The following is a 72,089-nucleotide window of genomic DNA, read 5'->3' as shown; positions in this document are numbered from 1 at the left end:
AATTAAAGTAAAGCAGAAAAACAGGAAAGTCAAGCAGTCATTGTAGGAAATATAATAATGGTTAAACAGAAAAATGTCAACAACCTTTGGAACCAAAACAGAGCTACTTAACAGGTCTGTAAATGCAAGGTTAAAAACAGCAATATATTTAGGACTTCTCAACATGTGATCTAATGTTATTACAATCATCACTAATGTGTTTCCCACCACTGCAAGAATGTAAATAAAACACAGAAAGACAAAATAATATCTAATATTAGGTATGCCAATAAAACCACTTATTATAAAATATGCAGGTCGCACAAAGGTGATGTTGTTCTCAGCAGCTGAGTTAATCAATGCCATGTAAAGAGCTTCTGTTAATCTTCTATAATTCTCTGTACTCGTTTGTGTAGGCTGCCTCTAGTTTGTGAAGGCTAGCTACAAATATAAGCAGAGCAACTTTGTGCTCTGATACTTATAGCAGTACTCTGTTCTCTTGTGTACTGTTCTCCTCATGTGTGTGCATGTGTGCATAGGGTACACAATTCAGCAGCCAGTGTCACGGGTTCAAATATTGAGGGTGAGCACAAAAAACAACAATTGGTCCAGGAGAGTCGGTCAAACAATGATTTTAATGAACACACACACGTGGGGAGATGAACACTGCACACACCAGCATCGATCTCTGCCCAATAATACACAAACAGTTGTTTTTATAACATCGGGGTATTATTTATGATGCCCCTCATGTGTCAAAACAGATACAATACATGCATAAGTTTCAAAACCACAAATGTTCTGTTGACGACTTTTGACACATTTAAAAGGACATCTTCTCCGTCTCGAGGCCAGGTGCTTCCTATTAATCTTCTAACTCTCGTTTATCTCCTGGAACAAACTGTCCCTTATGCAAACATAATCTTACAGTTACAAGGTTTTGCAAACTACTATTTGAACTCCTACCTAAACATGAGTCTAACTACTGTTTGTGTGTGTGTGTGTGTGTCTCGACCTCAAAATGCACTCGGCCTCACCCCGCATGACTGAAATGATAATTAATGTAATGGTAATGATAATGGTTATGAATAGTAGCAGTAAAATATTTCCCTGATCTCCACACTCCCTCTCTTCAATTCAATTCAATTCAATTTTATTTATATAGCGCCAAATCACAACAAATGTCGCCTCAAGGCGCTTCATAGATACAGAGAAAAGCCCAACAATCATATGACCCCCTATGAGCAAGCACTTTGGCGACAGTGGGAAGGAAAAACTCCCTTTTAACAGGAAGAAACCTCCGGCAGAACCAGGCTCAGGGAGGGGCGGCCATCTGCAGGAATGTCTTAAAGACATAAAGACTTGGATGGCCACTAACTTTCTGCTTCTTAACTCAGATAAAACTGAGGTCATTGTACTCGGCGCTGAAAAGCTTAGAAATATGGTATCTAACCAGATTCTTACTCTGGATGGCATTACCTTGGCCTCCAGTAACACTGTGAGGAACCTTGGAGTCATTTTTGACCAGGATATGTCCTTCAACGCACATATTAAACAAATATGTAAGACTGCGTTCTTCCATTTGCGCAACATCTCTAAAATTAGAAATATCCTGTCTCAGAGTGACGCTGAAAAACTAGTTCATGCATTTATTACTTCCAGGCTAGACTACTGCAATTCATTATTATCAGGATGTCCAAAAAACTCACTGAAAAGCCTTCAGTTAATCCAAAATGCTGCAGCAAGAGTACTGACAGGGACTAGAAGGAGAGAGCATATTTCTCCTGTTTTGGCTTCCCTTCATTGGCTTCCTGTTAAATCCAGAATTGAATTCAAAATCCTGCTCCTCACATACAAGGTCTTAAATAATCAGGCCCCATCTTATCTTAATGACCTTGTAGTACCATATCACCCTATTAGAGCACTTCGCTCCCGCTCTGCAGGCCTACTTGTTGTTCCTAGAGTATTTAAAAGTAGAATGGGAGGGAGAGCCTTCAGTTTTCAGGCCCCTCTTCTGTGGAACCAGCTTCCAGTTTGGATTCAGGAGACAGACACTATCTCTACTTTTAAGATTAGGCTTAAAACCTTCCTTTTTGCTAAAGCATATAGTTAGGGCTGGACCAGGTGACCCTGAATCCTCCCTTAGTTATGCTGCAATAGATGTAGGCTGCCGGGGGATTCCCATGATGCATTGAGTTTTTCCTTTCCAGTCACCTTTCTCACTCACTATGTATTAACAGACCTCTCTGTATTGAATCGTATCTGTTATTAATCTCTGTCTCTCTTCCACAGCATGTCTTTATCCTGTCTTCCTTCTCTCACCCCAACCGGTCGCAGCAGATGGCCGCCCCTCCCTGAGCCTGGTTCTGCCGGAGGTTTCTTCCTGTTAAAAGGGAGTTTTTCCTTCCCACTGTCGCCAAAGTGCTTGCTCATAGGGGGTCATATGATTGTTGGGCTTTTCTCTGTATCTATGAAGCGCCTTGAGGCGACATTTGTTGTGATTTGGCGCTATATAAATAAAATTGAATTGAATTGAATTGAATTGAATTGAATCTGCTGCGACCGGTTGGGGTGAGAGAAGGAAGAGAGGATAAAAGACATGCTGTGGAAGAGAGACAGAGATTAATAACAGATACGATTCAATACAGAGAGGTCTGTTAACACATAGTGAGTGAGAAAGGTGACTGGAAAGGAAAAACTCAATGCATCATGGGAATCCCCCGGCAGCCTACATCTATTGCAGCATAACTAAGGGAGGATTCAGGGTCACCTGGTCCAGCCCTAACTATATGCTTTAGCAAAAAGGAAAGTTTTAAGCCTAATCTTAAAAGTAGAGATAGTGTCTGTCTCCCGAATCCAAACTGGAAGCTGGTTCCACAGAAGAGGGGCCTGAAAACTGAAGGCTCTCCCTCCCATTCTACTTTTAAATACTCTAGAAACAACAAGTAGGCCTGCAGAGCGGGAGCGAAGTGCTCTAATAGGGTGATATGGTACTACAAGGTCATTAAGATAAGATGGGGCCTGATTATTTAAGACCTTGTATGTGAGGAGCAAGATTTTGAATTCAATTCTGGATTTAACAGGAAGCCAATGAAGGGAAGCCAAAACAGGAGAAATATGCTCTCTCTTTCTAGTCCCTGTCAGTACTCTTGCTGCAGCATTTTGGATTAACTGAAGGCTTTTCAGTGAGTTTTTTGGACATCCTGATAATAATGAATTGCAGTAGTCCAGCCTGGAAGTAATAAATGCATGAACTAGTTTTTCAGCGTCACTCTGAGACAGGATATTTCTAATTTTAGAGATGTTGCGCAAATGGAAGAACGCAGTCTTACATATTTGTTTAATATGTGCGTTGAAGGACATATCCTGGTCAAAAATGACTCCAAGGTTCCTCACAGTGTTACTGGAGGCCAAGGTAATGCCATCCAGAGTAAGAATCTGGTTAGATACCATATTTCTAAGCTTTTCAGCGCCGAGTACAATGACCTCAGTTTTATCTGAGTTAAGAAGCAGAAAGTTAGTGGCCATCCAAGTCTTTATGTCTTTAAGACATTCCTGCAGTTTAACTAATTGGTGTGTGTTATCTGGCTTCATGGACAGATAGAGCTGGGTGTCATCTGCATAGCAGTGAAAATGTATGCTATGTCTTCTAATGATGCTGCCTAGGGGAAGCATGTATAATGTAAACAGAATTGGTCCTAGCACTGAACCCTGTGGAACTCCATAATTAACCTCAGTGTGTGAAGAGGACTCTCCATTTACATGCACAAATTGGAGTCTATTAGATAGATATGATACAAACCACTGCAGTGCAATACCTGTAATACCTACAGCATGTTCTAATCGCTCTAATAGGATATTATGGTCAACAGTATCGAATGCTGCACTAAGGTCAAGAAGGACAAGCACAGAGATGAGTCCACTGTCAGAGGCCATAAGAAGATCATTTGTAACCTTCACTAAAGCTGTTTCTGTGCTGTGATGAACTCTGAAACCTGACTGAAACTCTTCAAATAAACCATTCCTCTGCAGATGATCTGTTAGCTGTTTGACAACTACTCTTTCAAGGATTTTTGATATGAAAGGAAGGTTGGAGATTGGCCTATAATTAGCTAAGACTGCTGGGTCTAGAGATGGCTTTTTGAGTAAAGGTTTAACTGCAGCCACCTTGAAGGCCTGTGGTACATAGCCGATTATTAGAGATAGGTTGATCATATATAAGATCGAAGAATTAATCAATGGCAGGACTTCTTTGAGCAGTTTTGTAGGAATGGGGTCTAAAAGACACGTTGATGGTTTGGAGGAAGTAATTATTGAAGTTAACTCAGAAAGATCGATTGGAAAAAAAGAGTCTAACTTAACATCAATGCCCACTCTCCCCTTCACTTTTTGCAATTTTTATCGAACCTCTAGCAGCAGCACTTAGACAGGCTACAACAATTAAGGGCATAAAATGTAATAACGTAGAACATAAAATCAGTCTCTATGCAGATGATGTGTTGCTTTTTCTGCAAAACTCACAAATCAACCTCTCTGAGGTAATTACTCTAATAAACTGGTTTTCAAGAGTTTCAGACTATTCAATTAACTGGCCAAAATCTACAGTTCTTCCCATTAACTGCTCCTTCCACAATTCATCTTCTGCCCCACTACAATCTGGAAATATTAAATATTTAGGTATTATTGTTTCTCCTAAGCTTTCAGACTTAATTAAATTAAACCACATCCCACTTCTAAAGAAAGTAGAAGGCGATCTGACTAGATGGAAATCTCTACCCATATCACTCATGGGAAGGGTCGCCACTATAAAAATGATGATCTTGCCAAAAATAAATTACTTATTTTTAATGATCCCTAACAAACCATCACAAGATTGGTTCAGATCTCTGGATTCACATATTTCTAAATTCCTTTGGAAAGATAAACCCCCGCGCATCAGCTTAAAAACGCTACAAAGAACCAAGGATAGAGGAGGACTATATCTGCCTAATTTTCACCAATACTTCTTAGCCAACAGGCTTCAGTTCATCTCAGAATGGTTAAAATGTACCCTCTTAGATGAGCCCTGGCTAGATGTTGAACAGGCACTATGCAATGATCTAGAGATTTCAGACCTACCATTTATTAGCTCAAACATCAAAAGACATGAATGCTTTAAAAGCATCAACATCAGCTTTTCTCTGTCAGCATGGTGGGAGTTTCTAAAAATAACGGAGTCTTCATTAATCCCATGCAAACGTACACCTATCTGGAATAACCCTGACATATTACAAAACAAAAATATGATTAATTTCCCAGAATGGAGTTGTAAAGGAATTAAATACTTAGAACATATATTAGAGGGAACAGAATTTATTCCATTTGACAGACTAGTTACACAATATGGGATCAACAAGAAAAGATTTTTAGAATATCAACAAATTAAATCCATAGTAAAAAAGAAATTTAACCTCAGTCAAGTTGAATTACAAACACCACCAAGTGTGGTTCAATTTCTTACTCTTAAATCCCCCAAACTATTATCTAAAATATACAGAACACTTTCTAAAATAGATGAATCAATATCCCTTCCTATTGCAAAGTGGGAAGCAGATTTATCAGTCAGCTTAGACCAAAACGTCTGGTCTCAGATTTGCTTAAAAACCTTTAAATTTATTAAAAATCCCAATCTGCAATTAATACAATACAAAATACTGCATAGAGTGCACTATACAGGTCATCGAATGTTTAAGATGGGCTTTACATCCGCCAACAACTGCTCACACTGTCAAGGCAATACACCAGACAGTTACATCCACGCTCTTTGGTTCTGTCCACCAGTGCAGAAGTTTTGGCACGAGATATGTGAGGACTTATCAAAGTGTCTGAAATGTAAAATTCCAACCTCCCCTTTAGTATGCTTGTTGGGAAATTTGGATGATGTCACTACAGAAATTAATACAGTCCACATGGTTTTTATTGCCCTATGCATCGCCAAGAAAACGGTCCTCATGAACTGGAAAAATAAAAATAATCTTAATTCTAGCCAATACAGAAACTATCTAATAGATCACATTAGTCTCGATATAGCCTCTGCCACCACATTAGATCAATCCCTCTGGGCTCCTTTGATCGGCTCCATCACCTAGCGGGGGTGGGGGGTCGTGGTTTGGTCCCGCCTTGGCTATTGTGGTTGATGTGGAGGTTGGGATGGGCTTAGGGCACCTGGAGGACCCCTAGAGACGTTATCCCTGGAGGGCTTAACCCGGGGGTTGTGTTCATAACCTGGTTAGTGGCTCTGGTCGCTCTCAGAGGTTGTTCTCCTCGTGGCCGCGTGCAGCGGGGCTGGAGGATGGTCTGTGCTGGCGGACGTAGGTTACTGGCCTGGTGGCCTGGCTGCCCCTGAGTGGATCCGGGGCGGGCGTGGGGGTTTGGGGTTCGGGGGTGCTTCGCCTCCGTGCTGGGGCTCTGGCTGGGCCTTGGGGGCTTCGGTCCTCGTCGGTGTGTCGCCGAGGTTGTGGGCGGGTGGGTGCACGGGGGCTCAGCCCTGGCGCAGGGGGCCTCTTGTGCATCGGCCTAACCGGGGGGCTCTTGAACTGGCAGGGAGGTTGTTCCATCTTTGCAGGAGTCCACTCTGCAGGTGGGGGAGAGACATAGGAGAGGTGGAGAATAAACTTAACCTGGGTGTCTGTGTCTTGTGTAGTCTGGGAGATGATTGAATGTTGGGGTGGGTACAGTTTCCTCTGCGGTGGGGTAGAGTGGGCTGCCCCGGGTCCTGTGGGGCTTGGCGGTGTTGCTGCCGTAGGCCCCGGTCTGGATGGGCCTGGGCTCCCTTGCCTTGGTGGATACCAGAGGACGGGGGTGCATATTGGGGTCAGCGGGGGAGCTGGCCCTAGGGAGGGACACCCTCCCCTCCCTTCTTTTCCTCCCCATCCCCGGCTGCCTCCCTCTTCACGCTCCACCACACCCACCCACACAGGTAGGGCTTTGGGGTGCGGGTGTGTCACCAGGGTGCAGGGGAGACATTCCCCCCCCCTCTGTCCTCTTCTGGCCACCTGTGCCTCAATTTTATCTCACAACTTAGACATCCACATTACTTACACTCTCATAACACACACATATATATATATATAGGGCCTTGAGGGTGGGCACGTTAACGGCGTCCAGTAGACGGTCTGTGTATTCAAACCTGCCTCTGGCGCCGGTGCCCACCTCTCAATTTTAAATCCATGTAGACATTGAGGGTTCTCGGGAGGGGCCGTGCTAACACCTGCTGCTCTCTGGCAGCAGCACCATGCTCTCCCTTGTTTTAAATACACTTTAGAGCAACACGCAGCAACACTACACTTGAGCGGGAGGAGGGAGGTATGGGGTCTTAACACACCCCTGTTCTCTGCTAGCCATCGGGGCGGGGGGGCTGGGAGGAGATGCTGGCTGTCCGATTGGCCTCCCTGCTGCTGCGGAGCCTGGGGCGGTCTGCTTGCCTCCACCCCGGAGGGAAGGGTAACATCTCTTGGGTCTGGGTGCCGTTTCCATCTCTGGGGGTGAGGATACCTGGACCCGGGATATAGAGTATGTTTGGGGAGTGTGATTGTGTGTACATGTCCATTTACGTTTATTCCTGCGTTGGGTGAGTGCTGAGTGTTTGTATATGTGTGCATGAGGGTGGGAATGCATGTCTGTGTCTGTGTGTGCCTGTTTGTCTGTGTCTATATGTCAGGTCGGGTCTTAGACTTCACCTCTCTGGGAACTCCAAGGCCCTCCAAAGTGTGGAGGCCTATCTCCCCTCACCACACTCCCTGCCGGTGACTGATGCCCTCAGGGGTCGGTGCGTTGGTGGTTCTTGGTGTCCGGGGCTGGGCGCTCAGGTATGTACCAGCTCACTCCCGGTGACTACTTGGCGGGGCCTGGCGCCTGCTGCTCGGTCAGGCCTCTTCAGGGGCGCGGGGGGCCCTCGGGCCTCCGGCCTCTGTGCCTGCGGCTCGGTTCACTCTGGCACAGCTGGCTGCCGGCAGAGCCGGCGGGCACGCCGGTGCAGCCCCCTCTAGCTTCTGCCCGGTGGCTACTGGGTGACCCCTCATCTGGGGATCCTCAGCCCTTCCCATGAAGGTGGCACGGATGCCCCTCCGGTGGTCCTCCTTGGGCTCTTGCACTCTGGGGCCTCTGGATGTCTGGGGCCTGGATCTCCTCCATGCCTGCTTCATGCCCTGGGGGACGGGGCTATGGCTCTCTACATCCTCTAGCAGACCATTACATGGGGAAACCATTTGAATACAAGCGCGCCGATCCACACAGGTGTGCACATGGGTGTTCACTATTCGTAGACTTAAATCACACCTTTCTTGGCTGCTACTTCAAAGCACATTGTGCGCTGTCTGTCCTGCGTGCTGCACAACAACATTCAATATTTAGTATTTACTGCTGTTTTCACTTAGCTAGATTAATGCGATGGTGTTGTGTATAGTATGTTGCATTGTTTTGTTTTGTTTTTTGCTTGTTTTCTATTCTTTTTCTCTCAACAGGTGATCCCGGAGATATTTTTTCTTCCCCCCTTTCTCACTGTCCCTCTCCCCTTCTGTTTTTCTTTTCCTTCCTCTTTCTTTCTCCCTTTCCTATCCCTCACTCATGTCTGTCCCGTCTGTAACAACTGAAAATAAAATAAATAATAAAAACAAAGGTCGATCAAATGGACCAATACGGCAATGCCATGATGATCCATTTGGCAAAATAAATCCATTGGGTATCCTTGTTGGTCTTCAGACAACAATTCTGACGGCTAAAGAACCAAATGGGACAGGCGAAAAAAAAAAAAAAAAAAAAAAAAAAAAAAAAAACTTAACATCAATGGAACTAAGAGTAGCTGTAGATAATATTACATCTGTGGGATGATTATTGGTAATTTTTTCTCTAATGATAAAAATTTTATTTGTGAAGAAGTTCATGAAGTCATCACTAGTTAACGTTAAAGGGATGGTTGGCTCAAAAGAGCTCTGACTTTTTGTCAGCCTGGCTACAGTGCTGAAGAGAAACCTGGGGTTGTTCTTATTTTCTTCAATCAGTGATGAGTAGTAAGCTGTTCTGGCTTTGCGGAGGGCTTTCTTATAAAGCAACAAACTATTTCTCCAGGCTAAATGATGATCCTCTAAATTTGTGACACGCCATTTCCTCTCCAGATTACGAGTCATCTGCTTTAGGGTACGTGTTTGAGAATTATACCACGGGGTCAGGTACTTCTGATTAGAGACCTTAGTTTTCATTGGAGCTACAGTATCCAGAGTCGTACGTAGTGAGGAGGTGAAATTATTAACAAGATAATCGACCTCTGTTGGGGTAGCGTTCAGATAGCTGCTCTGCTCTGTGTTGGTACAGGGCATTGACGATGATAACAGTGGCTGGATTATATTCTTAAACTTAGTTACAGCGCTTTCAGAAAGACATCTACTTTGATAAAGTCCACTCTCCACTGCTGCGTAATCAATTATTGTAAATGTAAATGTTATCAAGAAATGATCAGACAGGAGAGGGTTTTCAGGAAACACTGTTAAATGTTCAGTTTCTATGCCATATGTTAAAACAAGATCTAGAGTGTGATTAAAGTGGTGGGTGGGTTCTTTTACATTTTGAGAGAAACCAATTGAGTCTAACAACAGATTAAATGCCATGTTGAGGCTGTCATTTTTAGCATCAACATGGATGTTAAAATCACCCACAATAATTATTTTATCTGAGCTCAGAACTAAATTAGATATAAAGTCTGAGAAATCAGACAGAAACTCTGTGTAAGGCCCAGGTGGACGATAGATGATAACAAGTAAGACTGGTTTCTGAGTTTCACAGCTGGGGTGGACAATGCTAAGCATCAGGCTTTCAAATGAATTAACAGTCTGTCTTGGTCTTTCATTAATTAATAGACTGGTGTGAAAAATTGCTGCCACACCGCCCCCTCGACCTGTGCTTCGAGATTTCTGGTAGTTAGAATGACTCGGGGGTGTTGATTCATTTAAACTAACATAATCATCCTGCTGCAACCAGGTTTCTGTAAGGCAGAGTAAATCAATTTGTTGATCAATTATTAAGTCATGTACTAACAGAGACTTGGAGGAGAGAGACCTAATATTTAATAATCCACATTTCACTGTTTTACTCTTTGGTTCAGATGTGGATACTGTATTGTTCTTTCTTTGTAAATGTTTAAGTTGTTTGTTGCTGGTTTTTAGTTTGTTTTTTGTCTTTTTGGAAGCAGACACAGTCTCTATGGAGATGGGTTTTTGGGGGGTAGCAGGAGGAGAGAAGCTGCAGAGAGGCGTGTAAGACTGCAACTCTGCTTCCTGGTCCCAACTCTGGATAGTCATGTTTTGAGGGGTTTAATAAATTTGTCGATATTTCTAGAAATGAGAGCTGCTCCATCCAAAGTGGGATGGATGCCATCTCTCCTAACAAGACCAGGTTTCCTCCAGAAGGTTTGCCAATTATCTATGAAGCCCACATCGTTTCTGGGACACCACTCAGACAGCCAGCAATTTAAGGAGAACATGCGGCTAAACATGTCACTCCTGGTCTGATTGGGGAGGGGACCAGAGAAAACTACAGAGTCCGACATTGTTTTGGCAACGTTGCACACCGATTCAATATTGATTTTAGTGACCTCCGATTGGCGTAACCGGGTGTCATTACTGCCGACGTGAATTATGATTTGATCTTGACCTCTTGACCACAAGAGGTCACCATACGTTGCGCTGTGTCACTCCTCGGCCCACTCAGCTGCCTCCATGTCCATCAATGGCATCATGGGCCCGGGTCACCATTCCCAGGTCCACTGCCCTCGCTCTGACCCTCTCTAGCCATCCTCTGGCCCAGGCTTTGAGACAACACCCTCTGAAACATGAGACAAAACAAACACCTTTCCCTACTACGCCTCCCACACTTATCTCCTCAATTGGTCTCTTAATTATTCAAACTTGGTTCAAGCTATCATGTTTGGGACTCTAATCAAAAGCGAGCCTGACTTATGGCCTTGGCTCCCTATTTTGTCTGCCTTCAACAACGGTGGGAGTGAAGCTCCCGTGGAATGTGCTCTCTGTCTCCTCTATTATCAGAAAACAAGGTCCTGACTCTCTGAAAACAGTATTTCTTATAACTCAGCAGTATAATGCATCATAAAACAATATCATTCATTCACAATAAATCAGCAGTCCAATGTAATACAAATCAGTTTAACAAATGTAATAGTTATCACCTTCTTCTAATTCAGGAGAATAATGCAAACTAAAACTACATAATAATTTCACAATCTTTAATTAGGGGCATAACGTGGCATAAGATAATATAATAATCTCACAATTCCCCCTTTGATCTCTTTTTAAAGAGATCACTTACACCCTAGAATCCAGGTTTGCGAGGTCCATTTGTTCTTCTTTGTCCTGAGGCCCTCTGTCCCCCTTTAACGGGTGGACCATATGTGGGATGACCTCTGTGTTTGCGCAGTTCAGATGCAAGAAAAACTATGATTACAACAACAATAGTAGGTACAGATGACACTTCAATCACTCTCCAGTTCTCCCACAGCTTTATGTTGGTACTCCAGTTTTTCACCCCCATTTTAGTGCCACCTTATACCCATTGGCGTGTCTAGAAAAATTTTGTTGGGGGGCCAGGTAGGGGCACAGATTTGGAGAAGGGTGGCAGATGTAATTGGCAGATAATGTTAAAAACAATTCTACCAACCGTTAACCATAATTCAATAACCCTATAAACCTAATAACCGAATGCGCTTTTAACTCTTATTAGAATGAAATTGTAACCACTACGGTGCAAAGTTTTTAGATACTGCGTTGATAAAGTACAAGACATACAATCAGTCAGTGTTTATTCAGCAGTCAAGGACATCAATATTTGCATAGTATTTTTACTGACATGTAGTGCACATATGTTTTGGGCAAAAACATTTTTGAATATTAAAATACGAACATTTTTAACATACAATTGGCAAATTAGCCAATGCCAATGCAAAACCAATGCCTATTAAAAAAAGAAGATAATCTTCTCACAAACTGGTGTTTGATTTTGAAACAGGAAAAAAGTGGGGAAACAAATAAAAAGACTAACATTTGAATAAAACCTGAAAGCAAGTAAATACGTTATATGCTCTCTTATGGTTAACTTTGGTAATATTGATGTATAAAGAACAACACTGGCTGATGATGAAATACAGTCAGCTGGCATGGTGACACTGCCAGTATTAACCTGCAGGGCTGGACTGGGACAAAAAATTGGGTATTTTCACTACAGACCGGCCCACCAGGTATTAAAGCCATAAAGCCTTTGAATGAAAACAAATGCTGTTGTGACAGTGATGTACACTGTCTTTTTGGTATATGTATGATTTCTATACATTTTACGTCAGATAAAAACTTTGTTCGCAAGATTCAGATAATTATTTAATAAAAGCTAGATATTTTAAATGAGAATAAGAAAGAAAAGTATTTCTTTGTGCCCCCCTTTCCCTGTTAATGCCCTACCTGGCCCCCTGGCAACACTTTGCTAGATCTGCCCCTGCACAGCTATCAGCTGTCAGCTACTTAGAAAAGGATCCTGGTGTTATTTGTCTCTCAGAAACAGTTCATAACTTCCCTTCAACTCATTCATGTCACGGTAAACCTGTTTCTCCATCACCTGTTCAGCTCTGATTATTCAGTAAGGACATCTCCTGGTTTCATCCTCATGTTTCCCTCTCACCACATATCCAAACCGACATCATGACCAGCAGCTTTACAGCTGTGGCTCCAGCAAACATCAGCTGATAGTAGAAATTAATATATTCTAACAACAGCTGATCAAGCTTAAACGTGCTGCTGTTGTTTAGCGTGACATCCGCTGGTTTCCTGTTTCTGGTGCAAAGTGGGCGATAAATAAACAAGAGAGAAAAGCCGATCAGCTGATTATTGATCAGTTTCATGATTGAAGTAGCAACAGAAGAGGGAGGGGGGGGGGGGTGAGAGAAGAGGCAGCTGTGCAGCAAAGACAGAATAACTCCAGCTTTGTGTCTTTTTTCCATTCTAGCTGAAGTCCGGGACAAATTGCGTCTCTTCTCAGCTCAATACAAAACGCGTAATATTTTCTCTGAATGAGGGAACATTCCATTTTTTAAGGAGCCGTTGGCAACTCTACTAACTAACCTTATGAATAAAATAGAGTTCTCTATCAGTAACATCATAGCAACCAAACAGCTGTATAGAAACTCCGTCATGCTAGCTCACGCAGTACGAGTTATTGTAACTGACTGTAAAAAGTCAGCACAACAAAAATAAACTCCACCTAAACTTGGTTTATATCTGACCCAGATAGACTGCAGGTCATAACTTCTTACCTGAAGTTCAGTTCACCTGATACTCGGACCGGCGGCTGCCTCGGGTCTCTCCTCCTCCTGCCTCCCCTTCCCTCATCCACCTGTTGCCTCTGTGGAAGCTCCGCCATAGCCACCACCAAACAACTGAGTTATTTTTACAAATCGGCCAGCATCTGGCCAATCCACCACCTCTCATTGTTCATGCCGTTACAAAAAAAAAAAAAAAAAAGTCATCAGCCCACCATGCAAATGTCCGATGGCTAGTCCAGCTATGTTAACTTGTTAATCTTTCGCTGAAAAAATGTTTTCCGTGGTGCCGTCTTTCATGCTTGGCTCTCCTACCTTTACTAACATGATGCTCATAGTGCAGAAGCTGGTGCTGCATTCACTTACCCTCGGATATCTGAGCTTCACTGTGAAACCATAATCGTACATTTGATATTCCATTAAATTTTATTGTTTTAGCTTCGGGGTGGCACCTGGGGTGGCCAGTCTGGTTGGGGGGGTGGCCACCCCGCTGGACACGCCACTGCTTATACCTTTCAAATGTACTCAGACTAGAACCTCTGTCTAAGGAGAGTTAACCTTTATTTTATTGCTGCAGCTACCAGTGTCTTCCAGTCGGGTGATTCTCTGTTCTTCTTTCTTCGACCTCAGGGGTTACACTACCCTTCAGTCGTTGCACAGATCAAGGGATTATTCTGCCCCGATTTCAAACAAAGATCAATTAAATTAAACTTTATTAATCCTTCGGGATGGTTCCTCCGGGGCTTTCACACAGCTGAATAAACGTCAAACAGAAAATGATTAAACAGAAGTTTGAGATGGTCGAGAGTTTAAGTCAGCGCCTGGTTATATTTTAGATAGCAAGGAGCAGACAGCAGAGTTTCACTCCACCGAGGGAGCTTGTGCCGTACTACCCGGCTTTCTTTAGACCGCGAAGGCCGGGTCCTCAGGTGGAAGCAGCCTCTTGATTTGGACACCACCGCTGTTTCCGGGCCGGCCAATAATAACAGTGAAATTTAACGTATTTTATCCGATAGATAAACCCTGTAAAATGTATTTATCCCTCCTGCCCCAACAGCCCTTTTGAATGTCTCACTAGTATGGCCACAACACCTCACTCTTGGAGCACTTTTTTGCCACATGTATCGCAAACCACGTCTCAGCTGTTTGTGGAGGTAAAATACATCCGCACATGACTCCAATTACACTCAGCCATTGCTGTGAGTCAAGGGGCTGCAAGACATTTATACAGCCGTATTTCGCACATGACTGAAAGGTGGAAGAGGAAGTAGTTCCTTTGAATGTAGACAATCCGAATGTTATAGTTTCTTTCCACTGTGTTCCTGTTAATATGTGACACGTGGTATTGTACGACTTAATAAATGATTATAATGGAAAGCAGCTTTTACAATTTCATTTTACTATGGTCATGCAAGAGAAATTACTCTGGTATTACTTCACTTATATTTTTATTGTTTAATTTTTTTTTTCAATTATATTAACTTATGGTCATTTAGATTCTATAATAGTACCATAACAGTGGCACACGCAGATACTGAAACAACAAATTCAAAGAAAAAGAAGATTGCTGCTACTAAAACTGACTAAAGTTAAAATAATGTCTACATCTTACTCCTGAAAAATGCAGAGGAGCAGAATCTCTTTGGTCACAGAAAGACTAAATCTTTTACATCAGATGGCAGAGGGCACTGCAGACATTCAAGTCTAAATCCTTTTTTAATATTTTGTGGCAATTTTGGATTTAACTCGAGTTTTCAGCAACTTCTTTAATGACTCTTTGATCTCCTGTGTCTGAAGAACATAGATAATCGGGTTTAACATGGGAGGCAATACAGTGCTAATAGAAAGGCTTAGGATTCTAGCATTTGGATGTATTACACTCCCAAAGATATACACAAATGTAACAGGAAGGAAATAAATTGCCACTAATGAAAGGTGACCTGTGCAGGGTTTGAAAGCTTTCACTCTTTCCCTAAATGTAGAAATTTTTGACAAAGAATAGCCAATACAGCAGTAACTTCCCACGATAAATGCCAATGGAAACCCAAGAATTATAACTGGTACCAAACCAGCAATTGCACGATTGGGGGTAACATCATTGCAGCCAAGACGATACACAGGACCATGATCACAATAGTAGCTCTGAATAACAACAGACTTACAAAAAGAAAGTCTTGTGAGAAGGCCAACTCCAATGAGTATAAGAGTTATGGCAAGAAGCCAGAAAAAAGTGATCAAAGATAAAATGAGCTTGTGGCTCACTCTCATTTGATAGTGCAGAGGGTACATGATAGCCATGACTCTGTCAAAGGACAATACAACCAGATTAAAACCTTGCATTGACATTAAAGTGTAGCAGAAAAACATGAAAGTCAAGCAGTCATTGTAGGAAATATAATAATGGTTAAACAGAAAAATGTCAACAACCTTTGGAACCAAAGCAGAGCTACTTATCAGGTCTGTAAATGCAAGATTAAAAACAGCAATATATTTAGGACTTCTCAACATGTGATCCAATGTTATTACAATCATCACTAATGTGTTTCCCACCACTGCAAGAATGTAAATAAAACACAGAAAGACAAAATAATATCTAATATTAGGTATGCCAATAAAACCACTTATTATAAAATATGCAGGTCGCACAAAGGTGATGTTGTTCTCAGCAGCTGAGTTAATCAATGCCATGTAAAGACCTTCTGTTAATCTTCTATAATTCTCTGTACTCGTTTGTGTAGGCTGCCTCTAGTTTGTGAAGGCTAGCTACAAATATAAGCAGAGCAACTTTGTGCTCTGATACTTATAGCAGTACTCTGTTCTCTTGTGTACTGCTCTCCTCATGTGTGTACATGTGTGCATAGGGTACACAATTCAGCAGCCAGTGTTACTGTCATAGGCTGGGTCGTGTGACCCAGTGTTTGAGTTTTATGTATTTTTTAGGGCTGCAACGATACTCATATCGATATTGAGCCGTTTGATACAGTGCTTTCGGGTCGGTACGCATATGTATGAACAATACAAAATTTTTAATTCATTTTATCAACTTTCCTTCTGACGATGCTGTCTGTGTTGAGCGCTCAGTGGATCTGCGCTCGACAGTGCAGCCTAGGCGGAGTAGTCGAACGCAGATTCACTGAGCCAGGGCAAGCTAGCGAGACAGAAGTTAAGCTTGTTGCAACATGGTAAATTGAACCTCCCCCACCCTCATTCAGATGTGGCGTTTGGAACTATTTTGGTTTTCATGTGAAGTATGACCCTGAAGGTAAGCCTGTCATGGACAAAAGTAAAACAGTATGTTGGATGTGCCACGCAATGCTCAATTACATTGGTGGGAACTAGTGTGTTAGCAGGTTAGCTCATTAACGTGTTGGCTGTCCAGCCCCACGCACAGGGCGATCTGCGGTAGCTCCTTAACAGAGATTTGCTGTGTTGTGGTGTTAACGTCATTTCAGATTAACACTGACAGCACTAGTGGAAACACAACGAATATGACTGCACATTTACTCTGACATCATCCTAGTGCAAAGACAAGTGGAAGCAGACAAAAACAACAAGCATGCATGCTACAAACTTTACCGAGTCATTTAGACAGCCGTTAGCACATGATTCTCCTTATGGGGACCTGATATGTTTAACCACTTAAGCCCCACGCCCCGGTACAGGGGCAAAAAGGAGGAGATCATGTCATATAAACCATTTCTACAACCACCAAACACACCGAAAACAAGCCATGATTAAACGAGCAGTTATGTAAATGGGCAGAAGTCCGCTAAACAAACAAAACCGAACCAGAAATTCTTCAGACTTCATGTAACCGGCTAAAGATGGGCTGGTTAGCTTCCAGAGCTATCACTGACTCCACACACCAAGTTTCACCACGATCAGACCAAAATTCACTGAATAAGCCACAAAAGAAGACCACAAAAACACACAGCAGCGCAAATGCGCTAAGACAGAAATTGGCTTACCATCCCGATTTCCTCCATTATTTTCTCTGGTAGCCGGTAGCCACGTGATTAACAGTAGTTGCCATGCCTACCTAGCCTGCATCAGAGCAGTTTTCCATCAACAACCTCCATTTTAGACCCACCTACAGACACGTGACTGAACAGACGCCACATGCATGATTTGGGCCCACGTGGGTTTTGGCATCACAACGTCTGATTGGTTGAAGTGACGTGAACGTGGCATCGTCACTATGAATCTATTGGCTCAAACATTAAAAAGAAGTGTCAATCACGCAAATTGACCAAAAGAAACCAAAGTTACAGCCCCTCGGAGTTTAAAGGGCCAGAGGCCAATCAAACGCTCTATATGCGCTGCAGAAAAGGGCTGTTGCCATGTAAATGTGTGGTTAATTCTTCAAAAATATATCTTTAAAAAAAGCATGTTTAGGCCTGTTAATAAAATTTATTAATTTCTGCTCTTTAATACCTAAAAAAATCAACTGGCATGGTGTCCAATTGTGTGCCAAAATTGGACATTTTTGTACAATGTCTCGATATTCATGTATTGACATTGCTGTAATTTTTCACTGTTTCACTTTAGAAACATAAATCTTTGCACAGATGATGTTTATATGTTGGTTACTGAATTTCTGGAACCAAATGTGATCTGAGGCATATTTTTCAAAGGGTTATATGCTAATTTTTTTTTTTTAAAATTAGGCGAGGATAAAAGCTACTTACTTTTTCTGTGTTCCAGTCTCAGTAACTTTGACACAGTAATATCTGATTCAATATTTACACCTCTGATGAAATTTCCCAAGTGTTAGCTTTATTTTGATACCAAGAATGTAAGGACAGAGTTTGTAATTGCAGAGAAATAATCAATTAAATTTGGGCATTACATTTTCGAGCAGGAAGCTCAGAAACCCCCTTGGGGCTTAAGAGGTTAATATGCTGTTGAGAATATACCCCAGAAGAAGTGTATAGTATAGCTTTTATTTTGGAAAGAGCCATTTCTCTGTAATAAACTCTCTTTTCCAAAGATGAGTGATTCCTCAATCAGATATTAATTTTTTTTATTACTTTGTTGTTTCAGCAACATTAAATTTAAAAACTGTACTTTTGAGTTAAAATATATATTTTTAATTTTAATAAATAACAAACTAAAAAGGCATGAACATTTTTTTTGTATCGAAAAAATATCGAACCGTGACACCAAAGTATCGAACCGAACCGAACGTGAATTTTGTGTATCGTTGCACCCCTAATATTTTTGTATCCATTTTTGATCTAGTTAATTTATTAGTTGTTTCTGTCATCTCTCCCTGTACTCAGTCTCCCTGATTCGTGCGTCTACCTGTCATGTTTCATGTCTGTGTGGTTATGTTAAGGTCATGTCATGATATATCTTCATGTCTCTGGGTTTCCTGTTTTATTTTGAAAGAGTCTGGTGTTCTTTGTTCACTGCATTTAGGTTTACTCTCCCCTGTGCTGTAATTATGTTTCATTCTAGTCAGATGTGTCCTCATGTGTCTCCACTTCCCCTGATCACCTCATGTGTGTATTTAGTCCTCAGTCTTGCTGTGTTCAGTGTCGCGTCGTCTGTGTTCTCACCTCCATGTTTTCACGGTCAGTCTTTGCAGTGATCATCATAGTCTCTGAGTCTTCTTAGTTTGTCACAGTATTAGTTTTCCCAGTTTAGTTATAGTCTAGTTTAGTCACGCTATCCCTACTTTGTTTGTACGCTTTGTCTTCAGGCATAATAAAGGCTCGCTTTCTGTTAAGTTCACTCCCGTCTACTCACTTGTGTACGCACCTGTGTCCATCACACACACCACCGCACGGCCTGTCTCCGCAGACCGTGACAGTACGACGCGACCATGCTGGACCCAGCGACACAACAGACGGAGATCGTCCGGACAGTGGAGTCACTATGCGCCAAATGGCTGCACTGTTCCGGAGAGGAGGAACAGGAAGAGTTAGCCCGCCAAGTAGGGGTGTGCGTGTCCGTGTTCCCCTGATTATGGGAGACGCTGCATCCCCTCATCAGTGACTTTCTCGTCTCCACTCTCCGACTCCGCCCACAGCAGCAGCTGCCCGGTGTGTGTGAACCGTCGCCAGAGCCATGCTGTTGCATTGTTTCCTCGCTGCCTCGCGAGCCAGAAGCAGTCAGAGTCGGAACAGTGAGGCTCACCGCCGACACAACGTCGGCTCACGCTTCATTGGCCTCAGCATCTTCGCTACCGCCTGACTGCACTACACGGCGCACGGAGATGCCAAAGGCTATTGACTTCGGTGAGGAAGAGCGGCAGCAGGTGTTACGGGCGTATGCAAGGAAGAGCTCCGTTGGAAGCCCTGGCTCGTCTCGGAGGAGGAGCTCTCGCCAGCCGCCCCGCCTCGAACCGGCTGCCCGCCCTCGCCGCCCCGATCGGACTACTCGTCCCCTGCCTCCTTTCTCACACGGATGTGGTTGGAGGACGAGGAGCTGGTCACCATGGAGAAGTTTTGTCCACGGCCGCTTCAAAGAGGAAACGGCGTTCACGCCGCCGTTGCACATCGCTACGGCACGTTTTGCCCTCCACAGTGCGACGGGACGATGCTGTGGAGATCATAGAATTGGACCTTGTGGAGCGGTAGCGAGTCGCATGTGCTCAACTGGAGGAGGAGCTCCGGGGGAAGCCGTGGCTCACCCCTAACTATGAGGAGATTTTCCACGGTGCACACCTGGCCCTTGGGGGCCCCCGGAGTTGCCAGGAGCTCCCGCCAACCACTCCGCCCACACTCGCCTCCCCAGCCTCTGCGACGCTGCAGGTGGCCCCACCGTCTACGTCAACGGGGTCCACAGCCAAGAAAAAGCGGCGTTCGCGTCGCCGTCACACCACCCGACACTCGGAGGTGAGTGAAACTGTTCTGTCACCCCAAGTTACCTCTGAGTGGAAGGCGTGTGAAGTAAATACAGACTTAGCCAGAGATATGGCTAGTAATTAACTATTAACCACGCCACAGTCTAGAGACTGTTCTTCGCAGTCAATCACGAATAATTCACTCAATCCTGCAGGGACCTCAGAATCCACACATAGACTGAAAGAGACTTCCGCTGCTTCTCATGTTAATAGTGGGAGGGAGGTGTTTCCTTTTGTGTCTCTTACCATGTCTGCAGTTCCGACCAAGTCTGAGCTGCCTATGGCAAATGTCTTCCTTCCTGAGTCGGCTCTGCTCCTCCACCAGTCACTTAATGAAGGTAATGAAAGCATAACTCAGTCACTGGTGAAGGTCATGTCTGGAAACCATGTTTTAAATAAAGGTTCAGCTGACCGGCTCCCAAGCCACACCCTTCTTCAATAGGCCAACAGGTGTGCCTTTGTTGGAGCCGGACCTCAAGAAATGTGTCTTCCCACCTCTGGGGCCCTCTGCAGCCACAGTAAGCAAGGATAATGCAGAGGTGGCGAACCATGAATTAAAGGGTGACATTACTAGTGATCCTGTTTTCCCAGCTACACTTGTGTTTAATGAACTGAAAACTGTGAACGCTGATCATGAACTCATGTTAAGTCGTCAAGATGCAAACATAACTGCAGATCATGGTGACCTGGACTGTGTAATGCCACAACATGAATTCTGTCTTCCTGAAGGTAACAAACAGGGCGATTTTGAACTGTTCTGCTCCAGCACTATTACCTCCAATCAGGAGAGGGGGGCTGAGATCAGGGTTAATGTGACACCCTTTTCTCCTGTCTCTGTGAACACATCACTAGATAAGATTTTGCTCTCGAACAATGGTGTTACCGCTCACTCACGGCCTCAAGTGTCACCTGCTGCAGTTAATGGCTCAAGTGCTGTTTTACCTGTGTCTGTCTCTCGACACAATATAGCTATCACTCTGAAGCCACAGATCACTACGGGTGCGGGTTCCAGCAAATGCGTCTGTCCAACATATCACAGTCATGCTACTAACATGCCATTAGTTAGGTCCATACCTGAGTACTTAAGGTTTGTCCAGGAGTCTCACCCTAATGGTATTAAGCCTTGTTTTTGTGGGTCGGGTGGCAATTCTTGTGTTTTGTATGGCTAAACCAGCCCTTCTGAGCCTTACACTGCCATTGATTAGGTCCAACAAGCTTATGTGGACTCCTCCTGTGACTGCAGAGACTGGGCCATTTGCCTTTAAGCCAGTTACAACTGATGCAGACTCTGAGAACCTAAAGCTTGCTAGCTCAGAACTGGTGGTCATTAACACTGCTCACTTCATGGACTCCTGTGCTAAGACAGTAAGCGCTATAGACTGTTTTTCACCTGCTCTCTCTCTGTGGGGGATTATGCCTCAACAGCCTGTTTTTCCTCAGCCTTTACCGCAGTTAGCAGCTCTGCTCCCGGTCCAGCCAGGGGCCTCCATAACTGTTCATCCTGCGCCTGCTGCTGGATGCCCGCGTGTGCCTATCCGGCACCCTGCAGCATCCACACCACTTCACGTCACGTCAGCTGGGGGGCCCGAGGAGCCCGTCCGGCCTCTCGCGACGTCAGCTGGGGGGCCCGAGGAGCCCGTCCGGCCTCTCGCCTCGTCCGTTGGGGGGGCCCGAGGAGCCCACCCCGCCTTCAGCCTCTGCTCCGCCCGGCCCGGCCTCGTCTGGTCCCACCAAGCCACGTCCAGGCCTGGGGCCCGCCAAGCCACGTCCACGACTGCCCCGTCACCGGCCACAATTTTTTTTTTTTTTTTTTTGGACTTTTGCTCACCTGGGCTCGGAGACGGATGTTGGAATGTTTATGAACTGTTCTTGGGCCTTTTGTTTTGGGCTGTTTAGGCTTCAGGTTGGATGCGTATCTTGTTTTTGGTCAGTTTCAGTCACGCTATCCCTGCTTTGTTTGTACGCTTTGTCTTCAGCCATAATAAAGGCTCGCTTTCTGTTAAGTTCACTCCCGTCTACTCACTTGTGTACGCACCTGGGTCCATCACACACACCACCGCACGGCCTGTCTCCGCAGACCGTGACAGTTTCTGGTTCAAATATTGAGGGTGAGCACAAAAAACAACAATTGGTCCAGGAGAGTCGGTCAAACAATGATTTTAATGAACACACGCGTGGGGAGATGAACACTGCACACACCAGCATCGATCTCCGCCCAATAATACACAAACAGTTGTTTTTATAACATCAGGGTATTATTTATGATGCCCCCTCATGTGTCAAAGCAGATACAATACATGCATAAGTTTCAAAACCACAAATGTTCTGTTGACGACTTTTGACACATTTAGAAGGACAGCTTCTCCGTCTCGAGGCCAGGTGCTTCCTATTAATCTTCTAACTCTCGCTTATCTCCTGGAACAAACTGTCCCTTATGCAAACATAATCTTACAGTTACAAGGTTTTGCAAACTATTATTTGAACTCTTGCCTAAACATGAGTCTAACTACTGTTTGTGTGTGTGTGTGTCTCGACCTCAAAATGCACTCGGCCTCACCCCGCATGACTGAAATGATAATTAATGTAATGGTAATGATAATGGTTATGAATAGTAGCAGTAAAATATTTCCCTGATCTCCACACTCCCTCTCTTGACCTCTTGACCACAAGAGGTCACCATACGTTGCGCTGTGTCACTCCTCGGCCCACTCAGCTGCCTCCATGTCCATCAATGGCATCATGGGCCCGGGCCACCATTCCCAGGTCCACTGCCCTCGCTCTGACCCTCTCTAGCCATCCTCTGGCCCAGGCTTTGAGACAACACCCTCTGAGACATGAGACAAAACAAACACCTTTCCCTACTACGCCTCCCACACTTATCTCCTCAATTGGTCTCTTAATTATTCAAACTTGGTTCAAGCTATCATGTTTGGGACTCTAATCAAAAGCGAATGGTAAATGGCCTGCATTTGTATAGCGCTTTTCTAGTCCCTAAGGACCCCAAAGCGCTTTACACAACCAGTCATTCACCCATTCACACTCACACACTGGTGATGGCAAGCTACATTGTAGCCACAGCTGCCCACTGACAGAAGCGAGGCTGCCAGACACTGGCGCCACCGGGCCCTCTGACCAACAAACATGGGGTTAGTATCTTGCCCAAGGATATTTGGCATGGATCGAACCACCGACCTTCTGATTAGTGGCTGATCTGCTCTGCCACCTGAGCTACAGCCACCCACAAAAGCGAGCCTGACTTATGGGCTTGGCTCCCTATTTTGTCTGCCTTCAACAACGGTGGGAGTGAAGCTCCCGTGGAATGTGCTCTCTGTCTCCTCTATTATCAGAAAACAAGGTCCTGACTCTCTGAAAACAGTATTTCTTATAACTCAGCAGTATAATGCATCATAAAACAATATCATTCATTCACAATAAATCAGCAGTCCAATGTAATACAAATCAGTTTAACAAATGTAATAGTTATCACCTTCTTTTAATTCAGGGGAACAATGCAAACTAAAACTACATAATAATTTCACAATCTTTAATTAGGGGCATAACGTGGCATAAGATAATATAATAATCTCACAATTCCCCCTTTGATCTCTTTTTAAAGAGATCACTTACACCCTAGAATCCAGGTTTGCGAGGTCCATTTGTTCTTCTTTGTCCTGAGGCCCTCTGTCCCCCTTTAACGGGTGGACCATATGTGGGATGACCTCTGTGTTTGCGCAGTTCAGATGCAAGAAAAACTATGATTACAACAACAATAGTAGGTACAGATGACACTTCAATCACTCTCCAGTTCTCCCACAGCTTTATGTTGTTACTCCAGTTTCCCACCCCCATTTTGGTGCCACCTTATACCTTTCAAATGTACTCAGACTAGAACCTCTGTCTAAGGAGCTTTTAACCTTTATTTTATTGCTGCAGCTACCAGTGTCTTCCAGTCGGGTGATTCTCTGCTCTTCTTTGTTCGACCTCAGGGGTTACACTACCCTTCAGTCGTTGCACAGATCAAGGGATTATTCTGCTCCGTTTTCAAACAAAGATCAATTAAATTAAACTTTATTAATCCTTTGGGAGGGTTCCTCCGGGGCTTTCACACAGCTGAATAAACGTCAAACAGAAAATGATTAAACAGAAGTTTGAGATGGTCGAGAGTTTAAGTCAGCGCCCGGTTATATTTTAGATAGCAAGGAGCAGACAGCAGAGTTTTACTCCACCGAGGGAGCTCGTGACGTACTACCCGGCTTTCTTTAGACCGTGAAGGCCGGGTCCTCAGGTGGAAGCAGCCTCTGAATTTGGACACCACCGCTGTTTCCGGGCTGGCCAATAATAACAGTGAAATTTAACGTATTTTATCCGATAGATAAACCCTGTAAAATGTATTTATCCCTCCTGCCCCAACAGCCCTTTTGAATGTCTCACTAGTATGGCCACAACACCTCACTCTTGGAGCACTTTTTTGCCACATGTATCGCAAACCACGTCTCAGCTGTTTGTGGAGGTAAAATACGTCCGCACATGACTCCAATTACACTCAGCCATTGCTGTGAGTCAAGGGGCTGCGAGACATTTATACAGCCGTATTTCGCACATGACTGAAAGGTGGAAGAGGAAGTAGTTCCTTTGAATGTAGACAATCCGAATGTTAGTTTCTTTCCACTGTGTTCCTGCTAATGACAAACTACAAATTTAATCTAAATTACTAAAACATTGATATTTTAATGTGAGAATCGATATATTTTTCGTATTTTTCGCATTTTTTTAATATGTGACACGTGGTATTGTACGACTTTAAAAAAATAAATGATTATAATGGAAAGCAGCTTTTACAATTTCATTTTACTATGGTCATGCAAGAGAAATTACTCTGGTATTACTTCACTTATATTTTTATTGTTGAATATTCTTTTTCAATTATATTAACTTGTAATTTCAATTCTATGGTCATTTAGATTCTATAATAGTACCATAACAGTAGCACACGCAGATACTGAAACAACAAATTCAAAGAAAAAAGAAGATTGCTGCTATTAAAACTGACTAAAGTTAAAATAATGTCTACATCTTACTCCTGAAAAATGCAGAGGAGCAGAATCTCTTTGGTCACAGAAAGACTAAATCTTTTACATCAGATGGCAGAGGGCACTGCAGACATTCAAGTCTAAATCCTTTTTTAATATTTTGTGGCAATTTTGGATGTAACTCGAGTTTTCAGCAACTTGTTTAATGACTCTTTGATCTCCTGTGTCTGAAGAACATAGATAATCGGGTTTAACATGGGAGGCAATGCAGTGCTAATAGAAAGGCTTAGGATTCTAGCATTTGGATGTATTACACCCCCAAACATATACACAAATGTAAATGGAAGGAAATAAATTGCCACTAATGAAAGGTGACCTGTGTAGGTTTTGAAAGCTTTCACTCTTTCCCGAAATGTAGAAATTTTTGACAAAGCATAGCCAATACAGCAGTAACTTCCCACGATAAATGCAAGTGGAAACCCAAGAATTATAACTAGTGCAGAACCAGCAAATGCATGATTGGGAGTATTATCATTGCAGCCAAGACGATACATAGGACCATGATCACAATAGTAGCTCTGAATAACAACAGACTTACAAAAAGAAAGTCTTGTGAGAAGGCCAACTGCAATGAGTATAAGAGTTATGGCAAGAAGCCAGAAAAAAGCGATCAAAGATAAAATGAGCTTGTGGCTCACTCTCATTTGATAGTGCAGAGGGTACATGATAGCCATGACTCTGTCAAAGGACATTACAACCAGATTAAAACCTTGCATAAAAATTAAAGTAAAGCAGAAAAACAGGAAAGTCAAGCAGTCATTGTAGGAAATATAATAATGGTTAAACAGAAAAATGTCAACAACCTTTGGAACCAAAGCAGAGCTACTTAACAGGTCTGTAAATGCAAGATTAAAAACAGCAATATATTTAGGACTTCTCAACATGTGATCCAATGTTATTACAATCATCACTAATGTGTTTCCCACCACTGCAAGAATGTAAATAAAACACAGAAAGACAAAATAATATCTAATATTAGGTATGCCAATAAAACCACTTATTATAAAATATGCAGGTCGCACAAAGGTGATGTTGTTCTCAGCAGCTGAGTTAATCAATGCCATGTAAAGAGCTTCTGTTAATCTTCTATAATTCTCTGTACTGGTTTGTGTAGGCTGCCTCTAGTTCGTGAAGGCTAGCTACAAATATAAGCAGAGCAACTTTGTGCTCTGATACTTATAGCAGTACTCTGTTCGCTTGTGTACTGCTCTCCTCATGTGTGTGCATGTGTGCATAGGGCACACAATTCAGCAGCCAGCCAAACACCATTCAAAATATGGGAGTCAGATAATAGCGTCCAAGCTCCAGGTGCTTTATTTTAGGTTGCAGCTGTACAGCAGGTCACAGTGGTTGTATTGGACTACCTGGGTTCACAAGTGTTATCCACCCACTTAAAAAAAAATAAAGAAATAGGCTTGTCCCTTGTCTTCTTGGTAGCTAAAGGTCAATCTCATAATTCCCATTCATTGCTAAGACTTATAATATTATTATTGTTAATAATAATAACTTAATTATATCACCCTTTCGAAACATCAAGTTACAGTGCTTTACAGCTCAAATAAAAGCAACACATAGAACAGATACAGCGGGGAAAATAAGTATTTGACACATCAGCATTTCCAGCAGTAAGGGGATTTCCAAGTGGACTATTGACACAACATTCCCACCAGATGTTGCCATCAAGCCAAACATTGAAGTCATACACACAAATCAGAACATTTAAGTATACAAGTTAAACCATAATAAATAAAGTGAAATGACACAGGGAATAAGTATTGAACACACTTTATTTAATACTTTGTAGAAAAGCCTTTGTTGGTGATTACAGCTTCTAGACGCCTCTTGTATGGATAGACCAGTCGTCTGCATTGCTCAGGAGTGATTCTGGCCCATTCCTCCACACAAACGGTCTTTAAATCGTGGAGGTTCCTTGGGCCTCTTCTATGAACCTTAATCTTCAGTTCTCTCCATAGATTCTCTATGGGATTTAGGTCAGGTGATTGACTGGGCCATTCAAGCAACTTGATTTTCTTTCTTTGGAACCACTTCATTGTTTCCTTGGCCTTGTGTTTGGGATCATTGTCTTGCTGGAATGTCCACCCTCTTTTCATTTTTAGCTTCCTGGTAGATGGCAGCAGATTCTTATCCAGAATGTCCCGGTACATCGCTCCATTCATCCTGCCTTCAATGATATGAAGTCTGCCAGTACCCCTTGCTGAAAAGCAGCCCCAAACCATGATGCTTCCACCCCCAAACTTAACTGTTGGTATGGTGTTCTTGGGGTGGTGAGCAGTGCCATTTCTCCTCCAAACATGGTGTGTAGAATGACTGCCAAAAAGTTCTATTTTGCTTTCATCTGACCATACTATAGTCTCCCAATAATCCACAGGCTTCTCCAAATGCTGTTGCGCAAATTTTAACCGAGCCTTGACATGCTTTTTGTTCAGCAATGGAGTCTTGCGTGGTGAGCGTGCATGGATGCCATGGCGGGTCAGTGCATTGCTTATAGTTTTCTTTGACACAACAGTACCTGCTGATGCAAGGTCTTCCTGAAGTTCTGTCCGAGTGGTTCTTGGCTCTTGGAGTACTCTCCTGATTATTCTGTGGACTCCTCGGACAGGGATCTTGCGTGGAGCACCTGATCGTGGCTGGTTTATGGTGAACTGATGCTCTTTCCATTTCCGGATAATGGCCCCCACAGTGCTCACAGGAACATTCAGCATTCTGGAAATGCGCCTATAACCATTCCCATCACAATGCTTTTCAACGATGAGATTACGCAGATCTTGTGAGAGTTCTTTGCCTTTACCCATCATGAAGTCTTTCCTGTGTGCCTTCTGGGTAATGAGGGGCCTTTATGGGCCATCAATTAGGACTACAGCAGCTGATTCCAGTTAGTACTGATAGGGGACTGGGTTTCTCCATCAATACTGACAGATTTCAGGTGATCTCCTGGCTTTCTATGTCATTTTGCCCCTTGTTATCTTCATGTATTCAATACTTATTCCCTGTGTCATTTCACTTTATTTATTATGGTTTAACTTGTATACTTAAATGTTCTGATTTGTGTGTATGACTTCAATGTTTGGCTTGATGGCAACATCTGGTGGGAATGTTGTGTCAATAGTCCACTTGGAAATCCCCTTACTGCTGGAAATGCTGATGTGTCAAATACTTATTTTCCCCGCTGTAGAAGTTAAATCTACATGTTTAAACATAGAGACCCATAAACAGGCATATAATCAGCCATACTGAGAGATATTCATCCCTACATACACGCATACATGGCTAGAAGGCCCTGGTTAGATCCAAAAGGTCGGCTGCATTGATGAGGTGTGCAGGGGCCTGTCTATGTAAAGTTTATATGTTAATACCATAATTTAAAGTGGATTCTGAATTTCACTGGAAGCCAGTGAAGGAAAGCAAGGATAGGTTTAATATGTGACTGCTGGCTAGTTTTTGTTAGCAGCCTTGCTGCTGCGTTCAGAACTAATTGAAGATGAGCTATGAAAGAACTGAGAGATGTACGTGAAAAGTGAATTGTAATAATCAACACAAGAGAAAATTAAAGTGTGTACTAAAAGTTCAAGATGACAAACTCACAGTAAAGGGTTGTTGTTTGCAATATTTCTCAGAGGAAGGAAACAAGACTGGGTAACCTCTGAGATAATTCAAGTGTTGATCTTGGTATCAAAAAGGATACCAAGGTTTTTAAACAGATGATTTGATGGTATTAGCGAGTGCACTGATGTACTGGCTAACTTTGAATGTTTGGGCCGAGCACTAGAACCTCAGTTTTACTTGAATTAAGATGGAGGAAATTAGAATACATCCAATTAGCAACACATGAGCGGTGCAGATGAGAACATACATTTATTAATATGAATTCATATTACTCATTTTACAGACCCAGCTAGTCTTAGAGTGTCCAACAAGATTTTGATGTAATGTAATAAAGGCGAATATTGTGTTTTCCTGACGATGGACCTGACCTCTGCCTTTCATTCTGTTGAACATTATATTTTGCTCAACTGGCTGAGACGTTCTACCTGAGTTTGCATAGCTTCCACCTACAGTACATACACATGCACTTAGTGGGGTTAGGTTAACTGGTGATTACAAATTGCCCATTGGTGTGAGTATGAATGTTTGTCTGTGTTTTTTTTCTTCTTTTTTTAAGTTTTAGCCTGTGGGAGACAGGTGTCATAACCACAAAACCTTCTGTAAATTAATAGCATTAATCCCACATGAGCCTCCCTCCATATGCAGTTACATGTTGTCATAAATGCTGCCAATGGAACTTGCGTATCACACACAAGTTTTCTTAAAAGCAATGAATGCAATACGTTAATGATTTGTGAGAGAATGTCATGGTCTGTGGGAGCAGCTTAGGGGCTTTTTGCATTTTGTCATCAGTATTGTTCCATGGCTTCTCTCCTGGGCGGAGCCACCTGGGCAGCACCTGAGCCCCAACCGCTGCCAATTACAGGAGGACTGTTTAAGCCAGCGCTGCCTGCTACTGATCGCCAGTTTGTTCAGTTACCTACTGCAGTAACTTAGGGATAAGCCCTAAGACTACGATTTTATATATTTGGTTATGCTGGTATTTTTAAACAGTGCACTAAAAGTTTTGTTTGACAATTTTCTCTCCTTCAAGCTGTCCTGCATGATTGGATCTGAAAGCGTTATGTAAAATTTTTGCTGGAAAATGATCGCAAACTGAGCTTCTCCACATTACAATGGGCTCTGGAGAAAGTCACTTATTTGGGACGCAACCAGATAGGGAGTCCCTGCCTAAAAGGATTCAGCGAGGTAATCCATTCTAAAATTGTTTTTTTTTGTTCTTTTTGAAATGTCATCATATTGTTGGCAGTAGAAACTTAATGCGACACGAGAGGTTCGGCTATCAGCAATAAACATGGGGACTGACTGGACTGATAAAAACTTGACTGACTTGACACCAATATGCAAGATTGCACCTCCACCCACAGAGCAAAAAGGGTGGATGTTTCTTTTTTTTACAGGAACAGGAGGATGTAAGCAACATCTTAGTTTTGCATGTCTTGTAGGCCATGCAGATCTTTTGGTTGCCAGTTTTTTCTGTGTCTATTTACAAGCAGTGTGTTAATATGACCTTGTATTGTTTACAATGCAAAGGTCACTGTGAGAAAGTGTGCATACAAGATGCACTGGGCTAACATCTACATCTACTTTTTCTACAGCAGAGGGTTAATCATATGATTTAATCACATGATTTGCAGCAGGAAACACCACTGGCCAATTTTCTAAACACAGGTCTACAGGCCTGGAGCAGAGCTACTCCATGAGAGAAGCCCTGGAATTTTTAAGAGATGCACAACTTTATTATGCATCTCTAATTGTTTTGAATTGACACATGGCAAGGACCATGTGGCAAAAGGGGTTTGCCAGGGTAGTTTTAATTTTTAATTACAGGTGCAGTGACCAAACTGATGGAAGGAGATCATTCATAAGATGCCGACTGAGACCTGGAGAGAAGGCTTCAAGAGCACCAGATGGGCGACCAGTCTTATCCCCAGAGATCAGAGCAAGAGCTATTGAAGAGGCACATGGGTTAGAGAGAGAGTACAGCTTGCTGCAGGAAGCTCGCTGCCGGAAGCCTGGTGGGTACGTCTGAAAGTGATCAAAAGAAAGTGGTCGGAGCCGAAGTGGACAGGACATCGCACGCTGTTCGACTGAAGGGCAAAGGCGAAGCCGGGTAGCACTGGAGCCAGTGTGCAGTAGCTGAGGAGCCAGGAAGGTCGGTGAAGGAACAAGGAGCAACTTGAGCACCAAAGGGGGAATCGAGCCCTGACTCAAACGAGTCAGAGAACACCCAGACCTCAACCACGGGGGCAAAATAATCCCGTGGTCGGTGAAAAGGTCTCAGGGTAGTCTACCCCTGAGACTGAAGAAAGAAGAGGAGGAAGAACGCAGAGACTCACCCCACGCTGGAAAAAGAAGACTGAGTGAATAGATATTGAAGGTTGTCTACTCCACACCACCCTATTCAAGCAGTTAAACTGATTTTATCTTAGGAAGTGGGAAAAGCATTCACACAAAGAGAGTGCATCTGGTTTAGGAAACCAGTTTTCCCCCAGGATGAAGGACATGTGTGATGTGATCTCTCATTGGAGAGATAAAAAGGGGGATTGTTGAGAATAGAAATAAATAAACTTAAGTTGTGCGCTATTTGAACACCTTGCCTGCATGCAGCACTAAAGGACTCTGTGAGAGACGTCTGTCTCGCCCTAGCAGCACCTGTCCCTCTCCTCCTCTTCAGTTCGCCTCAACATGCGCTCGTCATATTCTGTGATATGATTTACTCTGAGGTGTTTGACAAGGTTAGTGGTGTTGCCACAACCATACATGCCAACCCTCCCGATTTTTCCGGGAGAATCCTGAATTTCAGTGCCCCTCCCGAAAATCTCCCGGAGCCACTGTTCTCCCGAATTTCTCCCGATTTTCCACCCGGACAACAAAATTGAAAAACCATATCGCAGAATTCATAGCGCCAGCCAATTCCAGCTACTTAGATTTAAAATTACTCTTATTTCTCTTTCTGAATCGTGTTGAGAATAGATTCCGTAATATACATCAGAGTTAAAGAGAATATAGGTTGGTCGAAGATCAGTCACCAGCGAGGGAGGATAAGAAGGACAGACGCAACAACATTGTCATCCCCTATGTAGCCGGTGTATGAGAAAAACTCGGGAGAGTTTTCTCCAAGCATGACATTCTGGTGCATTTCAGACCCAGCAACACGCTCAGACAAAAACTGGTTCACCCGAAAGACAAAACTCCAAAACACAGACCTAACAATGTGGTGTATGCTGTACAGTGCAGCGAGGAATGCCCAGACCTCTACATTGGAGAGACCAAACAGCCACTTCACAAGTGCATGGCACAACACAGAAGAGCCACCTCCACAGGACAAGACTCAGCAGTCCATCTGCATCTGAAGGATAAAGGACACTCTTTCGAGGATGCCAATGTTCCCATTTTGGACAGAGAAGACAGATGGTTTGAAAGAGGCGTGAAAGAAGCCATCTATGTCCACTGTGAGCGACCATCTTTGAACAGAGGCGGTGGTTTACGACACCAACTGTCTGCCATCTGTCAGCACTTCCACCAAGGGGTTAGAGGTAGGCCGCCTGAACTTTTTTGCTGCCTCGCCCACAGCGGGTCCCGAGCAGCTATGAATTATATTATTATTGTATGTATATTTGGTGTTGCTGTCCTTCTCCCTGTTTGCACGTGTGTGTGTATATCTGTTTCTGCGGGAGCCTTCAGGCCTGGTGGGTGTGGCCCTGCTGGCGGACTGGCCACACCCGAAGCCACACACCTGCTGCTGATCAGGCCTCGTCGGGGGAGCTACTTAGGAGAGTCTTGGAGCTCCCACCGACGCGGGATCATTGCGTGAGACTCCACGTTAGTCACCCAGTTTAGGGTTAGTCGTTTAGTGCATGCCTGCTATTGTTAAGTGTCCTGACAGCTGCCGCTATTGTTTCCCGCAGGAGGAGCGTGGGAGGCTCAAAGGGCAGCGAGCACCGGGAGTGCAGACACGGAGCAGAGAGCACAAGGAGGACACGACACGGGAGTCTTGGGAAACACGGGGATTTATTGTTGTTTTGCACCATACACTGTAAATAAACGCACTGTTCGCACACAGAGCACCGCGCCTGGGTCCTCCTTCTCTACACCCCCACGGTCTGCCTGTCAAACCGTGACAGAACGATGACGGCCCCGACGTCTACCCGGAAACGATGTTCGCGCCGCCGCCGTTCCTCACCGCAGCCGACTTCCCGGACATCTCAAGAGCCGGCTGTGGTGAGTAATAAGGACACTTTTTCATTTCTCACCCCATCTGCTTCTTTGTTTTCAGTGGATGGTGACACCCTAGACGCTGCTGTTAGCCAGTTAGTGCAGCTAACGTCGTCTCAGTCAGAGGTCTCCATACCACTCGCGGCTTCACCATCTGCCGTGGCTGTACCACCATTCGCTCTTCTGCCTGCAACCACCCTTCTGCCATCTTTTTCACCACCTGCTACGACGCCGCCTGGACCTGCTCGGCCCGAGCCGGAGGAGCCCGCACCGCCAGCTGCGGAGCCCTGCGAGCCGGAGCAGGAGCTCGGAGAGCGGGAGGAGCCTGCGCCGCCAGCTGCGGAGCCCTGCGAGCCGGAGCAGGAGCTCGGAGAGCGGGAGGAGCCCGCGCCGCCAGCTGCGGAGCAGCTCGGCGAGCCGGAGCAGCTCGGCGAGCCGGAGCAGCTCAGCGAGCCGGTGGAGCCAGAGCTGGAGCCGGAGCAGCTCAGCAAGCCGGTGGAGCCAGAGCTGGAGCCGGAGCAGCTCAGCGAGCCGGTGGAGCCAGCACCGCTGCCGGAGGAGCTCAGCGAGCCGGTGGAGCTCAGCGAGCCGGTGGAGCCAGCGCCGCTGCCGGAGGAGCGGCCACTATCGAGAGAGGGGCTCAGCGGGCCGGAGGGACCCGCTCAGCCAGAGCCGGAGGTCGGCGTGCCGGAGGGACCTCCACGTCTAACGCGCCATCCACGTCCAGCGCCTCCACGTCAGCGACTAGCGCGTTACCCTGCTGCTCACTGTTGCTCACCGGAGCAGCATTGTTGCCGTCGGACCCGGGGCAAGCCACCGGAGGGGCAGCGCCGCCGCCACTGGACCCGGGGCAGGCCGCCGGAGGAGCAGCGCCGCCGCTGCCACTGGACCCGGGACAAGCCGCCAGAGGGGCAGCGCCGCCGCCACTGGACCCGGGGCAGGCCACCAGAACCGTTTCATCGTGGCTGCCGGACCCATGGCCGCCCGCCGGAGCTGCAGCACTTCCACCAAGGGGTTCGAGGTAGGCCGCCTGAACTTTTTTGCTGCCTCACCCACAGCGGGTCCCGCTTGTTTTGCCGTCCTCCGGGTCGGCACTACTTTAAAAGGACATGGGGGTCAGGGTGTCTGCACCCTTGCCCACTGTACTAGTGTATTTCTATTGTGGGGGTGTTTACTGTAGGGGGGAGGAGACCAGAGATTATAACTGTAACTGTTGTGTGGAGTTCTTTAGATTAGCCTTTAGCATAGGACTGCATAGGATGCAAACCCCCGCGATCTTTCGCTACTCGGGTTAAACATGATATATAAGTCACTTTGATAACTTAAAAATGTTATTGTTTGGCTTTTTCAGTGTTTTATTTGTTCATGAGTAAATCGGTTTGGCTGAGATTTAAGTTATTAGATTTAGGGTTGCGAGACATTTATACAGCCGTATTTTGCACATGACTGAAAGGTGGAAGAGGAAGTAGTTCCTTTGAATGTAGACAATCCGAATGTTATAGTTTCTTTCCACTGTGTTCCTGTTAATGATAAACTACAAATTTAATCTAAATTACTAAAACATTGATATTTTAATGTGAGAATCGATATATTTTTCATGTGACACGTGGTATTGTACGACTTTAAAAAAATTAATGATTATAATGGAAAGCAGCTTTTACAATTTCATTTTACTATGGTCATGCAAGAGAAATTACTCTGGTATTACTTCACTTATATTTTTATTGTTGAATATTCTTTTTCAATTATATTAACTTGTAATTTCAATTCTATGGTCATTTAGATTCTATAATAGTACCATAACAGTAGCACACGCAGATACTGAAACAACAAATTCAAAGAAAAATGAAGATTGCTGCTACTAAAACTGACTAAAGTTAAAATAATGTCTACATCTTACTCCTGAAAAATACAGAGGAGCAGAATCTCTTTGGTCACAGAAAGACTAAATCTTTTACATCAGATGGCAGAGGGCACTGCAGACATTCAACTCTAAATCCTTTCTTAATATTTTGTGGCAATTTTGGATGTAACTTAAGTTTTCAACAACTTCTTTAATGACTCTTTAATCTCCTGTGTCTGAAGAACATAGATAATCGGGTTTAACATGGGAGGCAATACAGTGCTAATAGAAAGGCTTATGATTCTAGCATTTGGATGTATTACATTCCCAAAGATATACACAAATGTAACAGGAAGGAAATAAATTGCCACCAATGAAAGGTGACCTGTGCAGGTTTTCAAAGCTTTCACTCTTTCCCTAAATGTAGAAATTTTTGACAAACCATAGCCAATACAGCAGTAACTTCCCACGATAAATGCCAATGGAAACCCAAGAATTATAACTGGACTCAAACCAGCAATTGCACGATTGGGGGTAACATCATTGCAGCCAAGCCGATAAATAGGACCATGATCACAATAGTAGCTCTGAATAACAACAGACTTACAAAAAGAAAGTCTTGTGAGAAGGCCAACTGCAATGAGTACAAGAGTTATGGCAAGAAGCCAGAAAAAAGTGATCAAAGATAAAATGAGCTTGTGGCTCACTCTCATTTGATAGTGCAAAGGGTACATGATAGCCATGACTCTGTCAAAGGACAATACAACCAGATTAAAAGCTTGCATTGAAATTAAAGTAAAGCAGAAAAACAGGAAAGTCAAGCAGTCATTGTAGGAAATATAATAATGGTTAAACAGAAAAATGTCAACAACCTTTGGAACCAAAGAAGAGCTACTTAACAGGTCTGTAAATGCAAGGTTAAAAACAGCAATATATTTAGGACTTCTCAACATGTGATCCAATGTTATTACAATCATCACTAATGTGTTTCCCACCACTGCAAGAATGTAAATAAAACACAGAAAGACAAAATAATATCTAATATTAGGTATGCCAATAAAACCACTTATTATAAAATATGCAGGTCGCACAAAGGTGATGTTGTTCTCAGCAGCTGAGTTAATCAATGCCATGTAAAGACCTTCTGTTAATCTTCTATAATTCTATGTTCTATCGTTTGTTTAGGCTCTATTTTGTGAAGGCTAGCTACAAATATAAGCAGAGCAACACTGTGCTCTGATACTTGTAGCAGTGCTCTTTTCCCTTGTGTCAGCTGTAAGCAGGCCAGTTTACTCCGCCTCCATTACAGACAATTAGACATGGAAGTAGTAATATTTTAGTTTTGTAAAACAATTTGTGAAAAATGATTGTCGCTACATTACCGTTCAGTTTGAGGCTTACATCAGAAAATTATGTTTATTGTTCTCACGTGGTATGGGACAGGATTATTTTAACAAACAAAGGACATTTTGCCTGATAATTATTTTTATCCTCTTGTAACTTTACTGTATAAAGAGCTAAAACCTCCAAAGTTTCATAAGTAGTTTATCGTTATGAGAAGTGTTTGTGAACTAAAAATCAAGAATGTGGGATGCTGTTTGCCCATGATTTCGAGAGCCCAGCGTGTGCTCCAGACGAAGGGGAAACAAATTCTGTCAGGGACGCCCACCCCAGCATGACACATAGCCAAAAGGTTTCATGGTTTGAAAAAAAAAAAACTATGAAAAACACTTTTTTTTACGTTTTGTATAGAAATTACACAAAATACAGTCAAAGGTTAAATGTGATAGAAATAGCTTACACTGACATACATTTTGGAAAAACATGAGTGTTGTGAAGCCGTGTTTGCATTTATTTGCAACGCTTTCCACTCTGGATGTCTATTTATGTTAAACTTTAAGTTTAAAATGGTCCATTCTAAAACCTGTTTTTTTTTTTTTTTCAGTTGTTGTATATAAACATTATTTTGTGCTGCTTTGCACTTCTTTTTCTTCAGAACCAAAAAGTTTTGAAATGCATATAATTGCATTTTAAATTACATTTGAATAATATTTTAAATACTTAGATTTAAAGTTCTGCTAAAAGTTCAAATAAAAAGATCAGTATTGCTGAACTGCAAAATATCTTGGGTGCAGTTATTGATTATGAATTAGACAATATCAGATTCATATCGATATCTGCAGATATCCAAATGTATCTTTCGGACATACAAAAGTGGTATCGTGCCATCTCTAGACCTCACCCCTAGTGTAAGTCGTGCCCTTCCCCTCCAGACCAGGGATGTGATTATTAAAGATTATGAAAGGCCTGACGGGGCAGCATGGTGGCTAGCACTGTTTCCGCACAGCAAGAAGGTCCTGAGTTCAATTCCACCATCAGGCTGTGGTCTTTCTGGAGTTTGCATGTTCTCCCTGTGTTTGCGTGGGTTCTCTCTGGTTTCCTCCCACAGTTCAAAGACATGCAGTCAGTGCCATGTGAATTTAGAACTACTCGTATGCTCAAACATAGTGGTTAGTAATGGGTCAAGCTGTGGTTAGCACAGATGACCAATAACAGAACACAACTCTGGTTCAGATTGACCATGATGTTCCTCCCAAGCACTCATGCAACCCACCCAGCAACTCCAATAAGACTGGGTACTCTGAACTGTTTTTAGTGTACAGACACAAATGTCATTGAGAAGCCATTCTGACCTCAAGGTGCAGGGAAGCAACCCTCTCATCAGCTGGAGAAAACCCCAAGATACTGGCATTACAGTGGTCCCTCGCTATAGAGACGTGACTTTCGTGCATTGCATTGTGGGTACGAGTGGCAGCAAAATCAAAACACTGCATCAAGCACTAGCATTTCCGGCACCGGTAATCATTAATTCTGTGGTTTTAATCCCTACTTGCATTTTATTTGCCCCAAAAACAGTTATGTACAAAACGACGGTGAACACGGCAGGTCCGTACAAAGACAGACTTGACGAAAAGGAAAAAAAAAAGTACGAGGGAAAAACAATCAAAGGAGTGAAAAGGTTAGACCCATACGAGCATACAGAGTGGAGTAAGGACGTTAGCGTGCTGCCCAACTGTCATCACGCACATATTTATTATTATATGGTCCTAAATAGGGATGGGTATCGTTTAGGTTTTATCCGATACCGGTGCCAAACCGGTACTTTTGAAACGGTGCCGGTGCTCAAACCGGTGCTTAAAGAATGGAAAACACAAAAGTGGTCCAAAAACCTCTCATGTTCAGCTGTTTTTTTTTGTAAAAAGATAACAATGTTAGCCTTTTCTGCAGCTATGGGGCATATATGGTATCACTCTTGGCTGGAAGCAGTGCTTAAACAATGGAAAAAAACACAAACTTTGTCCAAAAACCTCTCATGTTTAACTGTTTTCCACTTTTTCTTTGGTCATTTTAGCCTTTTTGGCCAGGGTGAAGGGAGTATCTGCCATCAAACAAGAAGACAGCTGCATGTAGCTATGATGGTGTTTGCTGTTCACCTTACATGCATTAATGTAATAACGTGGTTAGCCTACTCAACGTAAATTACACACGAACAACATTAAGCTACTCACGCAGAGAAGAACGGCTGCTGCTGCCATCATCATCCTCATCATTTCTGCTACACTGGCAGGGCTAGGGGCCAGGACTCTCCTCTTCGGGTTTTTGGGGGATGTTGCTAATTCCGGGTCCGATAACAGGCAACCCACAAGCAGTAGATGTGCTCGGTGTGAGGTCTCGCAGCAAGGTATCAAATACGGCGCATTTCTCGGCTTTAAAAAAAAAAACACTATGCGTCGCCAGGTGTTTCATCAGATTTGAGGTGTTACCTCCTTTGACAGTATCACAGTATCACCTTAAAGCACTTGTTGCAGCTGCTGAGTTTGCATCTTTTGCTGTGAAGTACAGCCAGACTTTTGACCGCTTCGCCTTGGACATTTTTAATTTGTAGCTCTGCTCTAAAAGAACGTACGTACCTGGACCCGCCTACTATTCTCGGAAACTTAAAATGATTGGCTAGAATCTAAAGTGTATCATTCCATACCAGTTGGTGGCGGTAATGCACCTTTCAGTTGTTTGCCAACCGCCAATACAAATGTAAGGAAGAAGAAAGTGTATCACAGCTCAGGAAAAAAAGCACCGAAATAAAGCACCGAAATGTGCGCTGCTTTTCGGTCTGGTTACTACCGTTTATGTCAGAACCGGTGCCATCATGGCACCGGATACCGGTACCCATCCCTAGTCCTAAGTGTGAACAAAGTGAACAAAGCAGCATAGCACAACGAATTCTATTCAAATCAATATAAGGCTTATTTGTAATCTACATCAACAATTATGTTATGATAAAGGTCGCCAGCCTGGGCCAACACACAGGGACAACCATTCGCACTCACATTCACCTGCACATTCACACCTAGTGGCAATTTGGATTATCCAATTAACCTATCCCCACAAGCTGCATGTCTTTGGACGGTGGGAGGAAGCCAGAATACCTGGAGGGAACCCACGCACACACGTGGAGAACATGCAAACTCCACACAGAAAGACCCCGGCCTGATGGTGGAATTGAACTCAGGACCTTCTTGCTGTGCGGCAACAGTGCTAACCACCGTGCCACCGTGCAGTATTTTATAATACTGGACTTATCTTTCTATGAAGATTTAAACTTTGAGAATGTTTAAACAAGAGAGAAGTGTGAAAATGTTCATGCCTGTCTGAGAAAACTGTATACATACATATCACCCAGTGTATACCATCCAATATCACCCAGCTTGAGGAGTCCAGATCCTCACTCAAACCTGGCAGCTCTACACTCACCTTCAAGACTGAGGACGTGGTGAGAGCCCTCAGGAGGACCAGGAAGAGGAGCTCATGGGACCTTGACAACATCAGCGGTCGAGTTCTGAGGCACTGTGCAGGGCAACTAGGAAGTGTGTTCCAGACTAGAGCTGCCACAAATGATTATTTTGATAGTCGACTAGTCAACGATTATTTTTGCAATTAGTCGACTAATCAGATCATGCATCCACTGGACCTACAATGTACAGCTTATTGCACCAGCATGCATCTGCTCTTATATAACTATCATTATCTTACAGCTTGAAGTGTTTAAGGTATGTTTTAACTAAAAATAAAGACAAGATGATAGTTTATAAAATTTTAATAGAAATTTGCAGATTGTTTTGGTGAAGTTTAATAAACTCAGCCGTCTGCTCCTTGCTATCTAAAATATAACAGGACACCGGAGTATATTTTCGAGCATCTCACACTTCTGATAATCAGTTGTCTGCTTGAAGTTTATTCAGCTGTGTAAAAACTATAACTTTAATCTCAGCCAAACCGATTTACTCAGGAACAAATAAAATAAAAATAAAATACTGAGAAAAGTCAAACAATAACATTTTAAAGTTATCTAAGCGACTTATATATCATGTTTAACCTGAGTAGCGAAAGACGGCGGGGGGTTTGAAAATGATTTCCCGGGAATCCGATGTTCTCACCGGCTCTAGTGAGCCTTGAACCCCGGCTAGCTATCGAGCTAGTGGGTAACAGACGTCTCCGAAAACGTTGGGGGGCTTTTAGAAATATGTGGTGTCTTGATAAACTGAGCAGATATTTGAGGTTTACACATCTACATTCTCGCCTGAAAATATGTTAAACGTTCATTTTGTGACCTAGAAATAATGATAAAAGAGTAATATTAAAACTAGCTGCCACTATTGTTGGAAACTGAGCAGGGCTGCGCTATGAATTCTGGGACACAGCTTCTTCTTCTTCTTCTTCTTCAGGGTTTAACGGCAGCTGGGATCCTTGTACATACAGTGCTGCCATCTTCTGGTTCAGTCTGTTATTACACACTTAAATCCTACTACTTATTTGTGTGTCTTTTGGGATCTTACAAAGCTTCAAATGACGCGTCGACTATTAAATCAGTCGTCGACGATTTTGATAGTCGACATAATTGTGACTAGTCGACTAATCGTGGCAGCCCTATTCCAGACCCTATTTCAACAATCAATTGACAGTCACACCGTCCACCAGCTGTGGAAACACTCCACAGTCATCCCCATCCCCAAAAGAAACAACCCAAAGTCTCTGATGGATCTTCATCCTGTGGCCCTCACCTCACAGGTGATGAAGGCCATGGAGAAGATCATAAAACAGCGCATCATAAGAGCAACTGACCCCCTGATGGACCCACTCCAGTTTGCTTACTGTGCACACAGAGGTGTTGATGATGCAAAAATCTTCATCTTGAACTCCATCCACAAACATCTGGAACTCCTTGACTCCTCCGCCAGATTTCTGTTTGCTGATTTCTGTTTGCTGATTTCTCATCAGCGTTCAACAGTCTGGAGCCTCATATCCTGGCCACTAAACTTTCCTCCCAATTTCATCTGGATGATCAGCTAACCCTGTGGATATTGGACTTTTTGACCAACAGGACTCAGAAAGTCAACAACTCTCTTTCCGATCAACAACGTCCACTGGCTCCCCCCAGGGCTGTGTGCTCTCCCCTCTGCTCTACGTCCTCTACACCGTTGACTGCAGATCCACACAGCCCAACTGTCACCCGGTGAAATATGCTGACAACACAGTTCTCCTGTCACTGCTGTCAGGCCCCTCACAACGCCACATGCCCGCTCTTCAGGAGTTTGGAGCTGTCACACCACTCTACAAACTTGAACTTGCTTCAGTCACCGCCACCAAGGGAAGTCAGTGGAAGTAGTTGAGGAGTACAAATACCTGGGAACCATCTTTGACAACCTCCTTAAATTCTTAAAAAACTAGGGATGGGTATCGTTTAGGTTTTATCCGATACCAGTACCCAACCGGTACTTTTGAAACGGTGCCGGTGCTTAAATGGTGCTTAAACCGGTGCTTAAAGAATGGAGAACACAAAATTTGTCCAAAAACCTCTCATGTTCAGCTGTTTTTTTTGTAAAAAGATAACAACGTCAGCCTTTTCTGCAGCTATAGGGCATATATGGTATCACTCTTGGCTAGAAGCAGTGTTTAATCAATGGAAAAAACACAAACTTTGTCCAAAAACCTCTCATGTTTAGCTGTTTTCCACTTTTTCTTTGGTCATTTTAGCTTTTTTGGCCAGGGTGAAGGGAGTATCTGCCATCAAACAAGAAGACAGCCGCATGTAGCTACGACGGTGTTTACTAGTTCACCTTACGTGCATTAATGTAATAACGTGGTTAGCCTACTCAACGTAAATTACACACGAACATTAAGCTACTCACGCAGAGAAGAACGGCTGCTGCTGCCATCATCATCCGCCATCATTTCTGCTACACTGGCAGGGCTAGGGGCCAGGACTCTCCTCTTCGGGTTTTTGGGGGATGTCGCTAACTCCAGGTCCGATAAAAGGCATCACACCCGCAGTAGATGTGCACGGTGTGAGGTCTCGCAGCAAGCTATCAAATACGGCGCATTTCTCGACTTTAAAAATAACTGCTATGCGTCGCCAGGTGTTTCATCAGATTCGAGGTGTTACCTCCTTTGCACAGTATCACCTTAAAGCACTTGTTGCAGGCTGCTGAGTTTGCATCTTTTGCTGTGAAGTACAGCCAGACTTTTGACCGCTTCGCCTTGGACATTTTTAATTTGTAGCTCTGCTCTAAAAGAACGTACGTACCTGGACCCGCCTACTATTCTCGGAAACTTAAAATGATTGGCTAGAATCTAAAGTGTATCATTCCATACCAGTTGGTGGCGGTAATGCACCTTTCAGTTGTTTGCCAACCGCCAATACAAATGTAAGGAAGAAGAAAGTGTATCACAGCTCAGGAAAAAAAGCACCGAAATAAAGCACCGAAATGTGCGCTGCTTTTCGGTCTGGTTACTACCGTTTATGTCAGAACCGGTGCCATCATGGCACCGGATACCGGTACCCATCCCTAGTCCTAAGTGTGAACAAAGTGAACAAAGCAGCATAGCACAACGAATTCTATTCAAATCAATATAAGGCTTATTTGTAATCTACATCAACAATTATGTTATGATAAAGGTCGCCAGCCTGGGCCAACACACAGGGACAACCATTCGCACTCACATTCACCTGCACATTCACACCTAGTGGCAATTTGGATTATCCAATTAACCTATCCCCACAAGCTGCATGTCTTTGGACGGTGGGAGGAAGCCAGAATACCTGGAGGGAACCCACGCACACACGTGGAGAACATGCAAACTCCACACAGAAAGACCCCGGCCTGATGGTGGAATTGAACTCAGGACCTTCTTGCTGTGCGGCAACAGTGCTAACCACCGTGCCACCGTGCAGTATTTTATAATACTGGACTTATCTTTCTATGAAGATTTAAACTTTGAGAATGTTTAAACAAGAGAGAAGTGTGAAAATGTTCATGCCTGTCTGAGAAAACTGTATACATACATATCACCCAGTGTATACCATCCAATATCACCCAGCTTGAGGAGTCCAGATCCTCACTCAAACCTGGCAGCTCTACACTCACCTTCAAGACTGAGGACGTGGTGAGAGCCCTCAGGAGGACCAGGAAGAGGAGCTCATGGGACCTTGACAACATCAGCAGTCGAGTTCTGAGGCACTGTGCAGGGCAACTAGGAAGTGTGTTCCAGACTAGAGCTGCCACAAATGATTATTTTGATAGTCGACTAGTCAACGATTATTTTTGCAATTAGTCGACTAATCAGATCATGCATCCACTGGACCTACAATGTACAGCTTATTGCACCAGCATGCATCTGCTCTTATATAACTATCATTATCTTACAGCTTGAAGTGTTTAAGGTATGTTTTAACTAAAAATAAAGACAAGATGATAGTTTATAAAATTTTAATAGAAATTTGCAGATTGTTTTGGTGAAGTTTAATAAACTCAGCCGTCTGCTCCTTGCTATCTAAAATATAACAGGACACCGGAGTATATTTTCGAGCATCTCACACTTCTGATAATCAGTTGTCTGCTTGAAGTTTATTCAGCTGTGTAAAAACTATAACTTTAATCTCAGCCAAACCGATTTACTCAGGAACAAATAAAATAAAAATAAAATACTGAGAAAAGTCAAACAATAACATTTTAAAGTTATCTAAGCGACTTATATATCATGTTTAACCTGAGTAGCGAAAGACGGCGGGGGGTTTGAAAATGATTTCCCGGGAATCCGATGTTCTCACCGGCTCTAGTGAGCCTTGAACCCCGGCTAGCTATCGAGCTAGTGGGTAACAGACGTCTCCGAAAACGTTGGGGGGCTTTTAGAAATATGTGGTGTCTTGATAAACTGAGCAGATATTTGAGGTTTACACATCTACATTCTCGCCTGAAAATATGTTAAACGTTCATTTTGTGACCTAGAAATAATGATAAAAGAGTAATATTAAAACTAGCTGCCACTATTGTTGGAAACTGAGCAGGGCTGCGCTATGAATTCTGGGACACAGCTTCTTCTTCTTCTTCTTCTTCAGGGTTTAACGGCAGCTGGGATCCTTGTACATACAGTGCTGCCATCTTCTGGTTCAGTCTGTTATTACACACTTAAATCCTACTACTTATTTGTGTGTCTTTTGGGATCTTACAAAGCTTCAAATGACGCGTCGACTATTAAATCAGTCGTCGACGATTTTGATAGTCGACATAATTGTGACTAGTCGACTAATCGTGGCAGCCCTATTCCAGACTCTATTTCAACAATCAATTGACAGTCACACCGTCCACCAGCTGTGGAAACACTCCACAGTCATCCCCATCCCCAAAAGAAACAACCCAAAGTCTCTGATGGATCTTCATCCTGTGGCCCTCACCTCACAGGTGATGAAGGCCATGGAGAAGATCATAAAACAGCGCATCATAAGAGCAACTGACCCCCTGATGGACCCACTCCAGTTTGCTTACTGTGCACACAGAGGTGTTGATGATGCAAAAATCTTCATCTTGAACTCCATCCACAAACATCTGGAACTCCTTGACTCCTCCGCCAGATTTCTGTTTGCTGATTTCTGTTTGCTGATTTCTCATCAGCGTTCAACAGTCTGGAGCCTCATATCCTGGCCACTAAACTTTCCTCCCAATTTCATCTGGATGATCAGCTAACCCTGTGGATATTGGACTTTTTGACCAACAGGACTCAGAAAGTCAACAACTCTCTTTCCGATCAACAACGTCCACTGGCTCCCCCCAGGGCTGTGTGCTCTCCCCTCTGCTCTACGTCCTCTACACCGTTGACTGCAGATCCACACAGCCCAACTGTCACCCGGTGAAATATGCTGACAACACAGTTCTCCTGTCACTGCTGTCAGGCCCCTCACAACGCCACATGCCCGCTCTTCAGGAGTTTGGAGCTGTCACACCACTCTACAAACTTGAACTTGCTTCAGTCACCGCCACCAAGGGAAGTCAGTGGAAGTAGTTGAGGAGTACAAATACCTGGGAACCATCTTTGACAACCTCCTTAAATTCTTAAAAAACTAGGGATGGGTATCGTTTAGGTTTTATCCGATACCAGTACCCAACCGGTACTTTTGAAACGGTGCCGGTGCTTAAATGGTGCTTAAACCGGTGCTTAAAGAATGGAGAACACAAAATTTGTCCAAAAACCTCTCATGTTCAGCTGTTTTTTTTTGTAAAAAGATAACAACGTCAGCCTTTTCTGCAGCTATAGGGCATATATGGTATCACTCTTGGCTGGAAGCAGTGTTTAATCAATGGAAAAAACACAAACTTTGTCCAAAAACCTCTCATGTTTAGCTGTTTTCCACTTTTTCTTTGGTCATTTTAGCTTTTTTGGCCAGGGTGAAGGGAGTATCTGCCATCAAACAAGAAGACAGCCGCATGTAGCTACGACGGTGTTTACTAGTTCACCTTACGTGCATTAATGTAATAACGTGGTTAGCCTACTCAACGTAAATTACACACGAACATTAAGCTACTCACGCAGAGAAGAACGGCTGCTGCTGCCATCATCATCCGCCATCATTTCTGCTACACTGGCAGGGCTAGGGGCCAGGACTCTCCTCTTCGGGTTTTTGGGGGATGTCGCTAACTCCAGGTCCGATAAAAGGCATCACACCCGCAGTAGATGTGCACGGTGTGAGGTCTCGCAGCAAGCTATCAAATACGGCGCATTTCTCGACTTTAAAAATAACTGCTATGCGTCGCCAGGTGTTTCATCAGATTCGAGGTGTTACCTCCTTTGCACAGTATCACCTTAAAGCACTTGTTGCAGGCTGCTGAGTTTGCATCTTTTGCTGTGAAGTACAGCCAGACTTTTGACCGCTTCGCCTTGGTCATTTTTAAATTGTAGCTCTGCTCTAAAAGAACGTACGTACCTGGACCCGCCTACTATCCTCGGAAACGTAAAATGATTGGCTAGAATCTAAAGTGTATCACAGCTCAGGAAAAAAAAAAAAAGCACCGAAATAAAGCACCAAAATGTGCGCTGCTTTTCGGTCTGGTTACTACCGTTTATGTCAGAACCGGTGCCATCATGGCACCGGATACCGGTACCCATCCCTATTGCTAACACAGAGGAGATTCTCAGGAGGTGCCACCAACAGCTATACCTCCTTAGGAAACTCAACTCCTTTGAAGTCAGCACACCCATCATGATGACTTTTTACTATGCCTTCCTGGAAAGTATCATGACCTTCTCCATCACCTGCTGGTTCCACTCCCTCAGCCTTCAGAACAGGAACAGACTGCAGCATCAGTGTGCTCTAAAATCATTGGCCTGCCTGTCAGAACTCTTGCACAAGACAGGCAGACAAAATCATCAACAACCTCTCTCACATTCTTCACCCTGCAGTCCTGCATTTCCTGCAGGACTGAGAGGAGGAGAGCCACCTTTGTCCCCAAAGCCACTCTGCTTTTTAACTCCAGCCGATAAGACCATGTCGCACACCAGAAACGTAAACTATTCTACACTCTTTTTATACTGCCGACACTTTATTCACTTTTAGTCACTTACAGTTATTTATTCACTTATTTAGTCACTTTAATTTTAAAACTGTGTAATATTTAAACTGTGTATATACTGTATATTCTGTGTATTTATTATATCATTCTTATTGCCTGTTCTTATCTTCAACGTCATCCTGCTCTGTTGTATCTTAATTGCCCCTTGGGGATAAATAAAGTCTCTCTGATTCTGATATATCAATCAATCGAGGCTTTAGTCGCGACGTGCAGGTTGCCCTGCAGTGAAATAGGACACCCCCCCCCCCGACCTTACACACACAACACAGACATCACATGGGGATACAGGTCAGAGATCGGTAGCGTTACAGAAAACAAACACTGAAATATACACTACAATGGGGAAGTACAAGAGAGAAAAAAGAGACCTCTACTCATGCTGGGCTCCTGGGAGGACAGCATGAGAACAGGAAACAAAAAAACTCCTCTGCACAAAAAAGCACATAAATGTCCCCAGCACAACATTATGGAACACGTGACAAGCCACAGGGTAGGGTGGGGGGTGAGGAGTAATCCGAAGCAAACACAGCAGCCATCCTGCCCAGCGCTACCATTCCAGCGCGGGCTCAGACCCGCCGTGTTCCCAGGAGGGAACAAGCATCGAAGGTGTTTGGAAAGGGAGGGGGGATGAGTGTGTGCGTGTCCAGAGTTCAGCTGAGACAGAGTCCTTCGCCCTGCTAGGCTAAGTAAACAGTCTTCCAGCCAACCAAGGTGGCCTTGCATGAAACGGGAAGGAACTGTCATGGTCCGGGTGTGTGCCAGGGTGTCTCCCTCCGAATCGGCATCTCCACCCCTGGGAGGGGCCTCAGTGTTCTGCTGATTGCTCACACCTGTGGGTAATTAAGCCGGGGACTCATAAGGCCAGCGCACTCAACCTCTCTTCGCCAGATTCTCAGCTAACCCTAGTTAGTGCAGGCCACCACTGTGATTTCGCACACGCTTTACAAACTACCTTGACTCATTGTGTGTTTCTCTCACAGCCACGCACCAAGTTGCCAGACACAAATCTCCGCCGAAGAGCTCCAATCCGGACGCTGGACCACCTGACAGTCCCACGAGCTGTTCACCCGACTCACCTGCCTGCCTCCCTGCCTCAACGCCAGGAATTTTGGATCACTCACCCGGACCACCCACCCCTCCACGCCACTACAGACCACCCGCGGCAAGTACGCAGTGTGAAGGAAACTTCAGAACGAACTGCTTGCCCATATTCCTCCTGAACCATACCTGAATGTCTGTACTCTATTTACAGTGACTCTGACCCTAACCCCGGACCCAGTTTGACTGCTGTTTCCACTGACCAACACCAGATTACTTACTTAGCCCAGGCTGCTTAAAACCCCTTTGGTTTAGTTGTGGCATTTTGCACTTGTTAAACGCACATTCCAGTTTCCTGTTTATGAACACTTACTAAGAAAATAAACATTTCTCTAAAACTACTTACGTGCTGTTCCTTTCTCTTTTGAGGTGGCCTCGGCCGTGACAGTAGAATCTGGCCAGAAGTTATGGACTCAGCGGACGCAGAACGGTCGGCCATTCAGAGGCAGGGCGCAATTCTAGGAAGCCATGAGCAGTCCAAACAGTTCCTGTTAGCCCAGCAGCAGACTCTCAGAGATGGTCAAGATAAGATACTGGAGACCCTCCAGGCCCTACAAGCTAGTATTCCCACTGCCACTAGTTCCACCCCGGGCACCGCAGGCCAAGCCTCCGAGACACAAGCTCCACCACCTCAATCTGTCACCGCGGCACCTCTGCTCGCATCAGCTTTTCGTGACGCCACTTCCCCAGAGCCCGAACCCTTTTCAGGGGATCCGGGGAGTTGCAGCGGGTTTTTGCTTCAGGTTGACCTTTTTTTCGGTCGTTCTCCACACACATTTGTTGTGGACTCTAATAGGATATCTTATCTGGTGGGGAAACTGCGCAATCGTGCGCTTAAGTGGGCGGAGGGGTATCTATCTAAGAATCCTTTGCCCTTGTGCCCTTTACCTGCCCTTGTGAAGTGTTTTTGGGAGAATTCAAGAAAATGTTTGTGCATCCCATTTCTGAGGGCAGTTCAGTTCAGAGGCTGCTGAATCTCCGTCAGGGCCGTCAAAATGTTGCCGATTTTCTGATTGATTTTCGCACCGCACCCGCCAAAACCGGCTGGCCAGACGAGACACTGCGTGGAGTATTTTTCCAAGCATTAAACGATGATATGAAAGATCAGCTTGCTTCCCGAGATGAGCCCAAAACATTTGAAGAACTGGCGTCCCTCTCCCTTCGCATTGACAACAGGTTATGAGACAGAGAGAGGGAAAGGAACTACAAATCCCAGCGCTGTCAACCGCACTCGCTTCCGGGTACGTTATCGTCACCACCTCCAACTGTCCAATCACATGAGTCTGTCGCCTCAACGTACGTCACAGACCCCGAGCTGGAGCCGATGCAGATTGGCCGGTCACAGTTAACGCCAGAAGAGAGGGAGCGGCGTCGCCGAGCTCATGCATGTTTTTACTGTGGCTCACTGGAACACCTAATCGCTGTATGCCCTAAGAAGGGAAGAGGCTTCGCCCGCCGGTAGAATCTGGGATACGGGTGGGCGGCTCACACTCTAATCAGAAACCCCGTTTCCAACTCCCTGTCTCCTTGGAGATACTCCAGATTATTCACCCATGCACAGCCTTATTAGACTCCGGTTCTGAACAGAATTTAATCAGTCTCGATCTCGCCAAACTGTTAGGCATCCTGCTCGTACGCCTTGAGCCGCCCATCCCAGTCAGAGCAATCAATAACCAGGTCTTCACTAAGGTTTCTTTCTGCACCAGTCCAGTGTCACTTTGCACTTCGGGTAATCACAGGGAGAAACTCACCTTTTTCGCCCTCAATTCGCCTGATACTCCACTCACCTTAGGTTATCCCTGGCTGAGCCTTCACAACCCGCACTTGGATTGGGAGGGGCAAAGGGTTATCAGCTGGAGCCCTTTTTGCCACTCCAATTGCCTGACCTCCGCCCGCTTTCCGGGCCTGGGGGAGGCTTCGGGGACTAGTGGATACGTCCCCGATCTCTCTGGGGTGCCACCAGAGTATCATGATCTGCAGGAAGTGTTCAGTAAGATGAAAAGCAAAGCAAAGCAAAGCGCAATCCCTACCGCCCCATTGTCCATATGACTGTGCGATTGATTTGCTCCCCGGGGTGCCCCTGCCCACGAGCCGGTTGTATAATATCTCTAAGCCAGAGGGTGCTGCGATGGAGGAGTACATTAAGGACTCACTAGCAGCTGGTATCATACGTCCATCATCATCCCCCGTAGCAGCTGGGTTTTTCTTTGTGGACAAAAAGGATGGGTCTCTCCGGCCGTGCATTGATTTCAGGGGCTTAAATGACATCACTATCAAAAACAAGTACCCCCTGCCACTCATTAGCTCCGCTTGTGAATCACTACAGGGCGCCACAGTGTTCACTAAGTTAGATCTCTGCGATGCTTATCACTTAGTGCGAATCTACGGTGGCCCTGAGAGGCCAAAAGCGCTGCAAAAAGAAAAACACTTGCAAAAACAAAAAGCGCTGCAAAAAGAAAAACACTTGCAAAAACAAAAAGCGCTGCAAAAAGAAAAACACTTGCAAAAACAAAAAGCGCTGCAAAAAGAAAAACACTTGCAAAAACAAAAAGCGCTGCAAAAAGAAAAACACTTGCAAAAACAAAAAGTGCTGCAAAAAGAAAAACACTTGCAAAAAGAAAAACACTTGCAAAAACAAAAAGCGCTGCAAAAAGAAAAACACTTGCAAAAACAAAAAGCGCTGCAAAAAGAAAAACACTTGCAAAAACAAAAAGCGCTGCAAAAAGAAAAACGCTTGCAAAAAGAAAAACACTTACAAAAACAAAAAGCGCTGCAAAAAGAAAAACACTTGCAAAAACAAAAAGCGCTGCAAAAAGAAAAGCGCTGCAAAAGCACACACAACACAACGGAAATAGGAAAAAACACAACGGAAATGTTTCTGGGGAGACAATAACCGGACGGACCAGTTGACCAAAACATGCTAACAAGTGCACTGGGACTGGGAGACACTTCAACGAAGTGGAAGCAGAGCGGCCAAAGAGTAAACTTCCAAAAGTAAGTTCTGAATATTATGTCACTTATTTATGTGCAAATGTTTAATAACGAGGAACATTAAAACATTACTGTTGGCCACATGCCGGCAAAGTTATGTGACATTAGCGATGTTTGTACTTTCAGCGTTTACTTTGTTTTAAAGTCTTTACTTTATACGCCGTTAGATAGTCGACCTTAATCTTACAGAGAATGTGATGATTTTGTGGATAATTAAAGTCAGTCATATATCCACAAACACAACAGGCTGAAAGTCAGTGATGCTGCTCGGTTTGCAGTCCTGAATATCACGGCACAAGCAGGATTCACTGCACTGTTAATGTTAGCTATGTTATATTGCTGCCTCTGTTCGGTGGTGTTGAGCCAAACGGACTTTAACGTGTGTTTGAACGAGCTGACGGTTCACTCATTGTAGCGACTTCCACAGTCGCTAGAGCCCGGGGATGGAGCCCGCCTATTTGCCTGACGCGCTGTCAACTTTAGCAATAATGCGAGAGGTGGAATTGTTTGCTTGTTTATTAAAGTGTTTACAGAGTAATGTCATCTCAAGATTTGGACTCTTACAACGTCACAGGCTCTAATGTAACAAGACGAAACATGTTGTGCAGCGGTCAACAAAAACTACGGCTACCCAGCCCTCCTCTCTGTCAAAATCAAAACCAGTGAATGACAGACTGACAACGCCCTCTTAATGTCGCCGCTAGCACCCACGTGACTCCCATTACACATCACCATAGCAACCAAACAAATGAAAACCCAGTGATCATCAAAAATTCAATACATTTAATTATGGTTCCTACACTCATTAAACTGAAAGAAAGATGCTTTAATCACAGCAGTCACACATGTGTCCACTGTACCAGCTGGGAACTCTTCTTGTTCAGCACTCGTAATAACACTAAATCCTCCTGTTTATAGCAGTGTGTACACCTGAGACTGTCACCTGTCTGTCTGTCCTGCACTCTGTCTCTGTTTCTTTCTCTCTGATTGTGGAATAAAAGTATGAACATGTATTTATAAGTTACACTTGTGTTTGAATCCTGCAGCTTATCACACATTTGATTTCCATGTGTGACGACTGCAAGTGTCCAGAGTGAGGACAGACTAGGGACCCACTGCTGCACATCATCTGTGAGGCTTTGCACCCCCAATGATCCACCAGGAGAAACTCAGCAGTGTGTGAGGAAGAGGAGGAGGAAGAGCCAGCAGCAGCTGACAGATGGAGAGAATAGACAGACTGTTCCCTGTTTGTGAAGGACTGCTAGGAAAGTTTAACATAACTAACTGTCTGTCCTGAATCAGTCTTATTAGGTAATGTTCAAATAATGTTATCATCCAGTGTTTTCAGTGTGGGAGAAAGTACTCAGGGCCTTCAAGTTACACACTATGAAAGGCAGCAACAAGTTTAATGTTCAGAAACCTAAAGTATGTATCAGCAGCTGAATGGAGCTAAAAATAATTGTTTGTTTCAGTTCTATGAAGCTTTGAGTATTTTGGATCAGTAGTACTGCTGTGTTTGTTGCATCATATCGCTGTAATTGTTTATATGCTTTATATATTCTGAGGTAAGTTGATCTATAGTGTTACATCATATTCTATAAGGATGTTATGTGTTTGTAGACTTTCTGCCCAGTTTGACCCATTTAGCAGAAGTCAGCCTTTTTAAGGCTCTGATATCTATTCTGTATGACTTAAAGCAGTTATGACATGGTCTGATTTTCTCACCCAATAAAGGAATATTCAATATATCAGTCTACTCTTCATTCTATCAGAAACAGTTATCACAGCTCGTACATTTGCTTCTTCCACACATATATGTAAGCATTGAGCCAAATTTAGTAATAATGCCAACATATTAAAAGAACAATATTCGTCTCTTATATATAATACATCTATATATACACTGTCACAGATACTTGAGTGTCTTTAAGGGAAGATTTAAGGTGATAGGAAATATAAATAAATGCAACTTGAATCTTTACTGAAGCTCAGTGTTTGACACAGAGTTCACTCACATGTGCTGTACCAGTGTACCTGCACATGTGATGTGACAATAGAAGTGATTTGATTTGAGAGTTCAAACTCACTGCTGTAATAACTGATAATGATTAATATAATAACTATAATATTGGCCATCTCATATTTACACTGACTTTAGTCTCATGAACAACATTAGCTAATTGTTATTTACTAGCTAATCTTATATGACTGTTCAGTACAGATATGAAGCCCAACAATCATGTTTTACAGTCCTGTGGTTTCAGCCTCAGATACTTATTAAATCACACAAAGCTCGTGTAGAAACAAACAAACGAACAAAATATGTTCTCCTTCATTTCTGTCAACCACACATTTCCCGCTATCATGGTTGCTAGGCAACCTGGGCAGCGCGACGGAGGCTAGACCGTCCCATTTCAGACCCTGAATTGGGAAACAGTCCCTGAATTGCTGTATCCCAATTCAGGGTCTGCAGCCTTAAAGTACGCAGCCTCAACGGTCCTCAAGGGCCGCGTACTCAAAGACCGCTAAGGCCGGAAGTGTGAGGCTTGTGAAATGGGACGGTCTAGCCTCCGTCGCGCTGCCCAGGTTGCCTAGCAACCATGATAGCGGGAAACGTGTGGTTGACAGAAATGAAGGAGAACATATTTTGTTCGTTTGTTTGTTTCTACACGAGCTTTGTGTGATTTAATAAGTATCTGAGGCTGAAACCACAGGACTGTAAAACATGATTGTTGGGCTTCATATCTGTACTGAACAGTCATATAAGATTAGCTAGTAAATAACAATTAGCTAATGTTGTTCATGAGACTAAAGTCAGTGTAAATATGAGATGGCCAATATTATAGTTATTATATTAATCATTATCAGTTATTACAGCAGTGAGTTTGAACTCTCAAATCAAATCACTTCTATTGTCACATCACATGTGCAGGTACACTGGTACAGCACATGTGAGTGAACTCTGTGTCAAACACTGAGCTTCAGTAAAGATTCAAGTTGCATTTATTTATATTTCCTATCACCTTAAATCTTCCCTTAAAGACACTCAAGTATCTGTGACAGTGTATATATAGATGTATTATATATAAGAGACGAATATTGTTCTTTTAATATGTTGGCATTATTACTAAATTTGGCTCAATGCTTACATATATGTGTGGAAGAAGCAAATGTACGAGCTGTGATAACTGTTTCTGATAGAATGAAGAGTAGACTGATATATTGAATATTCCTTTATTGGGTGAGAAAATCAGACCATGTCATAACTGCTTTAAGTCATACAGAATAGATATCAGAGCCTTAAAAAGGCTGACTTCTGCTAAATGGGTCAAACTGGGCAGAAAGTCTACAAACACATAACATCCTTATAGAATATGATGTAACACTATAGATCAACTTACCTCAGAATATATAAAGCATATAAACAATTACAGCGATATGATGCAACAAACACAGCAGTACTACTGATCCAAAATACTCAAAGCTTCATAGAACTGAAACAAACAATTATTTTTAGCTCCATTCAGCTGCTGATACATACTTTAGGTTTCTGAACATTAAACTTGTTGCTGCCTTTCATAGTGTGTAACTTGAAGGCCCTGAGTACTTTCTCCCACACTGAAAACACTGGATGATAACATTATTTGAACATTACCTAATAAGACTGATTCAGGACAGACAGTTAGTTATGTTAAACTTTCCTAGCAGTCCTTCACAAACAGGGAACAGTCTGTCTATTCTCTCCATCTGTCAGCTGCTGCTGGCTCTTCCTCCTCCTCTTCCTCACACACTGCTGAGTTTCTCCTGGTGGATCATTGGGGGTGCAAAGCCTCACAGATGATGTGCAGCAGTGGGTCCCTCAGTCTGTCCTCACTCTGGACACTTGCAGTCGTCACACATGGAAATCAAATGTGTGATAAGCTGCAGGATTCAAACACAAGTGTAACTTATAAATACATGTTCATACTTTTATTCCACAATCAGAGAGAAAGAAACAGAGACAGAGTGCAGGACAGACAGACAGGTGACAGTCTCAGGTGTACACACTGCTACAAACAGGAGGATTTAGTGTTATTACGAGTGCTGAACAAGAAGAGTTCCCAGCTGGTACAGTGGACACATGTGTGACTGCTGTGATTAAAGCATCTTTCTTTCAGCTTAATGAGTGTAGGAACCATAATTAAATGTATTGAATTTTTTGATGATCACTGGGTTTTCATTTGTTTGGTTGCTATGGTGATGTGTAATGGGAGTCACGTGGGTGCTAGCGGCGACATTAAGAGGGCGTTGTTAGTCTGTCATTCACTGGTTTTGATTTTGACAGAGAGGAGGGCTGGGTAGCCGTAGTTTTTGTTGACCGCTGCACAACATGTTTCGTCTTGTTACATTAGAGCCTGTGACGTTGTAAGAGTCCAAATCTTGAGATGACATTACTCTGTAAACACTTTAATAAACAAGCAAACAATTCCACCTCTCGCATTATTGCTAAAGTTGACAGCGCGTCAGGCAAATAGGCGGGCTCCATCCCCGGGCTCTAGCGACTGTGGAAGTCGCTACAATGAGTGAACCGTCAGCTCGTTCAAACACACGTTAAAGTCCGTTTGGCTCAACACCACCGAACAGAGGCAGCAATATAACATAGCTAACATTAACAGTGCAGTGAATCCTGCTTGTGCCGTGATATTCAGGACTGCAAACCGAGCAGCATCACTGACTTTCAGCCTGTTGTGTTTGTGGATATATGACTGACTTTAATTATCCACAAAATCATCACATTCTCTGTAAGATTAAGGTCGACTATCTAACAGCGTATAAAGTAAAGACTTTAAAACAAAGTAAACGCTGAAAGTACAAACATCGCTAATGTCACATAACTTTGCCGGCATGTGGCCAACAGTAATGTTTTAATGTTCCTCGTTATTAAACATTTGCACATAAATAAGTGACATAATATTCAGAACTTACTTTTGGAAGTTTACTCTTTGGCCGCTCTGCTTCCACTTCGTTGAAGTGTCTCCCAGTCCCAGTGCACTTGTTAGCATGTTTTGGTCAACTGGTCCGTCCGGTTATTGTCTCCCCAGAAACATTTCCGTTGTGTTTTTTCCTATTTCCGTTGTGTTGTGTGTGCTTTTGCAGCGCTTTTCTTTTTGCAGCGCTTTTCTTTTTGCAAGTGTTTTTCTTTTTGCAGCGCTTTTTGTTTTTGCAAGTGTTTTTCTTTTTGCAAGTGTTTTTCTTTTTGCAGCGCTTTTTGTTTTTGCAAGTGTTTTTCTTTTTGCAGCGCTTTTTGTTTTTGCAAGTGTTTTTCTTTTTGCAGCGCTTTTTGTTTTTGCAAGTGTTTTTCTTTTTGCAGCGCTTTTTGTTTTTGCAAGTGTTTTTCTTTTGCAGCGCTTTTTGTTTTTGCAAGTGTTTTTCTTTTTGCAGCGCTTTTTGTTTTTGCAAGTGTTTTTCTTTTTGCAGCGCTTTTTGTTTTTGCAAGTGTTTTTCTTTTTGCAGCGCTTTTTCTTTTTGCAAGTGTTTTTCTTTTTGCAGCGCTTTTTGTTTTTGCAAGTGTTTTTCTTTTGCAGCGCTTTTTGTTTTTGCAAGTGTTTTTCTTTTTGCAGCGCTTTTGGCCTCTCAGGGCCACCATACGAATCCGTCAGGAAGACGAGTGGAAGACCGCTTTTAACAGCCCCCTTGGCCATTTCGAGTATCTTGTCATGCCTTTTGGTTTAACGAACGCTCCAGCGGTGTTTTAAGCCCTAATTAATGACGTCCTACGGGATTTCCTCGACCGATTTGTATTTGTCTATTTAGATGACATTCTCATTTTTTCTAAGACTCTGGAGGAGCATCGTTCACATGTCCGAGCTTTCCTTCAACGCCTCATGGAAAACAAACTATACGCTAAGGCTGAGAAAATTGAGTTTCATGTAACATCGGTTTCTTTCCTAGGATACATTTTGGCAGGGGGGCAGGTGAAGACGGATCCGTCTAAGGTGAAAGCGGTCACGGACTGGCCTGTGCCATCCACTCGCAAGCAACTCCAGAGGTTTTTGGGATTTGCCCATTTCTACCGCCGATTCATAAGAAACTACAGTCAGGTAGCGGCGCCACTTACACGCCTCACCTCCACGAAACTTCCGTTCATCTGGTCCAAAGGGGCAGACAGCGCATTCACGAGACTGAAACATCTATTTGCTACTGCGCCCATCCTCGCTCAGCCCGACCCAACTAAGGCTTTTATTGTGGAGGTGGATGCTTCTGATGTGGGGGTGGGGGCGGTACTGTCGCAGCATACCGGTCCCTCTTCTAAGCTGCGGCCGTGCGCCTTTTTCTCTCGGTTGCTTTCACCAGTGGAACGGAATTACGATATAGGGGACCGGGAACTGCTTGCCGTTAAGTTGGCATTGGAGGAGTGGCGACATCATCTGGAAGGCGCGGGGCAACCATTCCTAGTGTGGACGGATCATAAGAACTTGACATACTTACGCAGTGCTAAGAGACTGAATTCACGTCAAGCTCGTTGGTCACTGTTCTTCACATGTTTTAACTTTTCTATTTCCTATCGCCCAGGCTCCAGCCGGCCAACCGGCGTTTTGTTCCCGCGGCTGCTCGCTCCAAGGTACTGGATTGGGTGCACACTTCGAGGTTCGTGTGCCACCCATGCAGAGGTATGACAGCTTCTTTGGTTAAGAGACATTTTTGGTGGAACACGCTGGACAAAGATGTTAGGGAATATGTGGCTGCGTGCTCAGTATGTGCCAGGAATAAATCACGTAATCAACATCCTGCTGGGCTGCTGCAGCCGTTGCCCACGCCTCATCGCCCTTGGTCCCATATCGCCCTGGATTTTGTTACGGGGCTCCCGGTTTCGGCAGGAAAAACTACCATACTCACAGTCATAGATCAGTTTTCTAAGGCAGCTCACTTTGTAGCTTTAGAGAAGTTACCCACAGCGGCAGAAACATCCAGGCTACTGCTTGAACATGTTTTTAGGCTTCATGGCATTCCTGTGGAAATAGTTTCGGACAGGGGTCCGCAATTCTCGTCCCAGGTTTGGAAATCTTTTTGCACTCCTTTGGGGGCCAAGCCTTGCCTGAGCTCTGGTTACCATCCACAGACTAATGGCCAAACGGAACGTTTGAATCAGGAGCTGGAGGCCACACTCCGCTGCATAACCTGTCATAACCCAGCAACTTGGGCCACATATCTGCCGTGGGTGGAATATGCGCACAACACATTGACCACATCTGCTACCGGGTTGTCGCCGTTCGAGGCCTCGTTGGGTTATCAACCGCCGCTGTTTCCAGAGGAAGAGGCTGATCTTGCTGTCCCCTCGGTCCAGCATCACCTACAGCGCTGCCGCCGGGTTTGGATCCGTACACGGGAGGCCCTTTTGCGAGCTGTTGCGAGCCAACGTTGCTATGCCAACCAGCGCCGGTCTCCAGCACCCACATACTCACCAGGACAGAAGGTGTGGCTTGCCGCTAAAGACGTCCCTCTCAGAACGTCCTCTCGGAAGTTGTCCCCTTGTTACATCGGCCCCTATTCAGTGGACAGGGTCATCAGCCCCACAGCTGTCAAGCTCCGTTTACCTCCAGCCTTGCGGATTCATCCTGTTTTTCACGTCTCCCAGGCGAAACCAGTGCTGTCTAGCCATCTGTGCCCGCCTCCTGAACCCCCGCCTCCCGCCCGGCTCATCGACAGACACCCGGCATTCACTGTCCAGCGTATCCTGGATGTACGGCGGCGGGGTAGAGGGCAGCAGTTTTTGGTGGACTGGGAGGGTTACGGGCCGGAAGAACGTTCTTGGGTTCCTCGCTCGTTGATACTTGACCCTGTGATGGTTTCTGATTTTTTCAGGTCACGCCGTGGGGCAGATGCTGGTCGGCCGCCAGGAGGCGTCCCTTGAGGGGGGGGGGGGTACTGTCATGGTCGGGGGGTGTGCCAGGGTGTCTCCCTCCGAATCGGTATCTCCACCCCTGGGAGGGGCCTCAGTGTTCTGCTGATTGCTCACACCTGTGGGTAATTAAGCCCAGGACTCATAAGGCCAGCGCACTCAACCTCTCTTCGCCAGATTCTCAGCTAACCCTAGTTAGTGCAGGCCACCACTGTGATTTCGCACACGCTTTGCAAACTACCTTGACTCATTGTGTGTTTCTCTCACAGCCACGCACCAAGTTGCCAGACACAAATCTCCGCCGAAGAGCTCCAATCCGGACGCTGGACCACCTGACAGTCCCACAAGCTGTTCACCCGACTCACCTGCCTGCCTCCCTGCCTCAACGCCAGGAATTTCGGATCACTCACCCGGACCACCCACCCCTCCACGCCACTACAGACCACCCGCGGCAAGTACGCAGTACCCTAACCCCGGACCCAGTTTGACTCTCCCTCCAGCCCAATCCCTGGAACTGCTGCTTCCACTGACCAACACCAGATTACTTACTTAGCCCAGGCTGCTTAAAACCCCTTTGGTTTAGTATATATATATATATATATATATATATATATATATATATATATATATATATATATATATACACACACACACGTCCATACATATAATAGGTGCATTATGCATGAAATGGCGACTGTGGATTACCACAATGTCCAGTGACTTGACATAATGACATTGTGATTAAGTAAATTTACATTTTTAAAACACCCAGAATTTTTAAATTAAAAAACTAGAAATGTACAATGTGCAAATGGAATGTTAAAGCGCTTTGTGCCATATTACCACAGCAATCTATTAATAGAGCAATGCAAGTAGAATAAACAAAATGACCAAAGTAATGTAAGTGGTGTAATTTAACAGAGTAATTGAATGAGTGACCAGAGTAATATAGTGTAATGTAAACAGAGTGACCAGAGTAATGTGAACAGAATAACCAGAGTAATATAAGCAGTGAAGCAGTATGATCAGTGTAGCAGTGTGTGATGTAATAATAAATCAGATATAATATGAAATGTGACAGTGAGAATTATGAAATATGACAAGAATATGATAATAAGGTTGTGTTCCAGACCCTTATGGTGATGCTATGAGGGGAGTGGGGGCATGTTCTGATTTAGGACTCAGATGGCCTGAGGATAGAAGCGCTTCTTGAATCTCTCCGTTTTTGTCCTGATAGTGTGGAACCTTACTGGAATGGGACGAGTCCTTTAATATCCGAACTGCTCTGGACCAACATCTCCTGTGGTAACTGTCCAGTAGGGAAGGGAGAACAGACCTGCAGCAGTGGTCTGCCGCACGGACCACTCTCTGAAGAGTTTTTGGTCATGATCACAGCTATTCCCAGATCAGTATGTTCTGTGTGAGGATGCGCTCCACAGCACCTGAATAGGAAGTCCTAAGAATAATTTGAGAGACCCCATCCCCGTCGGAGATGGTACAGGTGCTGCCTAGCCTTTTTGGACTGGACCTCAATGCAAGCAGACCATGTCAGGTCTGAGGCAATGTAAACACCTAGATACTTCAGGGCAGTACCCTCTCCACTGGAGCTCCATTGATGATAGACTCACTGCTGACCCATTCTAAGGTCCTCCACCAGCTCCTTGGTCTTGGTCAGATGTTCAGCTGGAGGTGGTTGTCCTGACACTACGATGCCAGGTTCTTCATCTCATCCAAATAGGATTGTTGATGGAGCAAACTTAACAATGGTATTGGAGCCATGAGTGGCCATGCAGTCAGAAGTATAGAGGGAATACACCAGTGGTGAGGGTATGCACCCCTGTAGTGCTCCCGTGTTGGTAGTTAAGTTGTCAGAGACACACCTACCCACCTTCACCACCTGAGATCTGCCAGTGAGGAAGTCCAACACACATGCACATAGATGGCTCTTAAGTCCCAGAGTCTGGCTTGTTGTTCTTGGGCACGGAGCAATGGAGGATATTTTCAAGCATGTGGGGACCACAGACTTTACCAGGGAGTCATTGAAGATAGAAGTGAATACACCTACAAGCTGGTCAGCACAGCAATGCAGCAGATGGCCAGTGATGCTGTCTGTTCCCGCCACTGTCGTGGTGTTCACTCTCCTCAATGCCGCTCGGACGTCGTGCTCCACTATGCTGATTACCTGTTCCTCGGTGCTGACATCACCGTCCTCTGTTGTCAGGCTGTAGTTAACACTAGCCACCTGGCTAACCTTGAAACGGGCGTAGGACTCGTTCAGCTCATTGGTAAATGCAGAATCGACATTAATTGTCGTGGTGTCCTTGGCTTTGTAATCTGTGATGGTGCGCATGGTCTATGCCGCATGCTCTGTGTGTCACCCTGGTGGAAGTGAGACTCCACGCACTCCCGATACCTGTGTTTGGCATCCCTCACCACTATACAAAGCCACTTTTTAGGCGCTCATATTGCCAGTGGCGAGACCAGCATTGTATGTGGCAGTCCTGGTGTTCACTGCAGTGCGAATCAATCCGCCCACCACGGTTTCTGGTTTGGGAGTATCTTGACTCTTACAGTAAGGATGATCTCCCCTGCTACCATGCTAATGAAGCTAACTGCTACTTCCGTAAACTCACCAATGTCATTGATAACCAAAACATGTCCCGGTCTACGTGTTCGAATGCTTTCTGTAGCGTAGCTTCTGATTGGGCAGACCAGCATTTCACCTCCCTCGTGACTACTCATCAATATGTATGTTTTGTTTATACTAAGGAATGAGGAAATGGGGTTGTGGTCAGATTTGGATGTGAACTTGGATTGTTGCCCTACTTGTATGGCGTGTAGCAATGGCCCAAAATTCTTTCTCCCCTCATCGGACACGTAATGTGTTGGTAAAAGTTCGGCATAACTTCTCTGAGGTTTGCTTTATTAAAGTCTCTTGCCACAATGAGGGCTGTACCTGGATCTTTGTTTTGAAACGCACTCAGCATATCATGTAGTTTAGACAAAGCCATACTTGTGTCCGCCGTGGGGTGGGATAGGCGGTGGCCAAGGTGAACTCACGTCGCAGGTAAAAGGAGTGATACTTAATTGTCAGGTATTCCAAATGAGGCGAGCAGTCACTGGAGACAGTAGAAATGCTCCTGGCATCGCACTAATTTCTGTTTACCATGAGAGCCACCCCTCCACCTTTGGTTTTGTTCAACACTCCCGTTCTGTCCGTACAGAACACTGAGAATCAGTCCAACAGATTTATGGCATGGTCTGGCACAGATGGGGGTCAGCCCTGTCTCAGTGAAGCACAGAATGTTACAATCCCTCAGGAAAGTAACTCTGGCCCTTATGTTGTCCAGCTTGTTCTCCGTGGCAGTGCACTGACCAGCAAAATGCTGGGCAATGGTGCTCGATGTGCCAGAACGTGTCTCCTGGCATTTCTTTGTTCTGCACCTATAAGCGTCCAGTCCCCTGCTGTTGACCGCACCGCGCAGTATCTCAGTTGGCCATGACAGGTCAGGTTAAAAAAAACATATTATCAATGTTGAGAAGCATTCTGCTATCATAAAATAGTTACTTTTTGTATAAAGCAGATCCAGACAAACTGACACACTAGTTCAGTCAGTCAAACAATATGATGGTCAACAGTATTAAAGGTAGATTTCAGGTCCAACGTCAGCAAATGCCATTATTTACCTACATGAATTTGAAAAGAAGATGTCGCTGGATTCTGCAAATGGTTGTTTTTGTAAAATGAAGTCTGCAAAGCCAGACTGAAAATGATCAAGATTCCTTTATTGCTGCTGCGTGGCCACAACCTTTTCTAAAACCTTAGCAAGTAGCAGTAAATATGAATTATGAGACTGGCATGTAGCTATCAAGAAGAGAAGAGGCAGACTTATTTAATTTTTTTCAAATGGGCCGATAAAAACATTTGTGAACTCAGGCCTGCTTACAGCTGACACAAGGGAAAAGAGAACTGCTATAAGTATCAGAGCACAGTGTTGCTCTGCTTCTATTTGCAGCTAGGCTTCACAAAATAGAGGCAGCCTACACAAACGATAGAACACACAGAATTATAGAAGATTAACAGAAGCTCTTTACATGGCATTGATTAACTCAGCTGATGAGAACAACATCACCTTTATGCGACCTGCATATTTTATAATAAGTGGTTTTATTGGCATACCTAATATTAGATATTATTTTGTCTTTCTGTGTTTTATTTACATTCTTGCAGTGGTGGGAAACACATTAGTGATGATTGTAATAACATTGGATCATACGTTGAGAAGTCCTAAATATATTGCTGTTTTTAACCTTGCATTTACAGACCTGTTAAGTAGCTCTTCTTTGATGCCAAAGGTTGTTGACATTTTTCTGTTTAACCATTATTATATTTCCTACAATGACTGCTTGGCTTTCATGTTTTTCAGCTTTACTTTTTATGCGATGCAAGCTTTTAATCTGGTTGTATTGTCCTTTGACAGAGTCATGGCTATCATGTACCCTCTGCACTATCAAATGAGAGTGAGCCACAAGCTCATTTTATCTTTGATTGCTTTTTTCTGGCTTCTTGCCATAACTCTTATACTCATTGAAGTTGGCCTTCTCACCAGACTTTCTTTTTGTAAGTCTGTTGTTATTCAGAGCTATTTCTGTGATCATGGTCCTATGTATCGTCTTGGCTGCAATGATGTCACCCCCAATCGTGCAATTGGTCGTTTGGCACCAGTTATAATTCTTGGGTTTCCACTTGCATTTATCGTGGGAAGTTACTGCTGTATTGGCTATGCTTTGTCAAAGATTTCTACATTTAGGGAAAGAGTGAAAGCTTTCAAAACCTGCACAGGTCACCTTTCATTAGTGGCAATTTATTTCCTTCCTGTTACATTTGTGTATATCTTTGGGAATGTAATACATCCAAATGCTAGAATCATAAGCCTTTCTATTACTACTGTATTGCCTCCCATGTTAAACCCAATTATCTATGTTCTTCAGACACAGGAGATCAAAGAGTCATTAAACAAGTTGCTGAAAACTCAAGTTACATCCAAAATTGCCACAAAATATTAAAAAAGGATTTAGAGTTGAATGTCTGCAGTGCCCTCTGTCATCTGATGTAAAAGATTTAGTCTTTCTGTTCTTCAGACACAGAAGATCAAAGAGTCATTAAAGAAGTTCTTGCAAACTACAGCGCAGTTTAGAATTGCAGCAAAAATACTGATAAGGATTTAGGCTATGTCCACACGTACCCGGGTATTTTTGAAAACAGAGATTTTTCTATGTATTTGCACCTTTCATCCACATGTTTTCGGTCACTGAAAATGGAGATTTTTAAAAACGCCTGCCAGGGTGGATATTTTCAAAAACTCAGTTTTTGCATTTACGTGTGGACGAGGAAAACAGAGAAAACGCAGCGTCAAAGGTGTGCGCCTTTTTTGATGTCACACTGTGCGCCACATTATTTATGGAACGCCAGGACTGCCATAATGAATTAATTAAATACACCATTAAATAATGAATTAAATGTGGCAATAATTAATTAAAATTGGAATTAATTAATTAAATAAATAGTTATGACACATGTAATTAATTAATTATTGACACATTTAATTCATTATTTATGTATTTCACATTTTAATTAATTATTGACACATTTAATTCATTATTTAATGATATATTTATTTATTTCATTTTGGCAGTCCTGGCGCCTGGCTCTCATCTTGAATTAATTTTATCTGTCAGCCTCACCCATCAAACACAGGGGGTGGGGTTAACGCTGCCCATGCAGCTTTTCTAACATTTGATTGGTTGCCGTGCAAAGTAAGTCAAAACAGGTTGATCCTAGATAATCGATTGCTTGTGTAGACTTGGGGCAGCCAGGTATCCCAGAATGCATTTCAAATCACAGGCAGCAATGGTGGTGGTGTAGTTTTAAAATACTTTTCTGTCACCAACTACACTTTTAACAGTGTTTTAGCTGCGAATGTCGTGCTGTAATTTTCACATGTCTGGTCAGGTTGTCAACATAGAACATGTTTACAAAAGTGCTCAGATGTTTTCAGAGATTTCAGTAGCTCTGCTAACAGTCAGCATGCAGAGTGCACCGAGGGGGTTACGTTAACCGGTTTGTTTATTTACATATTCCACTCTCCGTGTTCCACATGTTGCATTCGCAGATTCTCATTTTCACCGAACGATCGTCTCTTTCCACCTGGTCTTGTGTCTCTGTGCTTCTGTAACATAAAGAACGAGCTGACATTTTTTTCTCACGAAACCAGCGATCAGCTCAACAGGCCCTCAGTTTACCTGCATGCATCCTCCTCCTCACCTGTCAGCTGTTTAACACCTGCTGCTAATTCAAGAAACACGCCCATGTTACCTGGTGATAGACACAGTTTAACTGGGCAGCCGGTGCTCGATATAACGCAATGTCAGCACATTTTTCTGCACAAGATAAGTAAATACAGTTTTTCCCGAGCGCAGAGCTGCTGGAGCTTGTTTCCCAACAGAGCACTTTATAGGCGAACCCACTTCATCAGCGGCTGATGTCCAATCACCGGCACACAGCTTTGAAACCTTAACTCTCAGTGGTTAAACGCTGGACTTAATTCACTCAGGTTTTGTCTGTCGGTGCACGTTTACTTCGCTGTTTTATTTACAACTGAGCAAATTGGTTTGGCTGAGGTTAAAGTTACGTTTCAGAACTGCACAGTTTTACAGACGTTTAATGGTTCACTGGCACGTGTTAGACTGAACTATTCGCTTTTCTTTATCTGGTGTGTTTTGGATTTAACAGTGAATTTTGAGATTAAACTGACTTTTAAAATGTTTTTATACAAAGAGGAAAGAGAAGGCGCATTTCCACCGTGAGGAGCAGAGTTTCCAACTACATGTTCATAATGCAGACTGCAACCTGGACAGAAATATTATATCATCTGTTTTTTAATAGTTATTCAACTGTATTCTAAGCACCAGCGATCTGTTAGAATTTTTAGAGTTTACTTAACTAAAAATAAATGAGGTTAACATATAATTTGTGTGATTTTTTTCTCTCTCTCTTTTTATTCCTTTATTTATTTTTTTGCTTTTTCGGTCATGTTATGTTTAACTGTCAAAGGCTTGTTACAAACTATGAAACACATCGTGTAGACTTCTGGATGTTTTGTTCTTTATGCTGTAGATTTTCACTTCTCTGGAATAGTTGGCAGTAATAAGGATGATTTTCTGTAAAATCATATTGATATGACCCGTGACATATTCGTAGATGACCGTTAGATTAGTCAGCTGGGAAACTCTGGGTTAACTCATAGAGCTGAAGATATCGTGGATATGCTGACCTCGCTCTGTGGTGTACAGGTCCGTTTACCCTCATGATTAATATTCACAATAAAAATATTAGCCGAACATCATGAAGTCTGTATGTGTTTCATAGTGTCGAACAACCTTTGTACAGTTAAAGCCAGCAGTTACTACATGACGGAAACACCAACGTTATTTCTTTTATGCGTTTATACGCAGGTCACACTGATGACTGAACAAAAACCCAAAGATCAGCTGTTAATTGAATTTATTTGCTCTCTCTCCTCCTTAAACATGTTTTTAATGTTAGTTATAATTCAGAATTGGCAACTGAAACACGTAGGACACATAAGAACATCAGGAAATAAAAACCCCGATAAATATAACCTCAGTAAAATAAGTCAGTGTCAGCGGGGGTTATTACAGCTGTGTACTGGGGCCTGCGCTTTGTCGATGGTAATAACAGCTCGATTGCTTGCGAGGCGAACGGGTGTATCCCACGCTTTGCCGTGAGACTGGGCAGACATCTCCGAAATCATTGAAGCATTTTTGCAAAGAGGCTCTATCTTGACAAACCGACCAGACACATGAAGATTAAACCACTACATTCTCGGCTAAAAAAAATATTAAAACGGTATTTGGTGACACACAAACAGGGTTTTCAGTTCTGTTAGTTTCCACATGCTGGTTGTTGTGTTCTAAAAACAATGGCCACCAGGCCAAAGCAATGGTTTTGACTCGATCAGCGTTAGCCACGCCCCCTGAGTTTGATGGGTGAGGTTGACAGATAAAATTATTTCATGGTGAGACCTGAAGGAGTCAACTGTGCAATAATTAATTAAAATGTGAAATAAAGAAATAATTAATTAAATGTGTCAGTAATTAATTAAAATGTGAAATAAAGAAATAATTAATTAAATGTGTCATTAATTAATTATGTCAATAATTAATTAAATGTGTCAATAATTAATTCATTACATGTGTCATACATATTTATGTAATTATTTCCGATTTTAATTAATTATTGGCACATTTAATTAATTATTTAATGGTGTATTTAATTAATTCATTATGGCAGTCCTGGCGTTCCATAGTTATTGTTTCGGTGAAATGAATTTCTACAATGGGGGAGACTTTTACTGTTAATTTTACTCTCTGCAGCGTTTAAATGCTTACACATACAAAAACAGTTACTGTCCCTCCACACATAGGACTCGGTTCTGCTTCTATGTGCCATCTTTGTTTACCATCTCCCACCGAGGCTTCTAGACTTCTGATTGGCCAACATTTCTACACGGTTAGGAATATATCACCACCTGTTGCTTTGGCATGTTCCTAGCAGCGTTTTCCTTCATTTTTGCGTTTACGTGTGGACGGGATTATTTTTAAAACGAAAACGAAAAATCTCAGTTTTCAAAAATACCCGTGTACGTGTGGACATAGCCTTAGACTTGAACTTCTGCAGTGCCTACTGCGATGTAATGTAAAAGTTTTTTTAAAGCTGAAAATGCTGACCAAGTATTTTATACAGAATACTGCATCTGAATGCATTTTAAGACACACACATTAGTCTTAATAAAGGACTAATGTATTAGTCTTCATATCCAATGTTAAAAATATTGAAGTATGTAGTTTTCACTGTAAATCAAAATCTTTAAAAAAAGAAAAAGTTTAAAATACAAATTTGAATCAGTAAATTCAGATTTTTCTGTGACCAAAGAAATTGTGCTCATTTGTATTTTGTTGGAGTAACCCTTAACATGTAGATGTTACATCAACTTTTATCAGTGTCACAGTGGCAGCATCACTGTTAGTACTATTATAAAATTATAAATTTAGTTTATGTTCTTAGGAAATTAAGGGTGCACTAATATTGTATGTGTGGGTGTGCATTTGAAAGAATAACCTAGATCTAGAAACTAGTGGGCAAGTTTGTGATTTATAGACCTCTATAATGTGTGTTAGTCTGACTAACACACATTATAGAGGTCTTTATTGGACTACTGAAAATTGTGCTATTGACTATACTGAAGTACTGCAAGTGAGTATAAATGAAAGCAAAAATCCAACTATAACTTACAACTTTTCTTTCCATATTGATATAGGTTTTGTATGACCATATTAAACTGAAACTGGAAATGCTGTCTGATATTTATGTTTTTAAGTCATATATGCAGTATGCGGTGCGACACATTCAGCTATTCTTCAGATATTCAGACACTCTCCTCATATATTCTTCTACAACAAATAGTCCAAAAAAACAAAAACAACAAAAGTTGTGAACTTTGTGTGTGAAGTTTTTTTGTTCTGACTTTTATGGATACAGTGTATTTCTAATATTAAAAATGACTAAATATGTTAATCTGCATGATAGACTATAAACATAATGTCATTACATAAAATTTTAAAAATGCATATATTTGAAAAATGCTTTCTTATTTCTTTCATTTCATTACTATGCCTACCTTCACAAACTACAGGTTTACATACATCTGCTAATAATACTAAGTAACAGATTCATAGAGTCTCAATTCAGTTCAATTCAATTTTATTTATAGAGCGCCAAATCACAACAAAAGCTACCTCAAGGCACTTTATATTGTAAGGTAGACCTAAAATAATACATAAGGAAAAACTCCCTTGTAACAGGAAGAAACCTCCGACAGAACCTGGCTCAGGGAGGGGCGGCCATCTGCCGAGTACTGATGGGGTGAGTCTAGAAACAAAACAGAAAACTTTCTGGAGATCTTTTATGTTAAACCAAGTTAGTAAAACCAAAGTAAAAACAGGCTAGAAGGCACCAACAGCACACACATGGTTGGGCAGGTTCCATTCAATGGCTTGAATTAGAAAAGATGAGTGAGGCCTTGCATACAGCAAAGGGCAACACCCCCTGTGTTGACTCATGTGTCATTCATGCCCCTATCATTATCAGATGATGAATCATATGTACTCCTGTAACATCATAGCTAGGGATGGGTATTGATAAGATTTTCACGATTCCAATTCCATTTTCGATTCTGTTTAACGATTTGATTCTTTATCGATTCTCTTATCGATTCTTTTTTAAAAAGGAGAACACTAAGGTCGATTAGCTTAGAACTTTGTTTTATATCTTCTCTTTGAACAAGATAGAAATTTAGGAGTAACATGGCCTTACAAACCCAACAGTGAGATCATAAGAGATCCACAGCCTACGGCTCTTCAATGGGGTGTCACAGGGTCCCCAGGAAAAAAAATTGTAAATGTAAAATAATAAAATAAATATTCTTCTGTAGCAATAACAAAGTTTAACATAAATTATTCTGTAGCCATTACACAAGAATATCCAGTAATGTCCCTGCCTACAATTAAACACATTCACTTACCGAAAATCGGGGGCATCTGCTGTGGCAAATAGATGCAAGCCTTTTTCTACAAACTTAGTCACTGCTCAGTGACATTCGTCTATCCTGGCCTGAAAGGAGACGCTACCGGTAGACTGCAGGGAGAACTGCCAGCATCTGAGCCAGCCAGACTCTGTCTGTCTCTCTCATCATGGTCACCTAAATGCACAGTAACAGTTTTGTAATAAGGCAGATTGTGCTAACATAATATGCACTGTTAGTTGATTATTTACCTGCCACAATAACGGGAGAGGACGTGCAAACGTTACCGCTGCTGCTGCGTTGAGATTCACGAGTCCGGAGCAGAATTAAAAACATGACATTCATTTAAGGTTATCGCGTGTTTTGTGAGCAAATGCTTTTGCATATTTGTAGTGTTTCCTCCCTTAAATGAAATATCTACTTTGCAAGTATTGCAAGTTGCCCTGTTGTCATCCGTTCTCGTAAAGTATAATCAAACTTTTGAGCGTTTGAGCCGCTTAGGTGCCGTGTTTCCTGCCAGGTAAATGACTTTCTGGGTATTACAATAAGTGCCATTTAAAGCAGCAGTCCCCAACCCCCGGGCCACGAGAGTTGAAGCTTGGGTGTGAAATTTATGGTTTTCAGGTTTTTTTATCGTTAACTCAGTTTCCCTGGTTCTTTCCCCATGTTGTAGTTGTGTGTCTTATTTTGAAAGAAATATTTACACCTTACCATAGCAACCAGATAGCATTAAGGAGCAGAGAGGTGGACGTTTCTCTCAATGTTGTTGGCGCAGTTCAAGAGGATGCCGCTAATAAAGTTACACAATTACACAGTGAATTTCACGTTTATTATTATATTTACAAAATACCACAACTTTTGTCTTGGTTGTATCATTTTATTTCGTTGTATTTATCTGCGACACCTTAAAGAAGTCCAGACGCTTTTCTTTCCGAGCTCTTTAGACTACCATGACCTGGATGACAGTTTTCGGCTGATGTAAACCACAGGTTGTTCGATCCCTTGCTGGGTCCAAACAACTGTCAGCCCTTTGCTCAAGGCATCAGTCTACAGAATGAAAGGGTGATCCAAATAGAACTGGAGTGGGGTGCAACTGGGCAGAGGGAGAACACATCTGCAAACTACGGTTGCAATCCAGCAACATCTGCTCTCTGGGCTGGTGTGAGATGGTTCTCACAAAGGAGCGAGGATGGAATAGTTAAATATGTTAACTCAGGCCTGAACTCATCTTGATACCAGGCTCACGAGATGTAAGCAGAAGTTGTTGATTTACCAGTCAGTCTGCATTCTTACCCTCGCCTACGGTCACAAGCTCTAGCTAATGACCAAAAGAATGAGGTCATGGCTACAAATGGCAGTAATTAGTCTGCTTTGAAGGGTGGCTGTGGTCTCCAAGAGAGAGAAAGAATGTCTTCTGGGCATCTCCTACTGCGAGAAGGCCCCAGGGCAGACCAAGGACTTGCTAGAGAGATTACATCTCTCGGCTACCTTGGGAAAGACTGTGTGCCATAGTGATGAGATTTCCGGCTCTTTTTAGAGAACCGGCTCTTTCGGCTCGGCTCACTAAAAAGAGCCGGCTCATTCGGCTCCCAACCGGCTCTTCAGGTTGTTTTGTTGCTTTAAATAATTTATTATTAACAGTAATATAAAATTATGCACAAAAGGAATTACTAATGTAAAAAAAAAAGTGGTTTTATTTATATATGTTTATATATAAATATATGTGGTGGCCCCTAGAGACAAAGCACGTACAAATTCCAAAACAAATTTCTAGCGTTAAATGAACTTCAAAACAGAGCTACCTAGATCACTTAAATTACACAATTGAAAGCATATGTGTATGGTTTGTGTATTTATACACAAGCACTCATATATATTCAAATAATTAAAAAAAAAAGTTCATTTACCTGTTACTACCACACACCAAATCCGGTTGTTGGTACTTCCTGGCTTGTGTTGATACTTCCTGGCTTGTGTAGCCACTAGGTAACAAAAGCTCAACACTGCGCCTAGGATCCTGGAGCACTTCTGTTGTGTTTTGTACGTGTTTTGGAGTTTGTACGTGCTTTGTCTCTAGGGGCCACCGTAAATATACTTTTATTTATTCACTCCACATAAAATGTAATAAATAAATCGTATATTACAAAAACCAACTATTCACAGTTCAGCTTTTAACTATTTAAATTTTCAGCTTTTTCCTTTTAAACAAATTTAAAGTGAAACAACACAAAACACTGCAAACCACAACACAATTAAATATAAATTAAAATATGACAACAAAAAGAACATGCATATTCTCTGTCATATGGGCCTGCATGAATAAACTTTCTGAATCCTTCATCATCCGCAACTGAAAATAGTTGTGGATGATTACTATACCTTTCTAATGTGACGCTGTTGTCCCTGGCTCCCTTTCTCCTTCTCTCCCTCCTGCTCTGTTCCTGTGCTACTGCAAGTGTAACTACTGCCCCTCCCCCCTCTTGCCAGCACAAAGCACAAGGCTCAAAACACTACAAACTCTGAAGCACGTACAAACTCCAAA

At 43.3% G+C, this 72,089-nt stretch overlaps 5 protein-coding genes and 3 pseudogenes across 5 annotated transcripts in view; 4 read left to right on the top strand and 4 right to left on the bottom strand.

Annotated features, from left to right (window-relative positions):
- The window catches only part of LOC146510000 (olfactory receptor 1500-like), a 1,943-nt gene extending 837 nt beyond the window's left edge, over positions 1-1,106 (bottom strand). Inside the window, exon 1 of the mRNA XM_085175650.1 lies at positions 1-1,106. This exon is cut by the window's left edge and continues 837 nt beyond it. Coding sequence (XP_085031776.1) covers positions 1-345 — 345 coding nt within the window. The 5' untranslated portion in view covers positions 346-1,106.
- Positions 1,107-10,219: 9,113 nt separating this feature from the next.
- LOC146509999 (olfactory receptor 1500-like) lies at positions 10,220-23,187 on the bottom strand. Its single transcript, XM_085175305.1, has 2 exons — positions 22,235-23,187; positions 10,220-19,093 (listed from the first exon to the last, which is right to left on the bottom strand). Exon 2 carries the CDS (start codon positions 16,016-16,018, stop codon positions 15,047-15,049), a length of 972 nt encoding a protein of 323 aa, XP_085031431.1. The 5' UTR covers positions 16,019-19,093; positions 22,235-23,187; the 3' UTR covers positions 10,220-15,046.
- A 240-nt stretch (positions 23,188-23,427) lies between these two features.
- On the bottom strand, positions 23,428-26,847 carry LOC146509998 (olfactory receptor 1500-like). Its single transcript, XM_085175390.1, has one exon. It carries the CDS (start codon positions 26,332-26,334, stop codon positions 25,363-25,365), a length of 972 nt encoding a protein of 323 aa, XP_085031516.1. The 5' UTR covers positions 26,335-26,847; the 3' UTR covers positions 23,428-25,362.
- A 5,629-nt stretch (positions 26,848-32,476) lies between these two features.
- LOC146509997 (uncharacterized) lies at positions 32,477-34,705 on the top strand (annotated as a pseudogene).
- On the bottom strand, positions 34,705-36,935 carry LOC146509996 (olfactory receptor 1500-like). Its single transcript, XM_085175391.1, has one exon. The coding sequence runs from the start codon at positions 36,086-36,088 to the stop codon at positions 35,147-35,149; it is 942 nt and encodes a 313-aa protein (XP_085031517.1). The 5' UTR covers positions 36,089-36,935; the 3' UTR covers positions 34,705-35,146.
- A 3,034-nt stretch (positions 36,936-39,969) lies between these two features.
- LOC146509995 (uncharacterized) lies at positions 39,970-41,737 on the top strand (annotated as a pseudogene).
- Positions 41,738-43,997: 2,260 nt separating this feature from the next.
- LOC146509994 (uncharacterized) lies at positions 43,998-45,408 on the top strand (annotated as a pseudogene).
- A 14,145-nt stretch (positions 45,409-59,553) lies between these two features.
- On the top strand, positions 59,554-65,166 carry LOC146509993 (olfactory receptor 1500-like). Its single transcript, XM_085175287.1, has one exon. It carries the CDS (start codon positions 62,979-62,981, stop codon positions 63,948-63,950), a length of 972 nt encoding a protein of 323 aa, XP_085031413.1. The 5' UTR covers positions 59,554-62,978; the 3' UTR covers positions 63,951-65,166.
- Positions 65,167-72,089: the final 6,923 nt, after the last annotated feature.

The sequence above is a fragment of the Neolamprologus multifasciatus genome, chromosome 10 (genome assembly GCF_963576455.1).
Source record: "Neolamprologus multifasciatus chromosome 10, fNeoMul1.2, whole genome shotgun sequence".
Taxonomy (NCBI): Eukaryota; Metazoa; Chordata; class Actinopteri; order Cichliformes; family Cichlidae; genus Neolamprologus; species Neolamprologus multifasciatus.
The sequence above is the reverse complement of the archived record's forward strand: the minus strand, read 5'-3'. Positions and strand labels throughout refer to the sequence as shown.

What these genes read in the sequence shown, in the direction of transcription:
- LOC146509999 (XM_085175305.1), bottom strand. Translation starts at nt 16,018, where the DNA reads ATGGCATTGATTAACTCAGCTGCTGAGAACAACATCACCTTTGTGCGA.
- LOC146509998 (XM_085175390.1), bottom strand. Translation starts at nt 26,334, where the DNA reads ATGGCATTGATTAACTCAGCTGCTGAGAACAACATCACCTTTGTGCGA.
- LOC146509996 (XM_085175391.1), bottom strand. Translation starts at nt 36,088, where the DNA reads ATGGCATTGATTAACTCAGCTGCTGAGAACAACATCACCTTTGTGCGA.
- LOC146509993 (XM_085175287.1), top strand. Translation starts at nt 62,979, where the DNA reads ATGGCATTGATTAACTCAGCTGATGAGAACAACATCACCTTTATGCGA.